This window comes from Pristiophorus japonicus, chromosome 12 (assembly GCF_044704955.1).
Source record: "Pristiophorus japonicus isolate sPriJap1 chromosome 12, sPriJap1.hap1, whole genome shotgun sequence".
NCBI lineage: Eukaryota > Metazoa > Chordata > Chondrichthyes > Pristiophoridae > Pristiophorus > Pristiophorus japonicus.
Window position 1 is genome coordinate 132,292,656 of NC_091988.1, and position 57,031 is coordinate 132,349,686.

Below are 57,031 nucleotides of genomic sequence, written 5' to 3' on the forward strand. Positions count from 1 at the left end.
ATTGTTATTGCTGCAGACTAGAGATGGCAGAAGGTATAGTCAAGAGCATTATGTGCCCAATCAAAGAGGTGGCAGACTGCTGAGGAGGATGAGAACTTACCCCCCCACACACTCACAGGGAGAAGCAGTCTTATCTGAGACAATGCACAACAAGGTTATGTGAAACTAGAAACATTTAAAGAGAACATTTGTATAAAATTATAACTGGAAAACACCCCACCCCACCACAAGTATTTTTGCATCTGCTGAGAGGATGTTTCCCCTGGCTGGAATGTCTAGAACTAGGGGGCACAGTCTCAGGATAAGCAGAGATGAGGAGGAATTTCTTCACTCAGAGAGTTGTGAATCTTTGGAATTCTCTGCCCCAGAGGGCTGTGGATGCTGAGTCTCTGAGTATATTCAAGGCTGAGATAGATAGATTTTTGGAGTCAAAGGATATGGAGATCAGGCGGGAAAGTGGAGTTGAGCTCAATGATCAGCCATGATCTTATTGAATGGCGGAGCAGGCTCAAGAGGCCTTATGGCCTACCTTTGCTCCTATTTCTTATGTTCTTATGAAGGGTTAAAATCCATTGCTGCTCGTTGTTTCTACAAGCTGCAGAGAATACACTTGATGATTTTGCTGGACTGTAAGCCCTTTCACAGGCAATAAACTGCATCTGTGGGTTGTTCCTGTGCAGCAAATGGTGTTTTAATATGCTAATGACTGCCTTTGCTCTCGATATTCTCTTGTGTTATCACCAGTCTCTCCCATAAGTAGATCTGTGTCCCTCACGATCAGGAGTTTACTTTCACTATCCAATACCTATGATAGTGTGACCTGAGGGCTGTGACAATGAGAGCCTCTTGTTATATGAAGCGCATATTGTGATCATTGCACCTGCACTCATGTGCACTCTTCCAATCCCATGAAATGAGGACCAATTAACACTCTATAGTAAGGCCAGATATGAATTGTGACGTTGTATTATTTTAGTCAGTGAGAGAACATAATGGGGCTAAAATTTCAGCCTCACTGGGTCCGTACGGAATACAGAATATACGGACCCAGCGAGGCCCTGCAAAAGCCGGTTTTCCAATCTGCCAAGTTTTCGCTTGATAGATCCTCCACATCCTCGCAGCCAGGACTTTCGTGCAGGATAGATTGGGCTATTTGCCCAACTCTCGCCCAGTGAATGTCATTAAAACTCTTGCGCCTGGTACGTTTTTACCAGCGTAAGAGTTTTAAAAACATATAAAAATAAAATTTAAATCCATATTTTTATATTAAAAACCCTGTCCACTAAGGTAAGTTTATCTTAAACCCTATTAAAACACTTTTTTTTTTAAATCCAAAAAATATTTATTTTTTCTAAAACTTTAATTTCAATTCAATTTAATTATGTGAGGTGTTTTTTTTATTTTTTAGGTTGTGTTTAATGTGTTTTTTTTTCTCATTGATAGCAATAAGAACTCAAGAGATTCGGAGTTCTCATTGCTATCAACGAGAATACTGTACCGTGATTGGTTGTCCAGTCACACCTCGAGGACGGGAGCATGCTCCGAAGCGCAGGAAGAGAAGGCCTCCCACCGGGATCACCAGGTAATTTCATAAAAATTCTCAGGTCGGAGGCATTCGTCCGAAAGAAGCCTCCGACCCGAATTTCAGGCCAATATCAAATTTCCCCATACTTCAATTTAACCTCCGACCCTGCTCACAGCAGCCAAAGTATTAAAAATACACTGTCATCATCGAAACGAGGATGACTTGCTTCCATGCCGAAAAAGGATGAGTTCACAGGTGTTTCAGTGAAGGACCTAATATTCCAGGTCCCGAACTACATCCTGAAGGATGGAAGATGCCTGTGCGTGGATTTTTTTAACGTGCGGTGGCCGTTGCACACCAGCCACCACATGGGCTTGACAGAGCTAGGTCTTGATCCAGTGGCAAGGATTAACCAAGACAACTGAAGACCAGCTCTATTGCAGGAGTGGCGAGGTCAGGGCGAAGGAGCGGCAAGAGTTCGTAAAAATACACCACACAGTCCTTGTTAACTGTTTAAGTAAGACTTTCTTTTGGTCAGCCTTATTACTGAATCAGATCAAGGTTTGTTCCAGGGATGGTCAGCTCTTTGCTTAAGATAGACCGGCCAAGGCTTTATCTGCCTTTCTCAACAGATTTTACCTGCTGCCCCTGAATATGTGGCTCCCTAAGACAGGAAGTTTGTCTGACCCCTGATTCCTTCCCTATACATGGGTTGTCAATGAAACCTGGTGCAGCCTCCTAGATAAGGGCCCCCTGAGAGAAAAAGTTTTAATTTAAATACACCAAGTGCCCCCTTACAGTGTAACCGTCTGCACAAGTGTTAATTTTATACAATCGCATGTAGTTCATAGTGGTCCAAACATATCAGTGGGGGTCCAGCCATTCAATTCAAATACAAGACTCCTATGAACAGCTGGCCAACGAAATGTAGTTTTGAAAGAAACAAAGAAAGAAAGACTTGCATTTCTACAGCACCTTTCATGCTCTCAGAACGCCCCAAAGCGCTTTACAGCCAATGAAGTACTTTATGAAGTGTAGTCACTGTTGTTCCATAGGAAACAGCCAATTTGCACACAGCAAGCTCCCACAAACAGCAATGTGATAATGACCAGATAATCTGTTTTAGCGATGTTGGTCGATGATTGGCCAGGAGACCGGGGAGATCTCCCTGCTGTTCTCTGAAATAGTGCCAAGGGATCTTTTACATACGGTGAGCATCATTTTACATGTGAGAACACCACGGCAGGTCGAGGCTATAGAGCTGGAGCGCCAGGCCCTGGAACATCGTGGGCAGAGGTGTGACGAATGAGGGTACGGGCCCTAGAAGAGCCGAGGGCCCAGGGGCAGCACGGGCCAGCCCACACTGCGATATGTGTGCGCATTAGGTCCGTGCAGCAGAGCAGGTCTCCAGTCGTCCTGGTTCAACCCTTTCCATTGGACAAAGACCTAGCTCTGTCAAGCCCGTGTGGTGGCTGATGTGCAACGGTCACCACACGTTAAAAAAATCCATCCACAGGCATCTTCCACCCCGTCAATTGGAGTTCAGGACTGGAACATTGGGCCCTTCATTGAAACATCTGTGAACTCTTGTGGAAGCAAGTCATCCTGGTTCGAGGACCGCCTGTGATGCATACACCTGAGAGGATAGACGGGGTCTTGATTTAACAGCTCATCCGATAGGCGGCGCTTCCAACAGTGCGGCACATCTTCAGTACAGCACTGGAGTGTCAGCCTAGATTTTGTGCTCAAGTCTATAGAATGGGACTTGAATCCACAACCTTCTGACTCAGAGGCAGGTGTGCTACCCACTGAGCCTTGGCTAACACCATGAGAAAGAGAGTTTTAATTCCCATTGTTCTGGGAAGAAATTTGGATCTATCTCTTATTTTTAGACAGCAGTCAGTGTGAAGCCAGCAGAGGTAAGGGACGAGTGAATGACAGTGGGAACACACCGTGGACCATGATGCTTAGAACAGCTGGACCATGACATTAATGGATTTAATGCAGTCACAGACTAACTTAAATAACTTGCTAGCATCTACATTATCCATGGCTCTCCTCATTTTTTTTCACACTTTTGTGTTTGAATTCTTGGGCTGTGGGAAATGCCATATTTTATTGCTCGACCCTAGTTGGTGATGGATCTGGGCTACCTTATTGATGTTTTTACAACAACCTGGCAGTTTTCATGTTCTTTCTGGTGCGAGCTCACAATTTAGCAGGTTTATTGATTTCAACTTACAGTGGTGCAATGTGAACTCCTGACCGCGGAGCTACAAGTCCAGCACCATAATTACTAAATTGTCAAACTCCGCTTGCATTCTTAAGTCTTGACACAATTGTATCCTACATGATATTTTAGATAATATATTGGGAGTCTTACACATATTTGGCTGAGATTGTTTTTGAACAAGAGTGGGCATAGTGAGATTGAACATTGGGATTGGTGCATGGTCTCTCTGGGTGTTTAAGGGGACAGCAAGGTGCTATGGTTTCCCTGTTCATCAGTTGGTTGCAGCCATCATTTGGCTAACCCTCGGATTCTTTTCTCCAATACCAACCACCTCCTTAAACCTCTTTCCCCTTCCTCCTCCAACCTCACATCTACCAAATGCGAACAGTTTATGGATTTCTTAGCCCCCAAGATGGAACCCATTTGTTCAGCTGACTCTGCTGCCTCCTACACCTGCCTCTTGCCCATCAAAGCAAACCTCCTCCCAGGCACAGCCCTAACCCAACCCTGAACCCCCATCTCCCCTTTTCCCTCATACTCTCTGTGAGCTCATCCTTGTCCATGTGATCTACCTCCTGCTCTTAGGGCCCCATTCCCACCAAACTGCTGAAAACCCAACTTCCCTTTCTGACTCCCACTGTAAATGTTTCACTCTCCCAAAGGACTGTAACTCTTTCCTTTCACAGTCACCGCCTGATTCCTCAAAATCCCAACTTCAACCCCTCTGTCCTCATAAACTAATTTGACCAGTCTCCAATCTCCTTTCAAATCCTTGAATGTGTGTTGTTGTCTCTCAGATCTGTATCCATCTCTTCTGAAATGTCCTATCTGAATCCTACATTTTGCCACCCAAAAAAAGTTTGACACCGAGCTATATAAGGAGATGTTAGGGCAGATGACCAAAAGCTTGGTCGAATTGGTAGGTTTTAAGGAGCATCTTAAAGGAGGAAAGGGAAATGGAGAGGCAGAGAGATTTAAGGAGGGAATTCCAGAGCTTAGGATCTAGGCAGCAGAAGGCACGACCGCCAATGGTGGAGCATTTAAAATTGGGGTGTTCAAAAGGCCAGAATAGGCAGAGCACAGAGTTCTATGGGGGTTCTGGGCTGGAGAAGATTACCGAGATAAGGAGAGGCGAAGCCATGGAGTGATTTGAAAACAAGAATGAGAATTTGAAAATCGAGGCATTGCTTAACTGGGAGCGAATGTAGGTCAGCGAGCACAGGGGAAATGGGTGAGCAGGACTTAATGCGAGTTAGTATATTGGGGGGGCACAGAGTTTTGGATGACCCCAAGTTTATGATGGGTAGAACTAGAGAGGTCAGCCTGCATTGGAATAGTCAAGTCAAGAGGTGATAAAGGCATGGATGAGGGCTCCAGTAGCAGGTAAACTGAGCTAAGGTGGTGCCGGCGATATTATGGAGGTGGAAATGGGAAGTCTCAGCAATGAGGTAAGAAGCTCAATTCATGATCAAATATGACACCAAGGTTGCAAACAGACTTGGTCAGCCTTAGACAAGTGCTGGGGAGAGAGATCGAATCAGTGGAAAGGGAATGGAGTTTGCGGTGTGAACCAAAGACAATGGCTTTGGTCTTCCCGATATTTAATAGGAGGAAATTTCTACTCATTCAGTGCTGGATGGCGGACAAGCAGTCTGATAGTATAGACATGGTGGAGGGTTCGAGAGAGGTGGAGGAGAGGTAGAGCTGGGTATCATCAGCGTACACGTGAAAACTCACGTTGTGTTGTCGGATTATGTCACCGAGGGGCAGCATGTAGATAAGAAATAGGAAGGGGCCTTGGGGGACACCAGAAGTGACAGTGCAGGATCGGGAAGAGAAGCCATTGCAGGGATTCTACGGTTGTGGCTGGAAAGATAGGAATGAAACCAGGCGAGTGCAGTCCAATCCAGCTGGACGACGGTGGAGAGGCGTGAAGCAGAAGTCTGTGGTCAACCGTGTCAAAGGCTGAAGACAGGTCCAGAAGGACGAGATGGGATAGATTACCTTTGTCACAGTCAATTCGGATATTGATTGTGGCCTTGGTAAGAGCAGTTTCAGTATTGTGGCGGGGCGGAACCCTGATTGGAGGGATTCAAACAAGGAGTTCTGGGAAAGCTGGGCACATATTTGGGAGGTGACAACACGTTCAAGAACTTTGGAGAGGAAAAGGAGGTTGGAGTTGGGTGATAGTTCTCAGGGACGGAGGGGTCAAGGGTTGTTTTTTTGAGAAGGGTGATGACGGCAGATTTGAAGGAAAGGGGGACAATACCGGAGGTGAGAGAATCGTTAACAATATCCGCTAACATGGGAGTGAGGAAGAAAAGTTGGGTTGTCAGCAATTTAGTGGGAAAATGGTCGAGAGAGCAGGAGGTCGGTCTCATTGACAAGTTGAGCTTTGAAAGGGAAAGAGGGGCGATAGGAGAGAAATTCAAAAAATATGCAAAATTAGGATTAGGGCAGTGAGAAAACAGAGAGAAAATAGGATCCATTGGGCTCGGGGAAGGGAGGGAATTGAAAGCAAAAGCAGTTGAAAGGATGTTGTAGATCTTTTTAACAAATAAGTCCATGAGCTCCTCACATTTATTGTTGGAGGTGAGGGAGGAGGCGGCAGGGGTGGGTAGTTTGAGAAGATGAAAGACTGGTGTTATTTTTTCAATCCTGGGTGATCATAGAATAGTGGGCGGTTTTAGTGATGGAGAGCAGGACCCGGTAGTGCTTTATATGATCTAGCCAAATCTGGTGAAGGATGATTAGACGAGTTGTCTACCAAAGACGTTCAAGACTATGTCCCTTGGACTTAAGGGAGCAGAGATGAGGGGAATACCAGGGGGAACGACTAGGTGAGAGAGTGTAATGATTTTAGTGGGGACAAGAGCATCAAAGGTGGTGGAGAGGGTATGATTTGGTAAGTCAGTCGCTCAGAGATATCATAGAGAATAGTAAACCAAAGGCTAAGTAGTTGGGAATTAGAAAGTGCAGTGGTAAGGGACTTGAGGGAGAGTTTTTTTCCAGGGGCGGATACGAAAATAAGTGGGTTTAGGAGGGTGAAGAGGAATATGGGTAAATAGTGATATAAGGAAAAGGTCGGAGATTGCCTTATCAGTGATGTTACAGAAGGGATAGCGAGGCCACGCAAGATGATTAGATCGAGGGGGTGGCTGTGTATATGGGTGAGGGAGTTGACATGAATGAGATAAAGGTAGGAAAGGAGGGCAGTGAACTCAGAGGAGAGGGAGCAAGATGAATTGAGATGAGGTTGAAATCAAGGATGAGAAGTTGTTAAAGGTGCTATATAAATATTAATTGTCATCATCTGAACATTTTTTGGTGTTTCTCAGTCAATTCTGTTTAATACATTAGAACTGCTGCTTTGAGGCAATCAGTGCACACCTTAATCTCTCTCTTCCCTCGATAATATTGTGCCAAGAGGAAAGGAACACCCAATCCATTGGCCCCAAACAACATGACACAGGGAAAGGAACATAACTGTCTGCTTTCAGGCTGCCTCCAGTGATTTCAAAGCATAAAACGGGGCAACTGGATGGTGGCTGCAAGAGGCCGGTAAATAGACGGATCTCCCCCTCCATCGGTGGCTGTGCCTTCAGTTGCCTGGACCCCAAGCTCTGGAACTCCCTCCCTCAACCTCTCTTTCCTCCCTTAAGACACTCCTTAACACCTACCTCTTTGGTCATCTGCTGTAATTTCTTCTTATGTGGCTTGGTGTCAAACCTATTTGTTTTGTCTTATAACATTGCTGTGAAGCGCCTTAGGACATTTAACTACTTTAAAGGCACTATATAAATGAAAGTTGTTGTTGCTATAACATTTATGATTTTGGGGGCCAGTCTGCTAGCCCTTTAAAATCGGTTACCATGGTGACTGAGAGCCGCCATTTTTGAATTTCACGCTGCAGAGGGAGGGGGCGTGTTTCAGGTCGCCATTGCGTTAAAAGTCGGTCTGTTACACTGTTAACGCGGAGGGAGGGTAAGGCAGTGCTTCCCGCCGGTCACCGCATTATCCAAGAACATCAGAAATAGGAGCAGGAATAGGCCATACGGCCCCTCGAGCCTGCTCCGCCATTCAATAAGATCATGGCTGATCTGATCATGGACTCAGCTCCACTTCCTTGCCCGCTCCCCATAACCCCTTATCGTTTAAGAAGCTGTCTATTTCTGTCTTAAATATATTTAATGTCCCAGCTTCCACAGCTCTCTGAGGCAGCGAATTCCACAGATTTACAACCCTCTGAGAGAAGGAATTCCTCCTCATCTCTGTTTTAAATAGGCGGCCCCTTATTCTAAGATTGTGCCCTTTAGTTCTAGTCTCCCCCATCAGTTACAGGAAGGACGTGATTGCACTGGAGAGGGTACAGAGGATATTGCCGGGAGTGGAGAATCTGAGCTATAAGGACAGATTGGATAGGCTGGATTTGTTTTCATTGGAGCAGGAGGCGGCCGAGGGGAGACCTCATTGAGGTGTATAACATTATGAGTGGCCGAGATAGAATGGACCTATTTCTCCTCAGCAGAGGGTTCAACAACCAGAGGGCATCAATTTAAAGTAATTGGAAGACAGTTTAGAGGGGGTTTGAGGGGAAATCTTTTAACCCAGAGGGTGGTGGGGATTTGGAACTCATTGCCTGAAAGGGTGGGAGAGGCAGAAACCCTCACCACATTTAAACAGTACTTGGATGTACCTGAAGTGCTGTAACCTGCAGGGCTACACACCTCGAGCTGGAAAGTGGGATTCCACTGAACAGCCTTTTGTTGGCCGACGCAGACGCGATGGGCCGAAATGCTGTAAACCTCTATGATTTTAGGAATACCTCCCTTCCATTCTCCTGGGCCAGAGGCCGCCCGTCTGTGAAGTGAAATGGTGGCGTCGCGCCGGATGTGACGTGACGGAGGCGGTTCCGGTTGGCGTTGCCCTGACGGCGGCCTGGCACTGAAGGGCCCGGATGGCGCCGCGTCGCTGTTTATTTTGAAAGATTCTGTGGCGGGTGCCGGCAACTGCGGTCTACTGCCCCCGGCGCCCACGCCGGCCGTCAACCAGCGGCGCTAATTCAGCGGGGCCTCCCCAAGGTCAGTACTTCTTTGCGCGGGTTACGCGGCGTCTGAAAGGTTAATGTGACCCGGAGCTCGGAATGGGGACAGCCGGAGCCGGCAGCTCAGCCGCGGGTTCAGGAGGCTCTGTCCCGCCACCCCCCCCCCTCCTGATTGTTGTCCTCTCTCTCTCTTTCCCCCCCCCCCCCCCCCCCCCCCCTCCTGATTGTTGTCCTCTCTCTCTCTTTCCCCCCCCCCCCCCCCCCTCCCCCTCCTGATTGTTGTCCTCTCTCTCTTTCCCCCCCCCCTCCTGATTGTTGTCCTCTCTCTCTTCTCCCCCCCCCCCCAATTGTCCTCTCTCTTCTCCCCCCCCCCAATTGTCCTCTTCTCTTCTCCCCCCCCAATTGTCCTCTTCTCTTCTCCCCCCCCCCCAATTGTCCTCTTCTCTTCTCCTCTCCCCCCCCCCCAATTGTTCTCTTCTCCTCTCCCCCCCCCCCAATTGTCCTCTTCTCTTCTCCCCCCCCCCCCCCCCAATTGTCCTCTTCTCTTCTCCCCCCCCCCCCCCCCCAATTGTCCTCTTCTCTTCTCCCCCCCCCCCAATTGTCCTCTTCTCTTCTCCCCCCCCCCAATTGTCCTCTTCTCCCCCCCCCCCAATTGTCCTCTTCTCCCCCCCCCCCCCAATTGTCCTCTTCTCCCCCCCCCCCAATTGTCCTCTTCTCCCCCCCCCCAACCAATTGTCCTCTTCTCTTCTCCCCCCCCCCCCCCAATTGTCCTCTTCTCTTCTCCCCCCCCCCCCCAATTGTCCTCTTCTCTTCTCCCCCCCCAATTGTCCTCTTCTCTTCTCCCCCCCCCAATTGTCCTCTTCTCTTCTCCCCCCCCCCCCAATTGTCCTCTTCTCTTCTCCCCCCCCCCAATTGTCCTCTTCTCCCCCCCCCCCCAATTGTCCTCTTCTCTTCTCCCCCCCCCCCCCCAATTGTCCTCTTCTCTTCCTCCCCCCCCCCAATTGTCCTCTTCTCTTCTCCCCCCCCCCCCAATTGTCCTCTTCTCTTCTCCCCCCCCCCCAATTGTCCTCTTCTCTTCTCCCCCCCCCCCAATTGTCCTCTTCTCTTCTCCCCCCCCCCCCCCAATTGTCCTCTTCTCTTCTCCCCCCCCCCAATTGTCCTCTTCTCTTCTCCCCCCCCCCCCAATTGTCGTCTTCTCTTCTCCCGCCCCCCAATTGTCCTCTTCTCTTCTCCCCCCCCCCAATTGTCCTCTTTTCTCCCCCCCCCCCAATTGTCCTCTCCTCCCCCCCCCAATTGTCCTCTTCTCCCCCCCCCCCCAATTGTCCTCTTTTCTCCCCCCCCCCAATTGTCCTCTTTTCTCCCCCCCCCCCAATTGTCCTCTTCTCCCCCCCCCCCAATTGTCCTCTTTTCTCCCCCCCCCCAATTGTCCTCTTTTCTCCCCCCCCCCCATTGTCCTCTTTTCTCCCCCCCCCATTGTCCTCTTTTCTCCCCCCCCCCCATTGTCCTCTTTTCTCCCCCCCCCCCATTGTCCTCTTTTCTCCCCCCCCCATTGTCCTCTTTTCTCCCCCCCCCATTGTCCTCTTTTCTCCCCCCCCCCCATTGTCCTCTTTTCTCCCCCCCCCCCATTGTCCTCTTCTCCCCCCCCATTGTCCTCTTCTCCCCCCCGATTGTCCTCTTCTCCCCCCCGATTGTCCTCTTCTCCCCCCCGATTGTCCTCTTCTCCCCCCCGATTGTCCTCTTCTCCCCCCCGATTGTCCTCTTCTCCCCCCCGATTGTCCTCTTCTCCCCCCCGATTGTCCTCTTCTCCCCCCCGATTGTCCTCTTCTCCCCCCCGATTGTCCTCTTCTCCCCCCCGATTGTCCTCTTCTCCCCCCCGATTGTCCTCTTCTCCCCCCCGATTGTCCTCTTCTCTTCCCCCCCCCCCCCCCCCCCCCCCATTGTCCCCTCGAGCCTCCTCCCATCTTTCCTCATCTAAATCTATCAGCATAACCCTCTATTCCCTTCTCCCTCATATGATTGTCTAGCCTCCCCTTAAATGCATCTATACTATTCACTTCAACCACTCTCATTCTCACCACTCTTTGGGGAAAGAATTTTCATCTGAATTCCCTATTGGATTTCTTGGTGACTATCTTTTATATTGATATCCTCTAGTTTTGCTCTTCCGCATGTGGAAACGTTTTCTCTGCATCCACTCTATCAAAATTTTTAAGACTTCTTGTAGGTCACCCCTTAGCCTTTTTTCAAGAGAAACGAGTTCCAGTCTCTTCGTCCTTTCCTGACATGTATATGCTTGCATTTCTGGTATCATCCCCGTAAATCTTCTCTGCACTCTCTCCAGTGCCTCTATATCCTATTTATAATATGGCGACCAGAACCGTAGTCTAATCAAGGTTCTATGCTAAAACAACTTGTATTTATATAGTGCCTTTTGCCCAGAATTTTGAAATTGAGGCATTGCTTAATCGGGAGCCAATTTAAGTCAGCAAGCACAGTGGTGATTGGTGATCGAGACTTGGTGCGAGCTAGGACACACGCTTCCGAATTTGGATAACCTCAAGTTTACGTAGGGTAGAATACCTCTAGAAATAAACCCTAGTGCTTGGTTTGCTTTTTTTAATGCCCTTGCTAACCTGTGTCGCTTTAGTGATTTGTGTATTTGTACCCAGAGATCCCTTTGCTCCTCTTCCCCACCTAGACTCGCACCCTCAAGTAATGTGACCTGCCTATTCTTCCGACCAAAATGTAATACCTCACATTTATCTGTGTTGAACTTCATTTGCTAATTATATGCCTATTCAAGTTTATTAATGTCCTCCTGTAATTTGTTGCAGTCTTCCTCAATATTGACTATCTCCCCCACCCCCCACTCCAATTTGGTGTCATCCCCAAACTTAGAAATTGTTTGATTCTAAAGTATTTAATTGAGTACTTAAAGTTTGGTGAAACATTATTTGCTAGGTCCACAAGTGTTTTTTCCCCCCACCTCTTTTAATAACTCGGGATTTTGCTGACTTCTCAATAACTTGAAACTGAGATTGGCATTTTTTTTTAAATAATGAGCCTTATGTCATCTTGGTAACAATAATAGAAAATGAGGAAATATCTCTGGGTTTGTGGGGGTGCCACTTTACAAATGATCACAACTTAGTTTGCAGGTGACACAATCATGAATGTTCCCACTGAAAACACTGGAGCAGATAGATTGCAGTGTCATGTTATTGCCTATGATGATCAAGCAACATTCTGTCCTGCAGACCAGTTTGCTCATTAGCATTTCATGTTACATAGAATATACAGTACAGAAGCAGGCCATTTGGCCCAACCAGTCCATGCTGCCGTTTATGTTCCACTCGAGATTATAATACATATCAATATTCAAGAAGTCTAAAATTTACAAGCAATTAACTGACCCTGTTCACCATGTACAGTATCTGTTCATGTACAGTATCGGTTCACCATGTACATTGACGATTGGACTCTGGAATCAGAACTACAATTTCAAAATTTGCAGACGACACCAAATTGGGATGTAGTTAACAGAAAGGAAGATGTGACAAACTAAAAGACATTAATAAAGTGCAGAATGGGTATATAATTGGCAATATAGAGCAGTGTGAGGTGGTGCATTTTAGTAGGAAGAATAAAGAGGCCAAATACTGCTTGCATAAATAATAAGAGCTGAAATGGGGCAGAGGAGGAAAGGGCTGTACGGGTACAAATACACACATCACAAAGTAGTGACACAGGTTGTCTCCTCCCGAGATTCCAGTAACTTCCCCAACAATTGATAAGCTGACAGGTCCGTACTGGGTTCTCCCTCCCTTCTTAAACAATGGAGTGGCTTTTGCAATCCAACATCGCAATTCTGAATCTCGAGCGCTTTGGAAAATTATGATTAATGCACTTGTAATTTCCTCACCTATTTCTCAATACTTTATAAAAGTTCTGTTATTTTCTCCATTACCTTTTTTACTTGTATTAAATCTACTAAGTTCCTCCCATTGACTTATTTTTAGGTTCCCTTGTACCACTGGTATTTTGATGTCCTTTTCCACTGTGAAAACTGATGTAAAGTATTAATATCAAGTTTGCTCTTTCCTTAATGTTGATTATAGTCTCACCTGCATCCATCTTTGATAGGTGCACATTATCACACTCTTTCTCAATACATTTCTAAAAAAAAAACTTTTGCTGTTGGCTTTGGTAGCCCTTACAATTTTTTTTTCACATTCCTTTTTGGCACCTCATTTCTTTCTATCCCTTTCTTAGGGCCCAAGCTTCCACATGATTTGCGCCTGATTTTTAGGAGCAACTGGTGGAGAACGGACTATCTTAGAAATCGCAATTCTCCACTTTTTTTTTTCTGCAGTTCTAGTCAGTTAGAACAGTTTCACTTTGGAACAGAATTTTTTCTTCAAAAGGGGGCGTGTCCAGCCACTGATGCTTGATTTCAAAGTTTCCACAGTGAAAACGTACTCCAAACTAACTTAGAATGGAGCAAGTGAAGATTTTTGTAGAACTGAAAAAACCTTGTCTACACATTAAAAAATCAGGCGCAGGTTACAAATTAGGCGTCCAGAACGAGGAGGGGGGGGGAAGGGAAGTCATTAAATTCTACAATAAATCCTTAGTTATACTTATACAAATATTATACAAATAAATCCAACCTGAATAAACATTTATAAGCAAAGAAAAGATTAAATAAACCATCTTCCTACCTGTGTGAAAGTGCTTCAGCCAGGGAGAATGCTGCAGGAAGCCTCACAAGTTGAGGCAGCCGTTCGTTCCCGAGGGGGGGGGGAGGAGAAGGAGGCAGCCGTTCGTTCCCGACGGCAGGGGGGGGAGGAGAAGGAGGCAGCCGTTCGTTCCCGCGGGGGGGGGAAAAGGAGGCAGCCGTTGGTTCCCGACGGTGGGCGGTGGGAGGGAGGGAAACGGCTGCCTCAACTTTCTGAGGCTTCCTGCAGCCTTCTCACTGCTGCAAGAAGCCTCAGTGCTGATGTGCTGATGGCAATGTGTTATTAAAAAATGTTCAAAAATTAAACAGCTACAAAGAACTACAAAAATGGCCGAGTGCCAATGTTTCCTTCACACTGCGCGTGCGCGAACGCTCCAACGCATACGCACAGGGTTGCTGGCAGGAAAAAAACTAATTTAAATGATACCCGCCCCCTCCCACTTACAAAATCGGCGCGAGTGGTGGCTCCGCCCCCCTGGGCGCCGCGCCAAGCAGACATGGAGCTGCAGGGCGCTCCAGAATCGCGTGTTTTTTTTTTTAGCGCGGAAAACGGGCGCCCAGCTCGGAGGGGCACCCGTTTTTTTATCGTGTGGAAACTTGGGCCCTTAGTTTCTATGGCTCTCCCAGTCTGCTGAAATGTCCACTTTTCCTTGCAGTTGTATAAGTGTTTTCCTTTAGCTTCATACTGTCTCCTTACAGCATTTGCAGACCATGATTGTTTAACTACACCATGGATCCTTTGACTCTTGGGCGTATGTACTGTTTTGGTATTGTACCAAATATTAAAGACATGCATTTATATAGCGCCTTTCACGACCACCGGGCGTCTCAAAGCGCTTTACAGCCAATGAAGTACTTTTGGAGTGTGTTCACTGTTGTAATGTGGGAAACGCGGCAGCCAACTTGCGCACAGCAAACTCCTGCAATCTGATAATGACCAGATAATCTGTTTTTTGGTTATGTTGATTCAGGAATGAAATTTTGGCCAGGACACCGGGGATAACTCCCCTGCTCTTCTTCGAAATAGTCCCATGGGATCTTTTACATCTACCATACAGAGGGGAGACAGGGCCTCGGTTTAACGTCTCATCCGAAAGAAGGCACCTCCGACAGTGCAGCATTCCCTCAGAAGTGCACTGGAGTGTCAGCCTAGATTTGTGTGTTCAAGTTCCTGGAGTGGGACTTGAACCCACAGCCTTCTGACTCCGAGGCGAGTGTGCTACCCACTGAGCCCCAGCTGACACTCTTTCAATACCTCTTTCAATGCTTGCCACTGTTTGTAGCTTTACCCATTAACAGCTTATTTCTCATCCCTTTGAAATTTATCTTAAATTTAAACCTTGATCATTTAATTTCATAGTTCCTCTTTGCTTTCCTAATTGTTTTTTTGACTTCCACAACTCTTGGGGGAGTACAAATAAACAGTAGATCGAGTGCCCCCCAATCTGGGGGACACTCCAGACACTTATAACAGCCCTCTTTTTTTTTGTGTTTTTTGTGGGGGTTTTTTTGGGCACTAAAATCATAGTTTTTTTCCAAGTGCCCCCTATAAAAGGGGAGGGGGACACTAAAACCGGCATTTAAAATAAATTAGACTTTAAAACAAATAAAATCAAATAAAAATTTGGTTGCCGGGGGTAATAATGCACTCCAGTCCCTCCGGTGCCCACCTCTCGCGGAAGGCCGCGAGTGTACCGGTGGACACCGTGTGCTCCATCTCTAGGGACACCCTGGCCCGAATGTAGGCGCGGAAGGGAGTCAGGCTGAACGACCCCCTCGACCGCCCGCTGCCTGGACCGGCTGATGGCACTCTTGGCCGTGCCCAGGAGCAGTCCTACGAGGAGGCCCTCGGACCTACCCGCTCCCCTCCGCACAGGGTGCCCTTTGACTTCCACAAGAGCTATATTTTCACTCAGCAGCTGCACCATAAAATAATTAGTTATTTCTCATCCCATTGAAATTTATCTTGCTTAAATTTGTGATTCTTCTGCCTCGCAAACCTAATATCAAATTCAATTATATGGTCACCATTTGCAAGATGCTCTGTAACTGTTAGATTAACTAATTCTGGTTCGTTACTGAATGCTAAACCCAGTACAGCCTGTTCCCTTGTTGGCTCTAAAACTGTTCGGAATGCATTCTAGAAAGTCATTGCTTTTACTACTTGAGCTGTTCTACTTCTCCCAGTCTGTGTGAAAATTAAAATCTTCCATATGTAGCAGATAGAACCACAAATAATTCAGTACGCAGGTTGTTCAGGAGAAATGGTCGGAGAGCGAGCAATGTATGAACAGGGTAATCTGGAAGCCAAAATGATATCGCGGTCGGGGGTAGAAAAATTAAACCTGGCTTTTTATTTTTTTTAAATAATTGGGATCTGCTAGGTGAAGGAATCATAGAATTTTACAGCATGGGAGGCCATTCGACCCATCATACCTGTCAACTCTTTAAAAGAGCTATCCAATTAGTCCCCTGCTCTTTCCCCACAGCCCTACAATTTTTTCTTTTTCAAGTGTGTATATACAATTCCCTTTGAAAGTTATTATTGGAACTGGTTTCATCACCTTTTCTGACAGTGCATTGCAGATCATAACTTTCTGCCTAAAGAAAATCTCATCTTCCCTCTGATTTTTATAAAATGCAGCATTTTATGTTAGAAGTGTTTGTACAATTACTGTAATTCAACAAGCCCAATATAACCCAAGTCTGTCCTAATGGAAGTGTGGTAACTGAATTAGATGTGGTAAATGTAAATTGCTGGTACAAGACTGCTTCTGGATGCAATGAGCCAGGAACTCCCATCTCGACTTGGTTCGTACAACCATGGTATCCTCAATTGAGAAGTAAAGGAACTTCTTGATGCCAGTGACTATAATATGGTCAACTTTGAGATCTGAGCCAGCAAGAAGCCGAGCGGTAATATGTGACTTAAAAAAAACAAGAATTTTAATGGAATGAGAATAAACTAAAGAAAGGAAGTGAAATGTATTGCTGAAATCATGATAGGCAGTCCCTCGAAATCAAGGAAGACTTGTTTCCACTCTAAATGAGTTCTTGGGTGATTATACAGTCCAATACAGGAATTACAGTCTCTGTCACAGGTGGGACAGACAGTGGTTGATGGAAAGGGTGTGTGGGGAGTCTGGTTTGCCGCACGCTCTTTCCGCTGCCTGTGAATGTTTTCTGCATGCTCTCGGCGATGGGGCTCGAGGTGCTCAGCGCCCTCCCAGATGCTCTTCCTCCGCTTAGGGCGGTCTTTGGCCAGGGACTCCCAGGTGTCTTAGTGTGGAAAACATTTTTTAAATATATTAAGTATGCAAGTCAAATAAAGGCCAACAGGAAATTATCTAAACCAGCCGTGCCCAGGTGGATAAGCACGGAAACTCAAATGGAGATCTGCAAGAAAAATCTTTACAAAGCTAACTGGGTAAAGGGAGGGGCTTAAGAAAATGCTATGGTGGCTTAAGGTCATAAAAAAGCAAATCAAGCACTGGGGTTAATTTCTAGAAGAATTGCATTGAAAAGCAGAGAAGTTATGTAAAACTTGCATTGAACTTTGGTTAGACCACACTTTGAGCACTGTGCACAGTTCTGATCTCCATATTATAAAACAAAGATATCGAAGCATTGGAGAAGTAGCAAAACAGATTCACAAGGATGATACCAGAACTTGAGAGGATATACTTATCAGGAAAGGCTGAACCAGCTAGAACTCTTTTTTTTTTCTCTAGAAAAGGCTGAGGGCTGACCTGGTAGAGGGCTTTAAAAATTAAGGGTTTGATAGGGTTGTAGAGATATTGTTTCCACTTGCGGAGGAAACCTAAACTAGGGACCATAAATGTAAGATAAGTCACTAATAAATCCAATAGGGAATTCAGGCGAAACTTCTTCACTGAGTGGTCAGAATGTGGAACTCTGTATCACGGGTGTAGTTGAGCAAATAGCATCGATGCATTTAAGTGGAAACTAGATAAGCAGATGTGGGAATGAGAATAGAAGGATATGCTGATAGGGTTAGATGAAGAAGGGAGGGAGGAGCCTCATGTGGAGCATAAACACAGGCATGACCTGGTTGGACCGTATGGCCTGTTTTTATGCTTGTACTCTCGATGACCTCTAGTTAATTTTGGCTGCAATCAGCTACAATTATCTTTACTCTGGTAGGGAGTGGTTGAGCATCGACCAAGGATTAAAGGGACAGGCTAGATTAGCATCTAAACACCGTGGGCAGCAGTCCCTCTAAGCTGCGCAAAATTGTGAATGGGCCGAGCAGTGGCACGATGGATTTACCCTCTTGCTGTGGGAAGTGCAGCTGAAAAATTTGTTGAAAATATACAAGACTGTTTTCTGACTCAACATGTTAATGAAGTAACTAGGGATAATCATATATTAGATCTAGTGTTTAGTAGTAAGTCTAACCTTGGTATCGGGCCTCGTGGGGAATATCTGGGCAACAGTGACCAATGTTCCTGTAATTTTGGGGGGGGGAGGGGGCGGAGGCTGGCGGCCCATTCAATTTTCCGTGCATGCGTGGTTTTTTTTTCATTATAAAGCCAGCCAGCAAGCAGCCTGCACAGGATTTCCAAAGATGTTACTAAGGAACATAGCTAGGAGATTTGAGTATAGGAGCAGGGAGGTCTTGCTGCAGCTGTACAGGGCCTTAGTGAGGCCTCACCTGGAATATTGTGTTCAGTTTTGGTCTCCTAATCTGAGGAAGGACATTCTTGCTATTGAGGGAGTGCAGCAAAGGTTCACCAGACTGATTCCCGGGATGGCAAGACTAACATATGAGGAGAGACTGGATCGACTGGGCATGTATTCACTGGAGTTTAGAAGAATGAGAGGGGATCTCATAGAAACATATAAAATTCTGACGGACTGGGCAGGTTGGATGCAGGAAAAATGTTCCCGATGTTGGGGAAGTCCAGAACCAGAGGTCGCAGTCTAAGAATAAAGGGTAAGCCATTTAGGACCGAGATGAGGAGAAACTTCTTCACTCAGAGAGTTGTTAACCTGTGGAATTCTCTACCGCAGGGAGTTGTTGATGCCAGTTCGTTAGATATATTCAAGAGGGAATTGGATATGGCCCTTACGGTTAAAGGGATCAAGGGGTATGGAGCGAAAGCAGTAAAGGGGTACTGAGGTGAATGATCAGCCATGATCTTATTGAATGGTGGTGCAGGCTCGAAGGGCCGAATGGCCTACTCTTGCACCTAATTTTATGTTTCTATGTTCAAGCACAGATTACAAAGGATTCTGGATATGACAGAAATATTAAATGAGTACTTTACATCGATCTTCACTCTTGAAGATGATCAACTATTAGAATTGAATTATTTTAATAAAACTCATACAGATAGTGTTAAATTAGATGAACAGATTGTTTTCAAAAGAATTAGAAACTTGAAAATAGATGGGATGTGCTGTGCGAACCCCTAGCCCATATTTTTAATAGCTCACTGCACTCTGGGATGTTCCCATAGACTGGAAGGAATCTAATGTAGTCATCTTTAGAAAAAGTGACAAATTGGACCCGGGTCACTTGGCCCATTGTTTGACATCAATAATAGAGAAGATGCTTGAGGTAATCATTAGGGATGCAATATATAATTGCTTGGAGAGAGAGGTACATATTGGGGATACCCAACATGGCTTCATAAAAAGATCATGCTGTACAAACCTAATTGTATTTTTTGCAAAAGTTACGAAGTTGGTGGATGAGCGAAGTCCAGTAGAAATTGTCAACTTAGACTTCCTAAAAGTATTTGAGGGGGTTTGACGAGAGGCTTCTCTACCATGAATACTAGAGGTTTCAATCTTAATGTATTGAGCTGGATTGAGACTGGCTGGCAGGACGTAGGCAAAAAGTAGTTAGATGGAATGGATTTAGATCTGATTGGAGACTGGTCACCAGTAGCGTCTGCGGTGATCATTGTTGGGACCTTTGCTCTTATTTTTATTAATGATCTGGATGGAGGTGTTGATGGCACAATCTGCAAATTTGCAGATGGATCTTAATGTGTTGGGAGATTGGAAAATGATGTATAGCTTGGGTAAGCGCAGTTATGCATGTGGGCAGGCGAATGCTCAACATTCTTACACTCTTCGGGGGGAAGCATTAAAGAAGGTGGAGAAAGAAAATTTGGCCATTCTAGTGCATACATCTCTAAAACTACATGAGCAATGTCATGTAGCGATAGCTAGAGCAAATTGTGTTGGGGTGCGTCCATAAGACGGTTGATTATAAGACCAGGCAAATTATTTTGTACATGTACAAGGTCTTGGTCAGGCCTCACTTGGGATACTGTGTCCAGTTTTGGTCGTCTCACATGGTGGGTGATATTGAGGCTTTGGAAAGGAGTGGAGGGCCATTAGACTAATTCCCAGTATAAAGCATCTTGGTTATCAAGATAAGCTAAAAGAGTTGGGACTCCACATTTTAGAGAAGTGTAGACTTGGAGGTGATTGGATTGCGGTTTATAAGATAATGATCCATTTCTGGGGGTAGACTTTTGACCAGTATCCACTATAAGCCCATTGACTCCCACAGCTACCTGGACTACACTTCCTCCCACCCCGCATCCTGTAAGGACTCCATTCCATTCTCCCAGTTTCTCTGTCTCCGTCGTATCTGCTCTGACAACGCCACCTTTCACACTAGTGCCTCTGACATGTCTTTCTTTTTCCTCAACCGAGGATTCCCCTCCACCGTGGTTAACATGGCCCTCGACCGTGTCCATTCTAATTCCCGCACCTCTGCTCTCACCCCTTCCCCTCTCTCTGAGAACCACGACAGGGTTCCCCTTGTCCTCATCTTTCACCCCATCAGCTTCCACGTTCAACGGATGTCGAGGAAATATTTAGCTTAAATTAACTCAGGCGGAGACTTTCAGAAGTGCACTTCGAGAGAATTTATTTTAAAAAGCAAGATATATCTCGGAGAGCCTGCTTGGACCGTACCAAGGCAAAACTCTGTCGTACAAGCAAATTGCACTTATCTTTATACAGAAATTGAATACAGAAATAGAAAAAGAATCTTATTCATTAGTCCCGCGAGTACAAAGGTGGTCTCGGGAGGTACACACTCTATCTGTCCTTGCATAGTTTCTCTCTGTTCACAGTCTGATAAGCAAAGGCAAAAGGAGACTCCCTTTTAATACCAGATGGTCACCTAATTGCATCTCTAAGTTTCAAGGCTAAAAAGCGTGGCTATTTTTCTAGTCTTATTATTTCTTTAAGCATAGCAAAAAACAGAATTTAACCCTTCCCTCTAAATTAAGCCAGGTGTTCATAGATTCTTTCTTCCACAACGGATCATCCTCCACCCTTTCCGCCACCTCCCGAGTGATCCCAACACCAATCACATCTTCCCCCTTCCCGCTCAGCGTTCCGAAGGGACCGCTCCCTCCGCGACACCCTGGCCCATTTCGCAGTCACCCCCAGCACCCCCTCCCCTTCCCACGGCACCTTCCCGTGCAAGCGCAGGAGATGTAACACCTGTCCTTTTACCACTTCCCTTCCCATTATCCAGGGCCCCAAATACTCCTTCCAGGTGAAACAGCGATTTACTTGTACTTCTTTCAGTATACTGTATACTGTATTCGCTGCTCACGATGTGGTGGTCTCTACATTGGGGAGACCAAGCTCAGATTAGGTGACTGCTTTACTGAACACCTCCGTTCAGTGTGTAAGCATGACCCTGAGCTTCCGGTCGCCTGTCACTTTCATTCTCCACTCCATTCCCACTCTGACCTCTCCATCCTCAGTCTCCTACACTGTTCCAATGAAGCTCAACGTAAGCTCGAAGAACAGCACCTCATCTTTCATTTAAGCACTTTACAGCCTTCTGGACTCAACATCGAGTTCAACAATTTCAGACCATAACCTTTGGGCATCTTTTGGCTCCCTTCCCCCCGCCCCCCAATCTTATGTTTTTTTTTCCTTTTTTTTTTCTCTGTCTCTCATCTGCCCTATCCAGATTCATCTTTTTCTAACCTCTCATTTTGAATTTTTAATTCAGCCCATCATCCCTGTTGTGTCTCTAACCTCTCCTGCCTTCCACCCTATCACAGACCTTCATTTTTGTTCTTCCCCTTCCTCCCCCTCCCCCGCCCGCCCCCCCCCTTTCAGTGCTTAAGAGTGTTCTCTTTTCGAACAGTAGGCAGTTCTGACGAAAGGTCATCGACCCAAAACGTTAACTTTTCTCCATAGATGCTGCCTGACTGCTGAGATTTCCAACATTCTCAGTTTTTATTTCATATTCCAGCATTGCAGCATTTTGCTTTGTTTGAATGAAGGGAATAAGTTGTTTTCTAGTTGACAATTTGTTCCAATTAAATAGGTCAACCAGATTTTGGTTGTCATAGGTGGTTCGTTTCCCAGAGTGTATAGTGGACCTCTGGAACAGGTTGCCGTCTCGGCGGTGAATTCCCTCAAGCGAGGGCAGGATCTGTTTCTGATTGGGGCAGACATCACCTCTTGCAGAAGAGTATTCGGGGTCAGTCATCTCCTGGAGTAGTTCCAATTGTCAAGATGGGTTAGAAAGGAATTGCCCAGTTTCCCCCCCGCCCCTAATTGGCCCTGATCTTTTTTGCCTCTCCCAGGTTTTGGGTGGGGTAGAGAGTATGTATTGTAATGCACAAGGAATCGTAATTGTATGGGACAGATTAGATGGACCAAAGGATCTTTACCTGTCCTTCATATGTTCATAAAATGTGCCTATTAGTGTCCTTGCGCCCAAAATAATCAACTTAATTTTATGGGCCTTCTCGAAGTCCTGCAAACGAGCGCAATTAGCGGATACTCCCAATGGTGATTGACTGACCCTGGGGGCGTGGCCTTTTTTGTGGTGAGTCCCGCTTTTAGCATGATGTTTTTAAAACTAGCACAAAAGATTGCGGAAATTTGATTTTTCGTTTAAGATTGTGCGATCTTTTGAGAGGATTAGGCCGAAAACACCAGCACAACCGAGTGGAAAATCTACCCCCACAACTGTACTTTAGGTCCCAAGTTCCCCAGGAACAGTACCTGCTAGTTTGGATTAAATTGTCTTGATGCATGTGAATATAGTTTTGTTTTTACTGCAGCATTCTCCTTTGTGCTTTGTGCATTGTGCACTTTTCATTTAGCATTCAGACAAGATCATAGTTTGTTTCAGTAACAGTTATAGTACTGTACTGGTGAATTGTGAGTGTGTGTGTGTATTCAGTAAAATGTTGCCTGCATAATTGAACCCATATTCGCCGTATATCATTAACTTTATCCACTCTGCTGTCAGTCTGTCCATCAGCTGAAGCGATGTTGCTTTCACTGCATGGTGACATCCCCGCTCAACTTGGAAGAAGCAAGGCCTCTAGATAACACTTGTCCACGTTTACTGATTCCTGGGGCAAGTCATTTTGACATAGCGCAACATCTATGTATTTCTGCACTTACTGTGTGTATCCCAATTTTGCATTAACATTCCCAAAGGCAGTTGAATGCTTGTATCTGATAAATCACTTGCCTTACTCATGGCTAGTATGTAGTTGGCGTTTCCTTGATTGCTTTCAATATTGAAGTGCATTCTTGCAGTTTTTCCGAAATTGCATCTATTGCCTGTACCTTGGGTATCCAGTTTACTGATGACCTATCTAAGCCATTCCAGCAATGAAATGAATGATGCCATAAAAATTTAATTATTCACCTTAAACTGATGCTTTGATTGTGTCTGGCACTTAACACAAGAATACTTGGGAGGAAGCATCGAAATAGATCTAATCATCTTCCACTTTGGAGCCAGTTTCAGGTTTCATTGGCTTTGCACCAATAAACATGTACTGCGAATGTTAATTTTTATGCTACAGTAGAATTTTCAACTAGTCAGTCTATTAATCGTGGCAGTGCAAAAGAAAATGATTGTAGAATCTGTAAATGCTAATCTGCTCACCTGAGCATAGAATCGCCCAAGATGCAAAGCTTGAGCAGTTTTAACTGCTCTCTTCACTCAGATTTTATATTACAGTGTCGATTGCCCTGGGATGGCTTAAATATTTGATATAGATTTCATGTGAAGGAGAGCTTGTTTATACTAAAGGGACCACCAACAGGATATTTTATTGTAATGTTCCAAGATCTTTAAGGGTACAAGTTGAACACTGAGAAAGTGTTTACCCTGACCCCAGGAATGACAGTGGTTCAGGGGATGAATCTCGCGCTCTCTCTCCCCCCTCCACACACACACACACACACACACACACACGAACGAGAGAATATTTATTTGAGTGGTGAGTGTTTGCAATGAAAGAAAAATTTGAATTTATGTAGCATCCTCAGAACGTCCCAAAGTGCTTTATAGCCAATTAATCACTTTGTAGTCACTGTTGTAATGTAGGGAACGCGATAGTCTATTTGCACACAGCAAAATCTCTCAAACAGCAACATGTTCATGACTCTCTGTTTTAGTGATGTTGGTTGAAGGATGAGTATTGTCCATGTAACCAGGGTGAACTCTCGTGCTCTTCGAAATAGTGCCACGGGATCTTTTACAGCCATCAGAGAGAGTAGACAGGGCATCTGTTTAATGTCATCCAAAAGATGGCACCTGTGACCGTGCCACACGCCCACAGTACTGAGCTGGAGTGTCAGCCTTGATTTGTCCTGAGAATGGACTGCCAGGGTAAATGATCAAGGCTAATTTGGTAGATAGTCAGGTGGACTGAAATGATGTTTTTCGGGTCTGTATATTCCTACCATTTTATTCAGTCAATGCAAGTTCCAGTGTACCACACTGGTGCAAAGTACTGATATTTGTACTGCATAGTTGAGGATTGAGTGAGAACTTCCCAGCAACCTACAGATTCCAATGATCACATGGAATGTTGAAGTCCATGCATTGCATTTGCCATCTCAACACCAGAAAAGTTGCCACCTGTCACTTTACATACGTGATTTTCTTTTGGTTATTTTGTTGATTAATCTTGTGCTTATCTGGTGAGCTGTGTCATTTGAAGCACCCAGGATCCACATCAAGTATAGCCGAATCAGGCATGGCATGCTTAAATGAGCGTGAAGCTCCCTGTATTCTGCCGAACAGCATGTCCATGTCCATGTCCAACCTCCTCCTGTACCAAGTATGCTACTTTTCCATTTCCCATGCCAGCTATCCTGTCGCATTGTTGAATTGAGAAAATCAGTCAGGCTTGAACTGAGCCTATGGTCAACTGGAACTTTATTGAGACTTCTCAAATCAATTTCATGTTGGACTCGAGTCTGCAACAGAGGATACTTTCATCCTGATCTGTTCGGGCTGGATTTGAAGTCACTATATAGTGTATCTGGGGTTTGAGGGTTTCTTTCTGACAGAGTAAATGGTGATTTGTTGTGATGGTGTTTTATCAGTGTTCAGGAATTGTGTACTGGTTGTGAATTTTATCTTGCATGACAATCTGCAGATGGAATTTGAAGGCAATTATTGAGTATTTTTGGATTTGCTGAAGATATCTCGTGGCTTTTTGGGTTTCAGCTAGGCAGTGCTGGAACTCCAAGGTCAAGATTATTATGCCAGCTCCTTAGCATAACTGGGGCAGGAAATGCAACAATACCCAATCCATTGGCTCCCTACTCACCCGCATCACTTCCAGTAATTCCAGTGGGAAATTCTAGATCACCCAATATCCATATATGAGCGTGCATTTGGAATAATATGCAAATAATGGAATTACATCATCCAACATACTGTCCACTATTTTAACTGTAGTTATGCTGCATGCCAGAAAAGGTTGTTCATCTTTGGCATCCAGAATTGTGATGGGTAGTGTACGACCATTGAAAACTTAAATGCTTTAAAAGGCTTTACAATCAATTGCTGAGCAAAAACACCCAAATATGGAGACCGCTAACTGAAGCTGCTATTCCGTTTCTTCCTCCTCTTCCCCCACTCCATGCTGTTCTCTGAAGTCTAGCTGCAAATATAATCCACAAACAACACCAATGTTGCCTTCCAATTTGACCTGCTCGAAATCGGTGGTAGTGTAGGGTCTCCATCCCAGACTGAACTAACTGTAACTTCCCTTCTGTCTCTCTCTGTTTTGGTTTAGTTAGTTGCTATGTAATGTATCTTGTCTACGCTGAATTCTGGTGTCTGATTTCAGTATTGAGAGCTTGAATTTCAGTGTATCTGTACTGTTGTTATGGCTTCTACATTGTAGTGTATGTGGAGGAGCATTAGTTGCAGCTTGCAGAATAAACATTTGAGACCATTGACTAAAAGTCCACCTGTCGCTAGCTGCATCTTCAGGGTCATGAGTTAGAGGCAGCTTCATCAGTAAAACAATGAGCCTGTCTTATGTTGTTTGCATATATGGCAAACAGCATCTTTCAGAAGACTAGAGCTAAGTAAAATTGGGGGGAAAAAATGTGTTTTGAGCATGTGTGCTGCAGTAATAATTTTGCTCAGTTGGTAGCACAGTTATCTCTAAAGGTTGTGGGTTCAAGTCCAATTCCAGACACTTGAACACAAAAATCTAGGACGGCACTCCGTGCAATACTGAAGCAATGCTGCACTATCGGGAAGCCTTGGAGGGTTACACCACCGATTCATCAGAATGATTGAGGTACAGATCGGCCAGGATCTAATTGAATGGTGGAACAAGCTCGAGGCTGAATTACCTACTCCTGTTCCTATGTTAATTCAAATTGGTGCAAGTTTATGCTCTGTATAGAAATGTTATGTACAGAAATTCTTCGCTAACTTTTTTCCCCTCCATGTTCTTTCCAGGAAGCTATGACTATCGTATTGGGGCATGAATGATATGGTAACATTGTCTGGTCCTCTGAAAGCATTTTCTTTTCTTCCCTCGCAGGTGTTCTGAGCACATTATCTGTTCCAGACTCTAGGGACCTGGTATTTCGATCGTTCTCACAGCACTTTTCCCCAGCGAGAGTCATGCTCCCAATAACTAAAGACTGATAGCAGTTGTTCTCCTCGCTGCTGTTTGCAATTGTGAAGGGAGCCATGGGAATGGCTGGGCACTTCCGCAGCTACGTGTGGGATCCCATTCTCATCGTATCGCAGATTGTCCTGATGCAGTGCATCTACTACAGTTTCCTGGGCATTTGGCTGGCCGTGGTGGACAGCCTGGTACATAACAGTCGCTCACTCGATCAAGTATTTAGTTATGAGGTAAGAAAGAAACACACATGAAAGTGAATTCCTTTTTCAAAAAAATATCTTTCTTCCTCCATGCAGCTTGAAACTTGATGAATTTATACTATTTTCTGACGGGGTAAAAATGAAACCTATGGATAAGATGTTCATTGTATATGAAGCTATTCACTGTTCTGACAGTACTGCTGGCAACTTAAAAATGTTAGAGATATTGGAGATGGGGGGGGGCGTGGTTGTTGTCTCGGTATGTGTTCTATGATTGTCTCGAGGGGGAACAGAGTTGGTAACGTGGGTTCCAGATAATGAAATTCCATATTTGGTCCCCTCTAGCTGCTGAGGCAGTGTGGTCAGGTTGCTTCCTGATTCCTGTTCTGCCGGGTTCATTAAAATAGTGAGAAGGAGACTCTTGTAAATAGGAAAACTGCAGATGTCAAGCACGAATGGAATGATGGGCTTTGTTTTTTCTTGATTGGGTGGGGTGGGGGGTAGTTAGAGATTCCCTCTGTCTGCGTTTGGCCAGATAGTGTTTCCTTTTAGTGGGACGTCTGATTATTTGTGCAAAATGTTAGCAGGCTTTTAACATTATAGTTTTTAAAGTCAGTGTTCATTATCCCCCATTTCTGTGTCTCATAGAAACATAGAAAATAGGTGCAGGAGTAGGCCCTTCGAGCCTGCACCGCCATTCAATAAGATAATGGCTGATCATTCCCTCATTACCCCTTTCCTGCTTTCTCGCCATACCTCTTGATCTCTTTAGCTGTAAGGGCCATATCTAACTCGCTCTTGAATATATCCAATGAACTGGCATCAACAACTCTATAGGTTAACAACTCTGAATGAAGAAGTTTCTCCTCATCAGTCCTAAATGGCCTATCCCCTTATCCTAAGACTGTGTCCCCTGGTTCTGGACTTCCCCAACATCGGGAACATTCTTCCCGCATTTAACCTGTTCAGTCCCGTCAGAATCTTATACGTTTCTATGAGATCCCCTCATCTTTCTAAACTCCAGTGAATAAAGGCCCAGTCTCTCCTCATATGTCAGTCCAGCCATCCCTAGAATCAGTCTGGTGAACCTTCGCTGCACTCCCTCAACAGCAAGAACGTCCTTCCTCAGATTAGGAGACCAAAACTGAACACAATATTCCAGGTGAGGCCTCATCAAGGCCCTGTACAACTGCAGTAAGACCTCCCTGCTCCTATACTCAAATCCCCTAGCTATGAAGGTAAACATTCCATTTGCCTTCTTCACCACCTGCTGTACCTCCATGCCAACTTTCAATGACTGATGAACCATGGCACCTCCCCATTTCCTAATCTGCCACCATTCAGATAATCTGCCTTTGTGTTTTTGCCCCCAAAATGGATAACCTCACATTTATCCACATTATACTGCACCTGCCATGCATTTGCCCACTTACCTAACCTGTCCAAGTCACCCTGCAGTCTCTTAGTGTCCTCCTCACAGCTCACACCACCACCCAGTTTAGTGTCATCTGCAAACTTGGAGATATTACACTCAATTCCTTCATCTAAATCGTTAATGTATATTGTAAAGAGTTGGGGTCCCAGCACTGAGCCCTGCGGCACTCCACTAGTCACTGCCTGCCATTCTGAAAAGGACCCGTTAATCCCGACTCTCTGCTTCCTGTCTGTAAACCAGTTCTCTATCCACGTCAGTACATTACCCCCAATACCATGTGCTTTAATTTTGCACACCAATCTCTTGTGCAGGACCTTGTCAAAAGCCTTTTGAAAGTCCAAATACACCACATCCATTGGTTCTCCCTTGTCCACTCTGCTAGTTACATCCTCAAAAAATTCCAGAAGATTCGTCAAGCATGATTTCCCTTTCATAACTCCATGCTGACTTGGACCGATCCTGTCACTGCTTTCCAAATTCGCTGCTATTTTATCCTTAATGATTGATTCCAACATTTTCCTCACTACTGATGTCAGGCTAACCGGTCTATAATTACCCGCTTTCTCTCCCTCCTTTTTTTAAACAGTGGTGTTACATTAGCTACCCTCCAGTCCATAGGAACTGATCCAGAGTCGATAGACTGTTGGAAAATGATCATGGTGTGGAGAAATTACTGACCGGTGCTAACGAAGCTCAGAATGAACTTTCATCGGCAGTAAAGCAAACATCAGAATTCAAGCTGTTATCCCTCCCCTGCCCCATTCATTACACTTTGTGAAAGGTGGTAACTGTACCACGGGGGACAGATATAACAGAATATGCAAAACAGAAGCCGAGTACTGAGCAGCCATTCAGTCTGGGGTTGGGGGTGAGTGGGTTGCAATATAACCCGTAATGTCACAGAGAGAGAGCAGCTAGTCTGCATCAGACTGTGAGAGGCTCCATTATACTTCAGTCGATCACAAGTATTTTTTTAAAACCATTTCATGTGATTATTCCTGCATAAGCTGCCAATTTGCTAACACTTTCCAATCTACGGATTTCTCTTACCAAACATTAAACATCCTCTGACCTTGGGCTTTGCAGACCTACAGAAATTAAACTTGTGACTTTAAAGAGACATGCTCACTTAAAGAGCGCTCCACCTTAGCTTCAGTATAATACATCATGTGTGCAGTACAAGATTCCACTAGCACTGCCACAGCAGATGCACTAGTGTTCCAAAGAAATATTTTGCAACTTTTGATAAGGTTTCAGCAAAAATTACATGCAGGAATCACACCGCAGTGTCTGTAAAGAGAAAAGCTTGGATAACTTCGCACATCCTCATTATGCTTCACTGAAATCCCAGTTACAGCATTGTAATAAAGAATTTGCATTTATATCGCGGCTTTTAGGATGTCCCAAAGTCCCACAGCCAATGAAGTACTTATGAAGTGTAGTCACTGTTGTAATGTAGGAAACACGGCAGTTAATTTGCACACAGCAAACTTCTACAAACAGCAATGTGATAATGACCAGATAATCTGTTTTTTTAAGTGATGTTGATTGAGAACAAAGTCACTGATTCAAAGTGAGCTATTCTTTGACTTGCCATTTACATCTACATTTGTGAGTTATCTGAAGACTTGGCTATCTCTGTCTTCCCTTATTCCTGCATTTTCTTGTTCAAAACTGCTGGTCAGAAACAAAACTTCCCCTGCACTAGAAGAGCTACTTACCAGATTTTATTTTTATCACCATTGTATCATTCTGTAAGTAATTTTACCCAGCCTGGATTCGTCTGCACCATTGCATTCAGTGTTCATGCAGTGCATATGGGAGTGCATTATGTCATGGAATCTGGATTCAGAGGGTGGGTAAAATGTGTGTCTGTACCACACATTTTGGGGAGAAGCGCAGTATATATTCACATTTCACATTGCAGTGTAAGTTAATTACTATCCTGTCCAGGTGTATTAATTTTCCTTTTCAGACAAATCATTGCCCCCTTTCTTTAAAATTCAGATGATCTGTTGCAACACAGTTGATGTGTTCTGTGGTAAACCTTTGTAACCAGCATCAAAAGGTGTGGCAATGAATTGAAATATGCCACCTCCTTGTGTTATATTGGGAAGTGCCTGGATAGAAGCTTGGCTCTTGGATGTGATGTCTTTGTTTAAATTTTCTCTCTATACTAACACTGATTTGTTTGTGGTTTAGGTGCTGGGATTTTCCACAGCTCAGGGGAGGCTCTCGATGATGGCATTTGTCCTCAATTCACTCACATGGTAAGTACGTACACAGATTAGTGTGGAAAGTGAGAAAGATTCCGAAGATGAGGGGGTTGACATGAGGAAAGGTTGAGTAGGTTGGGCCTCTACTCATTGGAATTCAGAAGAATGAGAGGTGATCTTATCGAAATGTATAAGATTATGAGGGGTCTTGACAAGGTGGATGCAGAGAGGATGTTTCCACTGATGGGGGAGACCAAAACTAGAGGGCATGATCTTAGAATAAGGGACCGCCCATTTAAAACAGAGATGAGACATTTCTTTCAGAGGGTGGTAAATCTGTGGAATTCGCTGCCTCAGAAATGTGGAAGCTGAGACATTGAATAAATTTAAGTTAGAAATAGACAGTTTCTTAAACGATAAGGAATTATGGGAAGCGGGCGGGGAAGTGGAGCTGAGTCCATGATTAGATCAGCCATGATCTTATTGAATGGCGGAGCAGGCTTGAGGGGCCGAATGGCCTACTCCTGTTCCTATTTCTTATGTTCTTATGAATGACAGACCACAACAATTATGGGGTGTTAGTCATAGTAATGATTTGTTAAAGTAATCTAGAAGAGATAATGATTAAAGGACTTGAATTTTTTTGTCCATCCCTTAACTTTTTTACTATATCCATCACACTTCAGCTGTTGGGTGCATTAAAGAAAGACTTGCATTTCTACAACACCTTTCACAACCTCAGGACTTCCCAAAGCGCTTTACAACCAATTAAGTACTTTTTGAGGTGGAGTCACCATTGTAATGTTGGACACACGACAGATAATCTGCACACAGCAAGCTCCCACAAACAGCAACGTGTTAATGACCAGCTCATCCGGGGTTTTTTCAATGATGTTGATTGAGGGGTAAATATTAGCCAGAACACTGGGGATAACTCCCCTGCTCTTTGAGATAATGCAATGGGATCTTGTACGTCCACTCGAGAGCAGATGGGACTTTGGTTTAATGTCTCGTCTTGTCTGAAAGACAGCACTTCCGACAGCGCAGCACTCCCTTTGTACTGCACTGGAGTGTCAGCATAGATTTTTGTGCTCAAGTCTCTGGAGTGGGACTTTAACTCTCAACCTTCTGACCTGGAGGCAAGAATGCTACTCACTGAGCTGCAGCTGACACTACAACAGAGCCAAGCACTTCCAATGTAGAGAAACGTTCCCACCAGCAGAAAATGTAATATAATTTAAAGTATGAAAATAAAAGAAAGCAGGTTGGGTCTCTAACTGGCCTGTCAATCTAAAAGCAATTAGCCTCTAACTGACCCAGGAAGGTAAAGCAATGACATCCAGTAGCATGTGAGCAGCAGAATAATACATTGTTTAATAATACATTACCCTCCATAAACTTAAGCTCATCCAAAACTCTGCTGTCCATATCCTAACTCGCATCAAGTCTCATTCACCCATCACCCCTGTGCTCACTGACCTACATTGACTCTCGGTCTGGCAATGACTCAACTTTAAAATTCTCATCCTTGTTTTCAAATCCCTCCATGGCCTCGTGCCACCCTATCTCCTCCAACCCTACACCCCTCCACGTTCTCTGTGCTTCAATTCTGGCCTCTTCCTCATCCCTGATTTTCATCACTCAACCATTGGTGCCTTCAGCTGCCTAGACCCTAAGCTCTGGAAATCCCTCAGGCCCCTCCTTCCCATTACCTCTCTTTCCTCCTTTAAGACACTACTTTAAAAAACCTACCTCTTGCCCCTTTGGTCACCTGTTCTAATATCTACTTATGTGGCTCGATGTCAAATTTTGTTAATGCTCCTGTGAAGCACCTTGCTACATTAAAGGCGCTATATAAATATAACGTTGTTGTAAACACTCTTGTCCTTATAAAACAATGTACCTGAGCTACCACCAGCAGCACCAAGTGAAATCTGCGATCCTTGTCAAAATTGAAACGATCCCTGCTCCTATCTGTACAGCATAGGAGTGCTTTTTAATAGATGTCTCTGACCAGATGTGCCAACACCAACTGAAGTTGAAAACTTACACGACTATTGGGTTTGAATTCTGTGTGAAATGATGCTCAGATGTTCCTGTTATTTTTGGGTTCTAGATGATGGTTGATTTTAAGAGTAGTCAGCACAAATTCCCCGGAAACATCAGTCCAGATGATCCCCAGTGCATGTTTGGAATCTATCCCTTCATTCAGTCAACTTTGACAATACACCACTGACTCCCTGACTTGTAGTAATTTGAGATGCTGAGTTATCTGGCTTGGCTCAAAACATTTTAATTCTTTTTGCAATTCAGATGCTTAGACAAAATGTTGCAGCTTTGCAGGAAAGGCCTTGCATTCCTAAAAACGCAGTTTGAAAGCGAGTGTGCTTTCAATGAGGGGTCAGGAGTCGCTGAGAGAAATGCACCTGTGTTTTTTGTTGGCTTCCATTCTTCAGATGTTTCCCAGGCGACCTGTTGTAGGAGGACAGGTGAGATTAAGTTCACTGTCCTCTCTGTCACTGCACTTGCTCTGTAGATAGCATGGAAGTCAGGAGAAGTGAACAGGCTTGGGGTGTGCAACCCGAACCAAATGTTCTTTCCCATTGTTCTGTGATTTAGAGTCAAACATTTGAACATAGCAGTAACCTTCACATCAGCCATTCTGGTGTCACGGGCTGCTACTTGGGGTTTGTTGAGCAGATTAAATTACAAACACTTATTAATTCACCTGCTTTCCCTAATTCTAACAGATTAACTGGTAATTCTCATATTTCTGTTTATGGGACTTTGTCGTGCACAAATTGGCTGCGGTGTTTCCTACAATGTAACCATGGCTGTGCTTTAATGGCTGTAAAGTGCTTTGGGATGTCCTGAGGTCATGAAACATAAGAACATAACATAAGCACATAAGAATTAGGGACAGGAGTAGGCCATCTAGCCCTCGAGCCTGCTCCGCCATTCAACAAGATCATGGCTGATCTAGCCGTGGACTCAGCTCCACTTACCCGCCCGCTCCCCACAACCCTTAATTCCCTTATTGGTTAAAAATCTATCTATCTGTGATTTGAATACATTCAATGAGCTAGCCTCAGCTGCTTCCTTGGGCAGAGAATTCCACAGATTCACAACCCTCTGGGAGAAGAAATTCCTTCTCAACTCGGTTTTAAATTGGCTCCCCCGTATTTTGAGGCTGTGCCTCCTAGTTCTAGTCTCCCCGACCAGTGGAAACAATCTCTCTGCCTCTATCTTGTCTAACCCTTTCTATAAGATCACCCCTCATCCTTCTGAACTGAGTAAAAACCCAGTCTACTCAATCTATCATCATAAGGTAACCCCCTCATCTCCAGTATCAGCCTAGTGAATCATCTCTGTACCTCCTCCAAAGCTAGTATATCCTTCCTTAAGTAAAGTGACCAAAACTGCACAAAGTACTCCAGGTGCGACCTCACCAATACCTTGTACAGTTGCAGCAGGACCTCCCTGCTTTTGTACTCCATCTCTCTTGCAATGAAGGCCAACATTCCATTCGCCTTCCTGATTACCTGCTGCACCTGCAAACTAACTTTTTGGGATTCATGCACAAGGACCGCCAGGTCCCTCTGCACCGCAGCATGTTGTAATTTCTCCCCATTCAAATAATATTCCCTGTTGCGTCTGCTTGATTGCACTATTCCTATCTAGATGTCCTGCTATTTCTTCCTTAATGATAGCTTCAAGCATTTTCCCCACTACAGATGTTAAACTAACCGGCCTATAGTTACCTGCCTTTTGTCCACCCCCTTTTTTAAACAGAGGTGTTACATTAGCTGCTTTCCAATCCGCTGGTACCTCCCCAGAGTCCAGAGAATTTTGGTAGATTATAACGAGTGCATCTGCTATAACTTCCGCCATCTCTTTTAATACCCTGGGATGCATTTCATCAGGACCAGGGGACTTGTCTACCTTGAGATCCATTAGCCTGTCCAGCACTGCCCCCCTAGTGATAGAGATTGTCTCAAGGTCCTCCCTTCCCACATTCCCGTGACCAGCAATTTTTGGCATGGTTTTTGTGTCTTCCACTGTGAAGACCGAAGCAAAATAATTGTTTAAGGTCTCAGCCATTTCCACATTTCCCATTATTAAATCCCCCTTCTCATCTTCTAAGGGACCAACATTTACTTTAGTCACTCTTTTCTGTTTTATATATCTGTAAAAGCTTTTACTATCCGTTTTTATGTTTTGCGCAAGTTTACCTTCGTAATCTATCTTTCCTTTTCTTTATTGCTTTCTTAGTCATTCTTTGCTGTCGTTTAAAATTTTCCCAATCTTCTAGTTTCCCACTAACCTTGGCCACATTATACGCATTGGTTTTTAATTTGATACTCTCCTTTATTTCCTTGGTTATCCACGGCTGGTTATCCCTTCTCTTACCGCCCTTCTTTTTCACTGGAATATATTTTTGTTGAGCATTATGAAAGAGCTCCTTAAAAGTCCTTCACTGTTCCTCAATTGTGCCACCCTTTAGTCTGTGTTCCAAGGTACTATATAAATGCAAGTCCTTGCCTTTGCTGCGTAGAGCCAGTGTACACTGTAGCTGTACATGTTGAATACAGGGCACAGGTTTGTATGTGCTTTTAACAATAAGACATTTCTCACATTACTGGCTCCTGGTGGATGGCGACAGTTATTGACACTCCACTCTCCTTGCCTTCAGTTTTTTCTCATTCTCTGCCCAATGCTGTCATGCTATGTTACTGTTTCACAGACACTGGTAACCCTCCAGTACCTTGGTCAAGTGTGTTCATCACACATGAGCCCAGTTGGTGAATATCAGCAGATTATTCAACCCTAAAGGGCAATGTAACCAAGTCGGAACCGGTCCTCACCCAGCATTTGTGCACCTGCAGTGGCATATTTTAACAGGAATGCGCACGCAGTAAAACTAACCCAATGACTGCCTGTGGACAGACATATGTAATGCTGGTAACTTGAGGACGATGCATTCTTAATTATTTTTGTACCTGAGGAGGCACTAATGCTCACAGCTTCCTGTTCTGTATATAAGAATTAGGAACAGGAGTAGACCATCTAGCCCCTCGAGCCTGCTCCACCATTCAACAAGATCATGGCTGATCTGGCCATGGACTCAGCTCCACTTACCCGCCCGCTCCCCATAACCCTTAATTCCCTTCTTGGTTAAAAATCTATCTATCTGTGACTTGAATACATTCAATGAGCTAGCCTCAACTGCTTCCTTGGGCAGAGAATTCCACAGATTCACAACTCTCTGGGAGAAGAAATTCCTTCTCAACTCGGTTTTAAATTGGCTCCCCCGTATTTTGAGGCTGTGCCCCCTAGTTCTAGTCTCCCCAACCAGTGGAAACAACCTCTCTGCCTCTATCTTGTCTATCCCTTTCATGATTTTAAATGTTTCTATAAGATCACCCCTCATCCTTCTGAACTCCAACGAGTAAAGACCCAGTCTACTCAATCTATCATCATAAGGTAACCCCCTCATCTCCGGAATCAGCCAAGTGAATCGTCTCTGTACCCCCTCCAAAGCTAGTATATCCTTCCTTAAGTAAGGTGACCAAAACTGCACTCAGTACTCCAGGTGCGGCCTCACCAATACCCTATACAGTTGCAAAAGGACCTCCCTGCTTTTGTACTCCATCCCTCTCGCAATGAAGGCCAATATTCCATTCGCCTTCCTGATTACCTGCTGCACCTGCAAACTAACATTTTGGGGTTCATGCACAAGGACCCCCAGGACCCTCTGCACCGCAGCATGTTGTAATTTCTCCCCATTCAAATAATAATCCCTTTTACTGTTTTTTTTTTCCCAAGGTGGATGACCTCTCACTTTTCGACATTGTATTCCATCTGCCAAACCTTAGCCCATTCGCTTAACCTATCTAAATCTCTTTGCAGCCTCTCTGAGTCCACTACACAACTTCTTTCCCACTAATCTTTGTGCCATCTGGGCATGTACTCCTCTTAGCAAATATGCTCAGCAGCAGAAACATTCAAATGAGCAGTTTTGGTTGAGTGCAGTGCAGGTGTTCACGTACTGCAGTGCTTGCATGTTCGTCCCACTCCAGAGACTTGAACATATAAGGTGCATTACTGAGGGAGTGCTGCACTGTCAGATTAAACCACGTCTACTCTCTCTCAGGTGGACATACAAGATCCTACAACACTATTTGAAGAAGAGCAAAGGGAGTTCTCCCCAGTGTCCTAACCAATATTTATCCCTCAACAAACATCACCAAACAGATTATCTGGTAATTTATTTCATTGCTGTTTATGGGACCTTGGCTATGCACAAATTGGCTGCCATGTTTGCTACATAGTAACCGTGACTACACATCAAAATTACTTCATTGGCTGTAAAGTGCTTTGGGATGTCCTGATGTCGTGAAAGGCACTACCTAAATGCAAATTCTTTTTAATTTTTCTAATTTCATCTGTTCATGTGCCTTCCAGTGTCAAAATGACGTCGTGTAGGTGTGCTACAGTGTTTGCATGTTTGTAGACTGTACATGTTCCTTCCAGGGAGCAAGAGAACCACATTTGACGAGTTAAATGCCAGTGAATACAGCCAAAAATAGCAAGTACTTTTGCCAAATGAGCTCATTTCTGCTGCTTTACTGTGCTCCTTTCTGTTCACCTTGTAAAATGTAGAAATGGGTGCGGCTAAAAGCTCAGGAAGGCTCCATAATCTGAAAGAAATGCCTCTATCGGGAGTAGCTTACTGAATTCTATGTTATAACACCCTGAGACTCTCAATAGCTAAGAAAAGGGGAATGATGGGTATTTGGGTTGGTGAAAAACTGTCCTTTCACCTGACTCCTGGATTTGCAACCAGCCCAAACAGATGGAAATAAATAGTTTTCCACCTATTTCTGACTGTAGGAATGAGTTTGGCTGGTGACCTCCCAGTTCTGAGTGATGAAAATGATCTACAGCACACACGACCTGAAGCACCATAAGGAAAAACTTTTTTTTTTTTAAATACACTGAGTGGTTAGGATCTGGAATGCACTGCCTGAAAGGGTGGTGGAGGCAGACTCGATCACTGCTTTCAAAAGGAAGTTAGATAAGTACTGGAAAGAAAGCAATTTTCAGGGCTACAGGGAAAGGGCGGGGGAGTGGGACGGGCCAAATGGCCATCTTCCGTGTTGCAACCATTCAATGACTCTATGAAGTTAACACTAAGTTGGCAGTTTGTCAGAGGACCCATGAGGATGGATACACTGGTGGAATAGAGGGGACTCTATTGGTGCAGCACTGTACCTGAGTTGGGAATACGATGCACAGTGGGTCCCTGTGATGGACAGTGCTCCATCCCTTGGACACGATGAGCTTAAAAGCCCAACAAAGAAAAAATAATTTCATTTATACAGCACCTTTCATGACTTCAGGACATCCCAACGCGCGTAACCACTGTTGTAATGTCGGGAAATGCTGTAGCCAATTTGCATATAGCCATGTCCACAAACAGCATTGTAATAATGACGAGAGTGTCTGTTTTTCTTGATGTTGGTTTTGGGGTCATTGTTGGACAGAATAGGAGGACGCCCTCTGCTTTTCTTTAAAATAGTGCCACAGGATCTTTTATGTCCACATGAGAGAGTAGACCTTGGTTTAATGTCTCATCCAAAAAGGCAGCACCTCCAACAGCACTCCCTCAGTACTGCACTGGAGTGTCGGGCGAGATTATGTGCTCAAGTCTGTGGAGTGGGAAAATTCTTAAGCGTGTTACAGTCTCTGCGTAAATGGAAGATCTAATGAGCTTTTCCCATTTCCTTCACCAGTGCACTTGGATTGTGGTATTTTATCCGAAGAGGGAAGCAGTGTTTGGATTTTACTGTGACCGTCCACATCTTCCACTTCATGGGCTGCTGGATCTACAACTTGCACTTTCCCACAGCGTTGAGCTGGTGGCTGGTGAACATTGTGTGCATTGCACTGATGGCTGTGATCGGGGAGTATCTATGCATGCGGACAGAGCTGAGGGCCATCCCCGTGAACACTGGGCCCAAATCCAACCTGTGAACCACCGCGCAGACCCACGTGCTTCTTGAGCGCTCGGCCCCTCGGATTTGTCCAATCGCGATGAGACTGCCCCGACGACCAGTGTTAAAACAGACTGTAACGTTAAATCTTTTATTTGAATGTTAGCAAGTTTTTTTGTGCACAGGATACACAGACGTTTAATTTTAATTTTTGATCATTACATATAACCTGTTGCGTCAAGTGAAAATGGTATTTTGTACTACATACTTTTTTTAAAAATAAGCTTTTCTAAACCTGTTTCTGTGCACGAAATCTGGAAGTAGCTTTGGTTGGCAGAGTCGGGGGCCAGTGACGGTTCACATCGGGGTATTTGCGGATGTGGATTCAATGAGATTTCCGCCTCTAGTTCGACTTGCTGAGCGTGCAGCGTGTTGGGAGTATTGCAGACATCTGCTTTTATATCTCATCAGAGATCAGTTGTGAGACCCCACCCCCTCCCCAGAGTCATCACTCCTTGTAAACATGTGGGAACGTACCCAAATTCTCCAATGATTTGTTTTTTTCCCCTAATCTAAATGCGTGTTAAATTTGGACATAGAACCAGTATACACACTGAGCATCTGTAAACTGGAAATCTGTGTCTCAAACAATCCACTGGACACTTGGAAAGGTAAGGAATGCTGGGTCAGTCAGCAAACGAGAGACTGGAGCCTATTGTAACTGGGTTTATCTGGCATTGCACAGTTCAGCAAAAATGAAGCGTCCTTGTTTTGATATTGATATATATCTCCTGATTGGTGTAAAATAGTTTAGTAATGAAATGGTACAAGCACTTTGAAACTAAAGGCTGGTCCTGGACTTAAGGACTGACTCGTGGGCACAGTCCATGACCCAAGTGCCATGTTTTATTGGCATGGTACACCGCTTAATCTCTATTTTGTTTAAAAGTCACTGAGGAATAAATCTATTGCGGTGCTTAAATGTAAATGTTTTAGTTCTTGATTCAAATCGCTTCCATTGCAAAATCCTGAGCTCTTTCTCCACCCCCCTCCCCAATCGTTGATTCTTGCTGGGGTTCAGTTTGATGGATGTCTACAACCCCCCTCCAGTATCTGAGCCACATTCACGATATAAGCCTAGACAGCGAGTGTTGAAGGGCCATTCCAGGGATCTCCAGGCGCTAACAATTTCAAACTTTTTTTTAAAATCACCATTTCCACGTCAAGAAGGAAGTTGAGCGCTAAATCAAGCACTCCACTTACCTCTTGGAGCGCTAACGGAAGCAGGCGGGCAATGACCTGAGTAGCACTGCACACTGGGCTGTGCAGACCTCCCTTAAAGGTATAGGCCATCGCTGCAGTGTTTGTAATATGAAGGGGAACTACCTGGACCACCAAGTGAACCCGCGCGATCAGCCCAGCACTCGAGCAGAGTGTCGAGCTGAATGATCACGGGCAGGAACAAGCGGGGAAAAAACAAGAAAGGTAAGTTTTTTTTTAAACTTCCCTCTGTCACCTCGCCTTTAAGCATTGCCCCCATAGAGGCTGGCCACCCGATCCATGCTCCTACAGCTTGTGAATTTTGGGTCCCAGGCGATGCGCATGGCAATGATGTCACAATATCGGGGCTCAACACCGTAGTGCTGCTGCTAAATCCCGTCGAATATGGCGGGACTGGATGTCAACGCCGCGCCCATTAGCACAATTTCTTCCCCATTGACCGAGAAAACTGGCATACATTCTAGAAACTCATTGGGCCCGAAATTGGTGAAGCCCCCTGCCCACCCAAGTGCCATCCAAAGATCCACCGATGGCCGTCAAGGTCCCTGATGGTTCTTTGGGAGGGATATTCATCAACAAGGTCCCTCGAAGGTCGGCAGGCGGCAAATAAAGGTCTTACGCCGCCAATCTGGGCGTCAGCCAGTAGGAGCTCTCATTCTCGGCTAGCAAAGGCGCTAGCCGCCCAAGTGCTGCCGAGGATGGAGCTGGGCCCACGGAGGGTCAAAGACCTGCAAAGAATCATCAGGAAAAAAAATAACCCATTGGAGGACCTTCAGGGTCCCCATTGAGGTAAGTTGCTGTGGAGAAAAAAAATGTTTACTAACTTTTTTTTTCAGGATCTTCATACTTACCGTCAGGGACAGACCAGCCTCCAGCCAGTGGTCCACCCCTGTTCTGCCGCCGACTCCCGCCTGCCTAAATCTGGGAGCTTGGCGTACAGGAGCTCAGTTGCGCCACTCGGCCATCCGCTGATGTCAGCAAGCGGTTCCCGGCAGCTCTCCCCTCCCACCCGCTCCAGGCCACCTCGAAAGTGGTACTGGGCGGATCTTCCAGATATGTCTGCTTCAGTGGGCGGTGAGTTCATCAATTTCAGGCCCCATTGCCTTTAGTACTTGAGCTGTTCTTCCTCCAGTCTATGAAAATTAAATCTCTCACTTGTAGCAGATAGAACCACAAAATTCAGTATGCAGAGATACAGCTTGTTCAAGAAAAACGGTAAGAGAGCGAGCAATGTATGAACAGAGTAATCTAGAAGTCAAAATGATATTGCAGTAGGGGGTGGAGTGCTATTGACAGGCACTTACCCAATTTCAGCTGAGTTTCATTCATCAATCAGCTGTCGATCCTTAACTCCAGCTCCATCAGCCGGTCCAGGCAGCGGGCGGTCGAGGGGGTCGTTCAACCTGACTGCCTGCCTCTCTTCCGCTCTTACATCCGGTCCAGGGTGTCCTTGGAGATGGAGCACGCGGTGTCCACCGGTACGCTCGCGGCCTTCCGCGAGAGGTGGGCACCGGAGGGACTGGAGTGCATCATCACGCCCGGCAACCAAATTTTAATTTGATTTTACGTTTTTAAGTTTCATTTGTTTTAATTGCCGGTGCTTTTAGTGTCCCCCTTCCCTTTTATAGGGGGCACTGGGGAAAATTGTGATTTTAGTGCCCAAAAAAAAAAAGAAAGAAAAACACAAAAAAAAACAAAAAAAGGGGGGGAGAAAAAAAAGGGCCTTGTAAATGTCTGGAGTGTCACCCAGGTCGGGTGGCACCGTTTAATGTTTTATGTTTTGCAGGTGAACTCCAAAAAGAGTTTCCATCAGGCTCTTAAAGGGCTGGTCAGTTGAACCTGCTGATGCTTGTTTTCAGTGTTGCTCAACTCATTCACTCATCTGTGGCGCTCAGGAAGGAACTGAAATGGCTGCTGCATTGGTGGGGGCACTTGAGACCAGGAGGGTCTCCCTCTTCCCTGCCTTGGGAGGGAGGCCATCACCGGAGCTATTCTGTGCCATGTGGCCGGGAGGTGTCGGTCAGCACAGTGGTGCAGAGAAGCCTCAAGCAGTGACGCAAGAAATTCAACGGCCAATGTCAGGTGGTGAAGTTGAGTACAAGCTTCCACTCCTCCATTCCAGCCTCTCAACCTCTGCCTGCGCACACTGTGCAAACCACCACTTCCCCACCAAGCATCTGCAGATACTCACACTCTCATCCTCATCTCATGCCTCGTCTACATTCAAAGCTATTCAACCACGGCAGCCAAATCTTCCACATACATTACTGCACTCTTGCACCAATTCCTTTTTTTTTGCGGACCAAGATAGCACATAACAGATGGGAGTAGCAAAGGACAAGGAGGGGAACCTGACCTGCGACCCCTGTCCTATATTGAGCGGAGACGTCGATCCTGCTGGGGACATCAATTTTATCTTTATTCCCCTCTCCTTTTGAACCACTTCCCACACTAGAAGGCTTTATCACTTCACAGCTCCTGATACTGTCTGCATTCCTTGTTCCATTCCTGCCCCACTGCCCTCACTTTAATGCAAGTCTTGTGCCTTTTATGCTTTCAGAGAATCAGGCAGAAGCTGTCCATCCTGTACTTGAGGCTCCCCCGCCCCCCCCCCCCCCCCCCCCAAAATAGTCAGGATAGAGAAAGAGGAGGAGCCGAGCACTGCACATCATTGCATCTTTCACCCACAGGCACCAGCTCAGAGACTGGCACTAGGTGTTTGTTAGAGATTAGCTAAGTAGAGGGGTCTGCACTGGCCTAGTGGGCTTGAGCAGGGGAAAGGGAACCTCAGGAGCCTTCTCTCCGGAGGGTGATTCTGCTCCCCAGGATTCAGATGAGGACCTCGATAGGGAAGTATTCACACACAGGGTGATGGCCATGCACTCTGCCAGTGCAATGGCAAGGGTGCCCGAGAGCCTACGGAGTGTGACGGAGTCCGTCTCCAGCATTACAGAGCTCTGCACACACCATGGAGCCCATCATTGCCAGTCTGTGGACGATGGACTGAGAGAGACCGTGCGGATCCAGACCTCATGACGTGTGAGATAGGTGATGGGGCACCTTCCATTGCAGCACAGGCAGAAGCAACTCCACATCTCAGTGCTGTAATGCAGACAATGATTGGTGGCATGGAAGCTCAGACTGCTCTTGCGCAGTCACAGGTTGATGCCTCGCAATGTCTTGGTGCTGTCATGCAGTCTCAGACTGCTCTCATGCTGCCTCCACTGGATGCCACACGTGCTCTGAGTGCTGCCATGGCCGTTGCTTCCACTGGGGATCTCATGGTGTCGTAGAAGCCCACCAAACTGTTCTCTAGCAGATTGGTGGGGATGCTGGGGACCCAGGGGAGTGACACTGGTCAGTGGGGCAGGAACCTGCTGCCCCCTCTCAGGATGACAGCATTCCTCAGCCCACCACTTCCACTGCGCCTTTGTACATGTCATTGGCAGTCACCCAGCCTGAGGTGGTGCAGCCTGCAGCCGGACCCGAAAGCTGGTCAAGGGCGTCCTGCAAGGCCATCTGTAGTCTCTAGCCCTGGCACACAGCAGCCTTCCATCAGCTGTGCTGCAGCCACAGGGGACACACTGAGGAGGAGCACTTAGTTAGACCAAAGAGGGGATTATAAGGAAATGCACAAGGGTAATTTTTGCGGCGCATCCGGACGAAAACCATTTTGCGCTCTGTTAGAGGGGGCAATTTCAACCCCAAAAACTTTAATGGAATGAGAATAAACTAAAGAAATGAAGTGAAATGTGTTGAGATAACTTAATGTGCAAAACATTTAAAAAGTATACTAAATATGCAAGGTGAGTAAAGGCCGACGAGAAATTATCTAAACCAGGTGGATAAGCACAGAAATTCAAATGGAGAGCTGGAAGAAAAATCTATATAAAGCTAACTGGGAAAAGGGAGGAATTTAGGAAAATGATAAAACAGGCTTTAAAATGATTATCCGAGTTCAAAAAAGACAGCAAAGAACAGAGCAAAGAATTTTTGCGCTTAATACTAAAAAATGAGGAAGTCTAGTTAAAAATACTGGAGGGACTGAAGAAGGGACGGTGGAAATATTTAATGAATATTTTATAGATGTTCACTAGAAAGAAAAATGCAGGTTCAGATCCAGATATTGTGGTACAAGGGATTGTAAGAACACTAGGATCAGCTGTGGATCAGTGGGTAGCACTCACCTCCGAGTAAGAAGGTTGAAGGTTCAAATCCCACTCAGAGAGTTGAGCACAAAAATCTTGACTGACGTTCCAGTGCAGTACTGAGGGAGTTCTGCATTGTGGGGGGTGCTGTCTTTCGGATGAGACGTTAAACCGAGGCCCCCGTCTGTTTTCTCAAGTGAACGCAAAAGATCCCATGGCACTATTTCGAAGAAGAACGGGGGAGTTATCCCCGGTGTCCTGGCCAATATTTATCCCTCAATCAACATAAGACCAAATAATGTGTTTTTGTTATCACATTGTTGTTTGTGGGAGATTGCTCTGCACAAATTGGCTGCTGCGTTTCCTACATTACAATAGTTACTATGCTTCAAAAAGTACTTAATTGATTAGTAAGCGCTTTGAGACATCCAGTGGTTGTGAAAGGCACTATATAAATCCAAGTCTTTCTTTTGGTTAAGAATGTTTCCAGAACTCATCCTTATGCAGTGGTATGATGAGCTGGCTGCCTTGCCTTCCTCCAAAAGGATGGTGTTCGCCTTCTGAGACATCAGAGTGTTGAACCTCCGTCTGCAGAGGTGCTAATAATTTTCCCTGTTATGTATGCAACTATGTAATACTTGCTACCAGAGGGCGTGACTGTTGGAGTCCTAATGGTTACCTGCACAGACGTATAAAAGATTGGCTGCCATGTTGTTTAGGCACTCTGGAGTTGTAATAAAGAAGACTAAGGTCACACTTAAGTTTAGCTCATAGTACTCAGTCTTGTATACATAATAATTGGTGACGAGTAACAGAATACAAACCTTCACACAACCATGGCTGCCATTGGAATATTAGAGAGATTCATAGAGGATGATGATTGGGAAGCCTTCGTCAAACGTCTTGACCAGTACTTCGTGGCCAACAAGCTGGAAGGAGACACAAACGCGGTCAAGTGCAGGGCAGTTCTCCTCACCATCTGTGGGCCTAAAATATACGGCCTCATCATGAATCTGCTCGCACCGACAAAACCAACGGATAAGGAATATATACGTTTGTTGATTTCTGGATTCTTTTACCTCAATCTGATTCAGCAAAATTACTGAAACGAATACCGTTTGTGCTTTTAAACAAAGCAAGCTTTTATTTAAAAAGCAAATCCCGATCGTGGACCTTATCAGACAGAAGGAATGTAACTCTGATAGAACGCACCCACTTCCTACGGACAAAGTGACGTTACATTGTAAAGGGACGACGGTTATACATTTTCGGCAAAAGATAACAAGATAGGGCTAGAGTGACATCCTAGTTCAGCCTATCTCTTTTGATCCCTCTTTCCCTTTGTCCACTCATAAGCCGACCTAAGTATGGTCTGATTTTAAACAAAGACCTTCTGTTAATGTTTCAGGTTAATAACATGATTTAATAAGAGGTTTTTCTGCAAGCTGTGGGTTTTGTTCCAATATGTGTTAGTGTTGTAACATTTTGCAGTCTCGAGTCTGAGATGTCATGGCTATTCCTCCATGAATTCTTTGTTAGCTTATACTGTCCCTATACAATTCCCACGTTCTCAACTTCAATGTCTCTATACATTTTTAAACATTCGCACGTTGTGCATGCTGGTTCGGGACCATCTCAAGCTGAGGGAGAGTATCCTCATGGCCAGGTTATCGTTTTTACATGCACCATCGCTCCGGGGGCCAGGACGTGGCAGATTATGTCACCGACCTGAGACACCTCGCGGGACCTTGCGATTTTGGAGCTGCGTTGGGGGAAATGCTGCGAGACTTTTTCATGCTGAGCATCAGCTACGAGGTCATTCTTCGAAAGCTGCTGGCTGCCGAAACCCTCTACCTGAGCAGGACCATTGCGATCGCCCAGGCATGCGTGGCCACGGACGATAACACCAAACAGATATCTTCTCAACATCGAAGCTCTGGCAAATACTGTGCATAAAATGATGTCGCTAGCAGGCCGAACTGCATATGGCAGGACCTATACGTCTGAGGTTGCAAGACCTGTGATGACTCAGAGTCCGCCATCGGGAGTGAATGTGAATCCATTAGCACCGTGTTGGCGCTGCGGGGATAATCATCGGGCCCATCAATGTCAATTCAAGCACTGTTGTGTGCAAAGGCTGCGCGACAATGAGGCACCTCCAACAAATGTGCTGTGACATACCACATGGCAGAGGATGATCGATCCGGTGCGGATCAGGCAGCACAGGCAACTCGACCCGAGGAAGAAGTGTATGGGGTACATACCTTCACCACCAAGAGCCCTCCTATAATGCTGAAAGTCAAATTAAATGGAGTTCCAGTATCCATGGAGTTGGACACGGGTGTGACTCAGTCAATAATGAGCCAGAAGGCTTTTGAGAAATTGTGGGGCAATAAGGAACAAAGGCCCAAAATGAGCCCGATCTAATGTAAAGCTGCGTACCTACACCAAAGAGCTCATACCAGTCATTGGAAGTGTGTCAGTGAAGGTATTGTATGATGGAGCTGTGCATGACCTATCATTGTGGATTGTTCCAGGCAATGGCCCAACGCTGTTCGGCAGAAGCTGGCCAGAAAATATTAGATGGAATTGGAACGACATCAAAGCACTATCTTCAGTGGATGATGCCTTATGTGCTCAAGTGCTGAGCAAGTTTCCCTCGCTATTCGAACCAGGCATCGGCAACTTCACAGGCGCCAAAGTACAGATCCATTTAGGCCGTGATGCACGGCCCATCCATCACAAGGCTCGGGCGGTTCCGTACATGATGAGGGAGAAAGTCGGACCAAGTTGGACCTAACCTCTGCCTACATGTCACAAGAGCTGGCTGAATCTTCAAAAAGAATGACGTGCATCAGCACACACACACGGCTGTTTATATACCACAGGTGCCCTTTCGGGATTCGCTCGGTTGCAGCCATTTTCCAGAGAAACAGAGAGTTTGCTGAAATCTGTTCCGCACATTGTTGTTTCAAGACGACATCCTGATCACTGGTCGTGACACCATCGAACATCTGCACAACCTGGAAGAGGTTCTAAGTTGCCTAGACAGAGTGGGGCGTGGGCTGAAACGCTCCAAGTGTGTTTTCCTGGTGCCAGAAGTTGAATTTTTGGGGAGAAAGATTGCAGCAACTAGCTTCAGGCCCACAGACTCAAAGACAGAGGCCATCAAGAATGCACCCAGACCACAGAATGTGACGGAGCTGCGTTCGTTCCTGGGACTCCAACTATTTCTGTAACTTTCTACCCAGGTTGAGCACGTTGTTAGAGCCTTTGCACATGTTGCTATGAAAGGGTGACGACTGGGTTTGGGGCAAATCTTAAGACACAGCCTTTGAGAAGGCCAGGAATCTGCTATGTTCAAATAAGTTACTTGTACACTCTGACCCATGTAATCATTTAGTGCTAGCTTGTGACGCCTCATCATACGGGATCGGCTGTGTGTTACAGCAAGCCAATGTATCGGGTAACCTCTAACCAGTTGCATACGCATCTAGAAGTCTGTCTAAGGCTGAGAGTCTTATAGTATGGTCAAAAAGAGGCGTTAGCATATGTATATGGGGTTAAGAAAATGCACCAAAGCTATTTGGACTTTGGTTTGAGCTTGAAACTGACCATAAGCCGTTCATTTTGCTGTTTTCAGAGAGTAAAGGCATAAACACCAATGCTTCGTCCTGCATCCAAAGATGGGCACTAACATTATCCGCTTATGACTGTTATCCGCCACCGACCAGGCACTGAAAACTGTGCCGATGCTCTGTCGGCTAACATTACCCTCCACCGGGGTTGAAATGGCGTAGCCCACAGACTTACTACTAGGCATGGATGCTTTTGAGAAAGAGGGGTCACCCGTCACGGCTCGCTAGATCAGGACCTGGACGAGCCACGATCCTGTGCTATCATTAGTAAAGAGTTGTATCCTAAATGGGAACTGGTCCCAGGGAAATGCAAGATGAAATTAAGCCCTTTGTGAAGATGAAATGTCCATCCAATCGGCTTGTCTCTTCTGGGGTAATCGAGTGGTTTTGCCCAAAAAAGGCAGGGAAACGTTTATACGCGACCTACACAGTACATACCCAGGCATTGTCATGCTGAAAGCAATTGCCAGGTTGCATGTTTGGTGGTCCGGCATTGACTCGGACTTGGAGTCATGCGTGCATCAGTGCAACACTTACTCGCAACTGAGCAATGCACCAAGGGAGGCTCCACTGAGTCTGTGGTCATGGCCCTCCAAACTATGGTCCAGGATCCACATAGATTTTGCCGGCCCCTTTCGAGGAAAGTGTTTTTTAGTAGTAGTGGACGCTTGCTCCAAATGGATTGAATACATAATCATGTTATCCAGCACGTCCACAGCCATCGTTGAAAGCCTCCGGGCCATGCTCCCCACCCATGGCTTGCCCGTCGTCCTTGGCAGCGACAATGGACCGTGTTTCACCAGCTTGGAATTCAACGAGTTTATGACCCGCAATGGCATCAAGCATATCAGGTCTGCCCCGTTTAAGCCCACGTCTAACGGTCAAGCGGAGCGAGCAGTCCAAACAATCGAGCAGAACATGAAACGCGTGACAGATGGCTCCCTGCAGACCCGCTTGTCTCGTATTCTGCTCAGTTACCGGACGCGACCCCATTCGCTCACTGGGGTTCCCCCGGCAGAATTGTTAATGAAGAGAGCCCTCAAAACCAGGCTCTCCCTAGTCCATCCGGATCTTAATGATCACGTGGAAACCCGGCGACACCGGCAGAACATGTACCACGATCGCGCGGCTGTTTCACGTGACATCGATGTTCACGACTGTGTTTGTCCTGAATTACGGTTATGGTCCCAAGTGGGATGCTGGCACTGTTGTGGCCAAGGAAGGGAATAGTGTGTTCATAATCAAGCTGTTAAATAGCCAAACGTGCAGAAAGCATTTAGATCAGACCAAATTGCGATTTACTGACAACAGGAACGACTTGACGAGGACATCACCACCGACGATCCACCAACACACACCCAACCAGCAATCGACCTCACTGTCAATCACGAGGATGAACCCACCGTTCCTGACAGTCTGGTCAGACCAGCCGCGGTGCAGTGCAGCAATGGTCTGGCCAACTCATACATGCCAGGGTTTGAACTTAGACGATCAACCGGGGAGCAAAGGGCTCCGGATCGCCTCAACTTGTACCGAAGACTTTTGCGGGGGCGGGGAGGGAGCGATGTTATGTATGCAACTATAATACTTGCCACCAGAGGGCGTGACTGGTGGAGTCCTAATGGTCACCTGCACACATGTATAAAAGGGCCAGTATAAAAGGTTAGCTGCCATGTTGTTTATGCACTCTGGAGTTGTAATCAAGAAGACTAAGGTCACACTAAGTTTAGCTCACAGTACTCAGCCTTGTGCAGTTTTTGTATACATAATTCCCTGGATTCTCTGCTCCTGGTTAAATTCACATACCACATTGGTAGTTGTATTTGGACTAGCTTAAGTCTCACTTCGTCTGATCATAAGGAAACATAGCTGAGCGATCTACTCCTATCTGGCTGGAATAGCCGTTCAATCTTAATGTCTAATTTTTCTGTCGGAAATGCACTTTCGGATTTTACTGAGTTGCTCTTACATATACTAGACAAAGAATTCCTATATTTTCTTCTGCAAAAACCACTAAAAGAGCTAGAACTAAACAAAGCACTGATGACTTTTGTGTCAAAAATATCATAAAATAGCTATATAAAACTTCCAAAGAAAACGCCTCAGTTCTAATGCCCTAGTGTTAGGCGACTTCAGGCCTTCTCGTGTTAGTCACGTCATGCAGCCCTGTTGATGGCCCTAACAACCTCCATATCAGTAAAGCAGTAGTATCTAAACAAGCCAGGTTGCTCGTTTACTCCCTAGATTCTCTAGTTGTTGTTAGTAACGGGCCTCTCAGTAGTTAAGACAAGGTACGACATATTTCTACCCCACTTAACATACTGGGGATGAAATTCAGGGTCCGGATAAGGCCCGTTACTGCCATTTTGCGGCGGAATCGAGTGGCCGTCACGTTGCAGTCGATTGGCCGCCACGACCCAAATTCCGCCCCACTGCTGCCGACCACCGCAAGCACATCATCAAAGCGCTCACCGCAATGCGCCTGAAATTTACCTCCAAAAATCAATAATCTGCCGCGCTGTGCCCCCCACAGCTTTTTCTGTCGGTGCACCTTGTTTTGTGTGTGTGAGCCACGGCAGCGCGGCTTCGTGGGGAGGGTGCGCAGCCACAATGTTTTTTTTGCCAGCCGACTTCCTGATGGGCCATACAATTATTGCCCCGGGTTCAGTCGGGACGCCAATAGGCAGCCTGGCCCGGCCAATCCCACAAATTCGCTACTTCTCTCCCCTTTAAATGAGGGGAGAGATGCGGTAACGTACACGCGCACTGACGTCAGCACTGCTCCGCCGCTGAGTGACTCGGTCCTGCTCCTCACCAGCACTTACCGCCGCACTTACCGCCCCCATTATGACCGACCTCCGGTCCAATGCGGAAAAATAACTTCAAAGTGGAGAAAATCAATCGAAGCCGACCTCATCCGCACCCGGCGATAAAAACAGAACCCACTATCTCCAAGCCTGTGGTCGTGACAGCGTGTCTTCAATCCCTGGTAAGGAATGTTTTATTTATATGTCTTAATGTTTTAATTAACATTATCCCCTTTATTTCCAATCATCCAGTCTAACTTCTGAATCTGTTTTGAGGACACATGTAAGGCCTTTCTTACTCCTACTCCTACAGAATGTCCTGGAGGATTTAGAGATTAGTGTAAATTGAAGTATTGGACAAGTAAAGTGAACTAAAGACTAACAAATCTCTTGGACCAGATGCCATAAAATCTAGGGAGCTGAAGGAGATTAAGTAGGAGACTTGCTGGCCACTGGCTACAGTTATGAGGGATTGATTGAAAACCGGAGATATTCTGCAGCAAGCAAACATAATGCCAAGGGGACAAATTAAACCCAGGATCTAACCCAGGCCTTGCATTAAACCCGGATAAAATATTGGAAACCAAATTAAGAATTCGGAGGTGTATCTATACAGTAATTGTTCAATAAGTAACAGACAGCATAAATTTAGCTGGGGAAGTATCTGCTCGTCAAATCTCCTCCATTTTTTGAGGATCTTTACCTACTTTATGTGTGAGTCATTACCTACAATGTGGTTTATTTGGATTTCTGGAAAACCTTTGACAGAGTACCACAAGAATAATTACTACTGAAATGTAAACCCATTGGAATGCAGGGTAGACCTTGGGAGTGGATAGGAAATTGGATTAAAGTAGGAAATGGAATACCTGTGAGGGGCTTTGGACTGGATTTTCCGGTTTGCTGTTTTCGGGGCGGGAAAGTTACCGCCTGGATAATGTCTGCGCGGTGTGGAGAAAGTTTTTCCATCTTGGCCCTGTTTCCGAGGCGCAGCGCAAAGGGAGGCGTTGTACGACTTTCACGGCGCAAAAATGGGCACCTCGCCAACTAAAGTGCGGGGCCGGGAGTGCTCTGAGGGAGGCCTTGGGGGGGGGAGGGGGGGACAGAAAGAAAATTCACAACAACATTGCCTACACCACCACAACACACATCGCTACAAAAAAAATAAACACTGGAACTGTCCTTTTTTGCAGTTTACCTCACAAACGCTGGCATGGCTGGATCGCTGTGTTTTCCGGGGGCGGTCGTCGCGGGACACGCTTCGGGGCATACGGGTCGGGTGTGAGTCCAAACTACTACCAGTGTTACAATGAGAGTCATTGCACACTCGGCGCAGCTCTCCTTGGCAAAACCTGACCGGAGGATCCCGACCGGACGCAAAAAACCGCACTGCCCCATTTCACGCCGTGGAGGGTCAAAACCCGGCTAAACCCTGAGCGTAAAGGACTCGCAAATCCAGCCCATAGTGTCAGACTGGGGGTGGGGAACTGCTGGTTGAGTTCCTCAGGTTATAGTGTTTAATCTCTTGGTTCTTGTGTATTTAAGTAGCCTCAGGGTTGCCAACTGAGTAGTTGGACGTATTCTTGCAGATTTTATCACATGACCTCCATCTATCCTGCCCAGTTAAACAGCCTTTCTTCTCCATCTCTGATATTTTTTTATAAATGAAACTGTTCAACATAAATGGAAAAAAATACTTTTATTAAATGCTCCCCTGGTTTTTCTCCCTGGTTGTTTTCAGCAGTGTCCAGGAGATGAATCTTTAATTCCTGGAGATTCCAGGATAATTGACAACCCAACTCCAGGACAAAGCAGCCCACTTGATTTGCACCCCATCCTCCACCTTAAACATTCACTCCCTCCATCACTGGCGCACCGTGGCTGCACTGTGTACCAGTTACAAGATGCACTGCAGCAACTCGCCAAGGCTTCTTCGAAAGCACCTCCCAAATCCGCGACCTCTACCAGACAAGGGCAGCAGGCTCATGGGAACACCACCACCTGCAAGTTCCTCTCTAAGTCACACACCATCCTGACTTGGAACTATATCGGCATTCCTTCATAGTTGCTGCGTCAAAAATCCTGGAACTCCTTCACCACATGGACTGCAGCTCACCACCACCTTCTCAAGGGCAAATAAGGATGGGCAATAAATGTGCCCACATCCCAGGAACAAATAAATTAGTTGCCAGGGTGCAGAAAGCAAGTGTAAGTTTACATTTTCAGAGTCAAAATAGGGAGTGCAGCAGGGCTCAGATTTTGCAGAAGGATTGAGGTCAGTTATGCAATTGGAAGGCGAATAGCATATGAACAATAATAAAAATGCAAAGTATTGGGAGAAAGGATGATCAGGCACACAAGTGAAGGGTGGGAAGAGCCTGCGCAGAGCACAAACACCGGCATCGACCAGTTGGGCCGAACGGCCTAATTCTTTGCTGTAGATTCTATGTATCACGGGGAAACTTCGAAATGTCTCGGCAGATTCATCACTTTCAATCTCAAGAGAATGTGCAACAGCAATTTTTAAAAGTAAATAGAATGCTGCGATTATGTAGAGCGATGAGTATAAATCCTCGGTGGGTGGACTGATGTTTTACTATAACACAGGCAGGTAATTCTGGTTTCCACACATGCAAAAAAAGGTGTAATGGGGATGAGCCATGAGGAAAGACTGGAGAGCCTTGCATCTAGAGAGAAGACAATTAAGAGAGAGACTTACTATTGAGGTAGATCCATCATCATAGGCAGTCCCTCGAATCGAGGATGACTTGCTTCCATGTCAAAAAGTTCACAAGTATTTCAATGAAGGACCCAAAATTCCAGGTCTCGAACTAAATCTTGAAGGGTGGAAGATGCCTGTGAGTGGATTTTTTTATGTATGGTGGCCGTTGCACACCAGCCACCACACGAGCTTGACAAAGCTAGGTCTTGGTCCAGTGGCAAGGATTAACCAAGACGACTGGAGACCAGCTCTGCTGCACGGAACTAGTGCGCACAAATATCGCAGTGTGTATTACCAAACCTATTTTCTGGAAATGGTTACCAATTTAGACCAACTTAAGGAACTTTTATCTAGATCATAAAGCTGCAACAGCAGCTCCACAGAAAACAAAACCTGGGCAAAATAGGCAAGATGCAAATTGTCCACTAAATGTTCAAAACTAACAAAATCTTACAAGAACTCAATATTCTTCACTTTACCAAGACACTTAGAACTTCAGAAGCTTTATGCAAGAGATATTTCAGGTTGTGAAAGTCCAGACAGCCTCTTTCTTGAAGACGCATTATTATCACATATCTAATGGGTCATTTCTGAGGCAACTCATCATGGATCAAAATGCTTCCTTGCACAATGCCAATCTTTTCAATGTTGCTGTTGTACTGGGATTGACATTTGGAGCTTGCAAATGTACTTACCTACACTTACATTATATTGTGGCCATCAATTAGAGACCAAAACAAGTCACTGAAGTTGGTTTTATTACAGCTGGAAGGCAAGTCATGAATTATGGATGCTTCTAGCTAATAACAGAAAATCCGCAGATTTGAAATGAATTTCTCTGTTAAGAAGTAGCTTCAGATGATGGTGAGAGAAAGAGGAGAGAAAGATCTCTGCTCACTTTCCCGGTGTTGCAACATTCCTTCATTTAAAGTCTGAAATGCCAGCACGGGCAAGATTTATGCTGCATTTACTTCACAATACTGTCACCAACAGAACCACCAGTTCAGAGGCTGTACTACAAAGTAAATGGGGTGGCAAGGCTTCCTCCAGGAGTTGGAGTGTCATCTAAATAGTGGTTTTCATCAGAGCCATCAGCAGTGAATACACTGCCCTGGAAAAACGTGCTGGCCACAGGTAGGTGTTTTCTGGTCACAGATAGATGTTTTTTTTTGTTGCTTGCTGGCCTCTACAGCTATTTGGAATATCTGATAGCTACAATAGTCGGGACAACTTACAACTATACATATGCAAAATTGCCTATTTTTCAACTTTCATCCATCCACTATGTAATCTACCCAGTGGGAAATGAGGCAGATTCTACAGCATTGGAAAGATCAGCCTGCATTACAGAACTGTTTCTTGAAATGGTTCTGCAATATAAAAACAGCATAAAAGTACTTTCCGCTTCAGTAAATTGCTCCAAACTTTGCCGATGTAGGGATTGCAACAGCCCAGGTTGCTCAGAATTCACTGTTCTTCCCTCCCAAGGCAGCTGCTGTTCTAACCAAGGTCTCTTCATTACAACCAAGATCAGCAATTTACTCAATGAAGGCTTCAAAGGCCTTGGTACATTGGTACACAGGCTTCACAGGCCTTGGTACACAGAAACACTGGGAACTGTTTCCTGAAATGAAGTTGAAGTACTATAGCGCAGGTTGAGAAATCAATTTGGCCAACAGGTTTAATGGCGATTTGGGGAAGCCTGAATTTGAAATATACTGCTGTTAACTGAATTTGGGATGGGAACTACAGTGAGAAAAAGAAAGAAATGAAGAGTTGGATAGCATTAAAAATGACTTCAAAGCATGATTAAGGGAAGAAGAACTTGAGTATTATTTCCAGTCCATATAATTGACCCCTTGATAGTCTTTTCTGTAATACTAGCTTTCTGCCAAACTACAGATTCTACAGATCCTATTAATAGTAGACAAAATAGCTTTTATGTTTTGATTTCTCTTCCATTCTTCAAATCAAAAAAAATCCTCAAAAAAGTAAGTTGCAGCCTCACTAATTAAGTGTAAAGGCTGTGTGGTGGCGAGAGAATGGTGCTTGCAGGTTCATGTCTGAGGTAGATAAGGCAATCTCAAATAGTTCAAGTTATTACTTGTTGCTTTTTACTATTCCATAAGCTTCACATTCAAATTATATTGAATCTTGCAGCACAGAAGAAGGCCATTCAGCCCGTCTTTGAAACAGCTATGCAATTAGTCCCACAACCCTGCTTTTTCCCCATAGCCCTGAAAATCTTTCCTTTTCAAATATATAACCAATTCCCTTTTAAAAGTTACTATTGAATCTGCTGCTCCCACCACCCTATCAGGCAACGCGTTCCAGATCGCAACAACTCGCTGCATTAAAAAACATATTTCCTCATGCCATCTCTAGTTCTTTTGCAAATTATCTTCAATCTGTGTCCTCTGGTTACCGATCCTCCTGTCAGGCAAAACTTTATCAAAATTTCTCAATTTTGAACACAAAATCAAAGTGTAAAAATAATGTGACTAAAGGCAGACAAGTCCCCTGGACCTGATGGCTTACATCCTAAGGTCTTAAAAGAAGTGGCTGTAGAGATAGCAGATGCATTGGTTGTAATCTACCAAAAGTCCCTCGATTCCAGGACGGTCCCAGCGGATTGGAAAACCACAAATGTAACACTCCTATTTAAAAAGGAGGCAGACAAAAAGCAGGAAACTATAGACCTCTGTTGTTAACATCTGTTGTTGGGAAAATGCTGGAGTCCATTATTAAGGAAGCAGTAGTAGGACATTTGGAAAAGCATAATTCAATCAAGCAGAGTCAGCATGGTTTATGAAAGGGAAATAATGTTTGACAAATTTGTTGGAGTTCTTTGAGGATGTAACAAGCAGGGTGGATAAGGGGAACCAGTGAATGTGTATTTGGATTTCTAGAAAGCATTCGATAAGGTGCCAGATAAAAGGTTACTGCACAAGATAAAAGTTCATGGGTTTGGAGTTAATATATTAGCATGGATAAAAGATTGGCTAACTAACAAGAGAGTCGGGATAATGGGTAATTTTCCAGTTGACAAACAGTAACTAGTGGGGTGCTGCAGGGATCAGTGCTGGGTCCACAACTATTTACAATCTATATTCATGACTTGGATGAAGGGACCCAAGTTTTACGAAGCCAAGTTTGTTGATGATACAAAGATGTGTGGGTAAGCAAATTGTGAGGAGGACACAAGAAATCTGCAAAGGAATATAGACAGGCTAAGTGAGTGGGCAACAATTTGGCAGATGGAGTATAATGTGGGAAAATGTGAGGTTATCCACTTTGGCAGAAAAAAATAGAAAAGCAAATTATAATTTAAATGGAGGAAAATTGCAAAATGCTGCAGTACAGAAGGACCTGGAAATCCTTGTGCATGAAACATATAAACTTAGTATGCAGATACAGCAAGTAATCAGGAAGGCAAATTCAATGTTGGCCTTTATTGCAAGGAGGATGGAGTATAAAAGCAAAGAAGTCCTGCTACAACTGTACAGGGTATTGGTGAGGCCACATCTGGAGAACTGCATACAGTTTTGGTCTCCGTATTTAAGAAAGAATATACTTGCATTGGAGGCTGTTCAGAGAAGGTTCACTAGGTTGATTCCAAAGATAAGGGGGTTGACTTATGAAGAGAGGTTTGGCCTCTACTCATTGGAGTTCAGAAGAATGAGAGGAGATCTTATCGAAACATATAAGATAATGAGGGCACTCGACAAGGTGAATGCAGAGAGGATATTTCCACTCATTGGGGAAACTAAGACTAGGGGGCATTGTCTCAGAATAAGGGGCCGCCCATTTAAAACTGAGACGAGGAGAAATTTCTTCTCTGAGAGTTGTAAATCTGTGGAATTCTCTGCCCCAGAGAGCCGTGGAGACTGGGTCTTTGAATATATTTAAGGCGGAGATAGACAGATTTTTGAACGATACGGGTGTAAAGGGTTATGTGGAGCGGGCAGGGAGCTGGAGCTGAGTCCATGATCAGATCAGCCATGATCTTATTAAATGGCAGAGCAGGTTCGAGGGGCCGTATAGCCTACTTCTGCTCCTATTTCTTATGTTCTAATAGTTAAAGGATAGTGAAGGCATTTAAAAGGAAACCTGCT

At 45.2% G+C, this 57,031-nt stretch overlaps 1 protein-coding gene across 1 annotated transcript; it reads left to right on the plus strand.

Moving 5' to 3' along the window:
- The first annotated feature begins 8,678 nt into the window (after positions 1-8,678).
- On the plus strand, positions 8,679-39,308 carry sys1 (SYS1 golgi trafficking protein). Its single transcript, XM_070894990.1, has 4 exons — positions 8,679-8,839; positions 26,383-26,702; positions 30,310-30,377; positions 38,120-39,308. Exons 2-4 carry the CDS (start codon positions 26,535-26,537, stop codon positions 38,358-38,360), a joined length of 477 nt encoding a protein of 158 aa, XP_070751091.1. The 5' UTR covers positions 8,679-8,839; positions 26,383-26,534; the 3' UTR covers positions 38,361-39,308.
- Positions 39,309-57,031: the final 17,723 nt, after the last annotated feature.

Bases quoted from the DNA above. Each gene is read 5' to 3' on its own strand.
- sys1 (XM_070894990.1), top strand. From the start codon at position 26,535: ATGGGAATGGCTGGGCACTTCCGCAGCTACGTGTGGGATCCCATTCTC. The intron at 26,703-30,309 runs GTAAGAAAGAAA...TTTGTGGTTTAG, and splicing joins ATCAAGTATTTAGTTATGAG to GTGCTGGGATTTTCCACAGC. The intron at 30,378-38,119 runs GTAAGTACGTAC...TTCCTTCACCAG, and splicing joins GTCCTCAATTCACTCACATG to TGCACTTGGATTGTGGTATT.